The sequence below is a fragment of the Pelophylax lessonae genome, assembly GCF_965119305.1.
Source record: "Pelophylax lessonae genome assembly, chromosome: 1".
In the NCBI taxonomy this organism is placed as follows: domain Eukaryota; kingdom Metazoa; phylum Chordata; class Amphibia; order Anura; family Ranidae; genus Pelophylax; species Pelophylax lessonae.
Window position 1 is genome coordinate 661,314,345 of NC_138768.1, and position 60,948 is coordinate 661,375,292.

The window sequence follows — 60,948 nt, forward strand, 5'->3', positions numbered from 1 at the left end:
TGCAGCAAGAAAAGTCCCGAAGATAATGTAGATTCACCAAGTCTATTGCTGGAGAGGAAAGAGCAAGGAGACTTAACCCAGTGCAGCTGCTTCCACAAGCAACCTGGTGAGGCCAAGTGAGAGATGTCCTTATCCATTGTGATTAGTTACAGTTGGAGTATCCCACTACTCCCTTCACCCATCCAAGTTCCAAGATAAACACTAAAAACCAATACCCCTGGACTGTTTATTGGATGACGAGCCATCGGGAGTAAGGATGAATGTGTGAACTGTACCCTAAGTGACTCTGTGCTGGTAAGCAGAGGTGGCCCAACAAGTATTTATAAAGAAAGCCCTACGGGAACAGTACTATATTTGGGGGCGTCATCCAGGATTTCCTCTGAGTTACAGCAGCGGTTGCTACCGACAACGGCCGAGTATTTGCCCAAGTAACGCTATGTCTTCTCAAGCAAAGTACTGGAGTGTTAGCAGAGAAAGTAATATCTGTTCTACAGTGACCAGTGAAAGTGTGCTGCAAAGTCATGGTCACGGCAATGGTTGCTATTGGCAGCGATTGGACATTTACCTAGAAAACTAGGTCTTCTCAAGTAAAGTGCTGTAGTGTCAGTGGAGAAAGTAATGTCTGCTCTACAGTGATCAGTGAAAGTGTGCTTTTAAGCCATTGTCAACTTTGCTATCGGCAAGGACATTTACCAAAGAAACAATATGTCTTCTCAAGTAAAGTGCTGGAGTGTCAATGGGGAAAAGATGTGCTGTGTTGTGAGAGAAAATCGTGTCCGCTTTACAGTGATCAGTGCAAGTGTGCTTTCAAGTGATGGTCAAGAAAGCAGTGACCCAGGACGCGGGGATCGGCGGGTAAGGGGTTGTGTCTGTACATGTACTGTGAAAGAAAATGTCTGCTATGCAGCTGGTTACAGCGGGACAATTTCTAACAGCAGTAAGGGAGTTTGGTTGACTTGTGAATAAGAAAGTGAAACTGAAGCTCAAGTAGAGACCGAAGAGGCAGATGTATATTTGTGGTAGGGAACACAATCTGCATTGCAATACCATTCGTGCAGGCTGGGCAGAGTTCTGGCAGCAGCAAAGGGGTTACTGCACCGCACAAAAAGGCTTGCACTAAAGAGATCTGCCTTGCAGGAGGAGCCACCGCCAAAGAGTCAGCTAGTCTGGGGCCGTGGGCGGAGTCACCATCCATGGGCTGCCAATCCGAGTGGAGGAAGGGAGCTGAGACGTCCCTTCTGCCATCAGGTGTAACTGGGGAGCAGACACGTGTATGGACGAGCAGGATGCAGGAATGAGCCGGAGCGCAGGGGCTATCCCTCATGCTGGTGGAGTACCTGATAAGCAGACTGAGTTGCTGAACTCGACCCTGTGAGAAACTGGGGCATGCCTAGTGCCCAAAGGAAGCCTGGCCCTGTGTAGCGGAGGGGACACAGAGCTTCTAGGACTGGTATGCAGCAGATGCCTGAATGTGTCCATGCGGCTGCCGGCGTGGGGTCAGTGTTGGCACTGCGGTGACATGTTGTTGTAGACGGAAAGGAGTGATTGCCAGCCCAGAAGACTGTATGTAAGCTGGAAGATAGGAACCACTCAGGAGCTGCTGACACCCAGAGTGGCGACCCCTGTTGGAAGAGGATGAAGGGTGCCGAAAGTACCACTGGGGCAATGACCAGTGATACAAAGCAGCACCACTGTCTATCAGACCAGGGAGACCTATGTTTCAGAGGTGCAGTGCACGCAACTTGTACGGGCCGAGCAGTGGCTGCAAGATGCAACAGTCGCAACAACCCACAGTCCAGCTCTTAAAGAGGCAGAAGGGGATCAATGGGCCCAGAAGTGGAAGGCTTCCAGTTTGTCCAGTGAGGAGGAGGCAGGGCCATTAATGTAGGGTCATCCAGTTTCCAGCATCAGTGTGGGTCCCTGGAAGAGGAAGTTGATGATTTGAAGTCTGAAGAGAAAACTGAGTGGGACTGGGGAAATGAGGAGAGAAGCAGCGCTATGAGTCCCAGTTCACTCAGTGAAGAGACTGAGGCAGCCATCGTCCACATGCAGTGCACAAGGAATTTGGGGTTCTGTGAGGCCTAGGCCAATAGGGTCCCAGATCTGTTCCCACCTCGCAACTACGCCTGGGACCAGGTTTCAAAACGACGCCTATGCCAGTCTAATCAAGAGAGTGGAGACGCTATGCACCCCGCCTGGGAGAGAAGACAGGCAGTAACTTCCCAAGTTCTCTCGCTTTCAGTGCCTTGTTCAGAGGAAGGTGGCCTTGGAATATGGATACGACTATCCATACGCTCCTCAGGAGATAATGGAGGAGACTGAGGAAAAGAGAGAAAGAGAGGGGCTTGGTGTGATGAAGCCGTTTGGGACTTTCTCTATGTCTCTAAACCATAGAGAAACCAGTGCAAGCCTCAACTATGGGACACCTTCAAAAATGTCAAGGCAAATTGGAATCTGGGGTGGTCCATCTACATCGATCGAATGGAAGTCAACCACCCAGATGGAAAAAGCCAAGCCTGAGCCATCAGCATCCAAAATCCTAAGGGAAAGATCATCCGCATACCGCATCCTGATCATTACTACTGAGGTGTGCAGAGTTCTTGTCCCTGTCAAGAAAATTGAGTTACTAAAGGGGCTAGTTAGCCTGAAGAGTGTAAAATGTTGATTGGAGAGAGAAAGTAACAATGGGACCAGTGTGCCTGAAGAGTTCTATTGACATCAAAGTTGCTGTTAGGGCAGCAGCCCTATTCCCGAATCCCCTTCTCTTCTATCCTTGCAAAAGAAGATGGGATTTGCTACAGTTTTTCCACCTCGGAGAAGGACTTCTGCCACAAAGAACTTCTCCTGTTAAAGCCAGGGGCTGCTACCTGTAGGGAGAAAACCCCCTACTTTACAGAGACTTCCTGTTTAAAGGACTTTTGTGAAGATCTTCTTGGTCTTTGGACCACTGTTGTCGCAAGAAGAAGTGTTGAAAGAGGACACTTTGCAAAGACCTTTTGGGCCAATGGGCCAGGATAACTAAGTGTCAAGAAAGAACACTTTGCGAAGATACTTTGTTTAAAGGACACTTTGCGAAGATTCCTTGGGCCAGTGGGCCAGAGAAATGCTGAAGGAAACTTTATGCGAGTTGCCACCTTGTGATAAAAGGGTGGAGGCTCATTGCCTCTTCAGAGAGGGGGGTGCCAGAGTGAAGGATCCTTTGAAGAGTGCTACAGAGACTTACAAGTAAGGCAAGCTTTGCTCAGGCTCCAGCAAGAATAGCTTGTCACCAGAAAAAGATGTTGCCTATGTGTTACAGAAGGAAAGGACACTGTGAACACCAGTCGGGTGGACTCTGCATTTCTTCATCCTAACTTGTGGGTCTGACTGGAATAGGAAAGAGTAAGTGTCCTGGTGTCTGAGAGGTATTGTGCCTATTACTAGTCAGACATGTTTCCCAGATAGAATCGGTGATAATGTGTTAGCTTGGCAGGATTTGTTCCGTTTTGTCTATTGCAAGTGCACAACAGAGCGACGAGTCAAGCGTGCCCTTAGGGGGCCAGCGGTGTCGGAGATCTGTACGAACATGTTAAAGCTAGAGATGATGCTGGTGAGAAGGTCGCCTCCACGGAGAGGGTAGTCTCACCGTGTGTATATAGGATGTACAACTTGCTGTGTACTCCCCTTTTTTCCTTTGCAGGCTTGCAGAGGACCTTCGGGCCTTGGCGAGGCCATTCACTGTCCTCATTGTACATATGTAAAGCTGTCATGTGTAGTTTCGTTTATTGGACAGTGGGAGGAAACCTGGCAAATGAGTGCACAGACTTTTTAAACAGCGCTGGTGATTTGGCAGAGGGAAAGTGCATTGGTGCATACTGTATAAAAGCCAGGGGCACATGTGCTTGGGGTCTTTCAGCTGGATAGCGGAGTCCCGGAGGGAGGAGGTGGCTGCCTCTCCCTCTGTAGAGGGTGTAATGATATCCTGTACTGGACATACGAAAACCTGTATCAAACGGGCCATGTTGTTCAGTCATTATAGGTCAGCCATGACAGAATTGCAGAACAGTTACACATTGCCGCAGTGATTACCCCCTCCCTCCTCCTCTTATTCATGGAATGCATAGGTTTTTCACTTCAAAAGCGGCGTTATCTCAACTTAGAGACATCTGAAACCAGTAAACCGCTAATTTAGTCCTGGCCGGATGATTGTTTCTGCTGTCCAGGCCTATCATAAAATTTTGACCGAATCCATTAAGGATACCCAGAACTAATGGGGATAGTAAAAGGCAATCAGAGAGCTCTGCCCAATTTAAAACTTAACAAATCCACATATGATTCATAAATTCAGACAGGAACATGACACAATAATAAGTATATATTTTAATAAGAAACGTTGTACTGAACGAATTAAGGTCATACATGATCACACTAGCACATATAGAAGGGAAGATAGCTGTCAGATATTCTCTGGGTGACAGGTTTATCCGTGGATGCGAAATTCAATGCTGAACAAAAAACTATCAGTTTCAAGAATGCAACCGGTACATATTAGAAGCTATGAATGGTGATATAAAACTGTCTATAGATTTTGGACCTGATATTGTCATAAACTCAGGACAACCCATGGCCACTCCATTTTATTGGTCAGGGGCATCTGTCAACACCCCTTCTCATGGTACCATTAAAGCAGGAACATCTGTCAACATTTGAGAACCGATAACACTTGGCTCATTGACTGAACTCTGATAACACCCAGTTATTCTTCTTCCACAATTCTACCTTATTTTTCTATTGCTGAATTACCGGTATGTCTCTATTTCTTTGAACACCTTTTTTCTGTAAATATTTTATTTGCATCAACTTCGACATTTTCATCATTAAAACCATATTTTCAAAAGTGTTAACCTTGTCCCTAAGCTCCTAATGCAAGCTGAAAAAGAACCTGTCTCTTGAAAAGTGCTACTATATAGGATAAATCCTATGAACATATCTGTCTGTGGTGACAGTGTGTGTTACAGACGATTATTCTAAAATCATAATTGGTATTGCTAGAATTACAAGCTTCCTCCTACTAGAACCAAACGGAGGTGGTGGCATTTGAAGGGTTAATTGCTTAATTAGTCCAGTGACAATCGCTCTCAGCCTGCTGGCACCTAGATTGTGGTTCCGCAAGCTAAAAAATCATTGTGCAGGGTGCACATGAGAGTGGCATTGTTACATAAGTGACAGCGTGGTGTGAGATTGGCTGGTCCTTTGTCATGAGTTAGTGAGGAGGGCAGGGATCTGATACCCACGTTCTTCACAGAGGGGTCATGTGGCCTTAGGTAGTCGACCTGAGGGTGTGGAGAGTGCTAGTGAGGAACTGAACCCAGAGGTCTGGTGAAGATGACTGAAAGGGGAGACACTGGAGGATCTGTTTCTGCAGTACAATGTATATAGATCTGTGTCAAGGGGCCTGATGTGAGGGGGGCCACCCCTGCAGCAAGAAAAGTCAGTGAACGGGTGTCAGTAAAGGGGAGGCTGGTGAGTGTCCCGAAGATAATGTAGATTCACCAAGTCTATTGCTAGAGACTTAACCCTTTCCGTACATGTGGCAGTATGAATTAAGCAGTGCAGCTGCTTCCACAAGCAACCTGGTGAGGCCAAGTGAGAGTTGTCCTCATCAACTGTAAATAGTTACAGTTGGAATATCCAACTATTCCCTTCTCCCATCCAAGTTCCAAAATAAACACTAAAAACCAATACCCCTGGACTGTTTATTGTGTGACGAGCCATCGGGAGTAAGGACGAATGTATGAACTGTTCCCTAAGTGACTGTGTGCTGGTAATCAGAGGAGGCCCAACAAGTCATCATACAGCAAGCCGTACGGCTAAAGTACTACATATGTTATGGGTTTGGATTTTGAATTGGCCTGAAGTCCTGTCTCTGCTGATCACATATTACCAGCAGTAATCCTTTAGCCTCTTCAGATGACTGGGGTAGTCTCTTCTCCCTATACCTGGAACATTCTTTTCACTGGAACATCTTGATCTCCATCTGATCTCTCTGAAGAAAATGTTTCTATCATGTTAGGGTGTCATGTTGCAGTGCCTTCACCTTAAGAAAACCTCCTTGCGACAGGCAGAGCTGCATGGCCTCTGCTCAGGCCAATGCTGAAAGTTGCAGCATATCCTAGCCATTCTCCTAGACTGCACTCTAGACTAGTTATATTCTACATATTGCAGTTAATGCTTATATGCACTGTTTATTGCTGACTCTTTTCTGATATACAGTAAGTGTTGATTCCAGTCTAGTGGTACAGAACTCTGTTCTAATTTATTTTGGCATAGTGATTATACTGTCTAGCAGACTGTGTCTGAACCTACTTTCTGTGTGTTCACTTATGCTCAAACCGCCTTTTTTCTAGCCAATGCCCAATACATTGAGTTCATTTACCTCTAAACAGTCTTGTGTCTATGTCCTGGTGCTAATTCACAATCAAGTTAAAGGTATCTATAAACGTGTTCTTATAAGCACTTGCAGTAACTTTTATTCAATCGAACATAACAGAGAGCACAGATTAACAAACGGCTTCTTCAAGGGTTGCTACACAAACAATAGGACACTGTACTTCCCACTGACACCAACAATGGGGAACTGTTCCCCCCACTAATACCAATGCTGGGGTACTATTCCTACACCTACTTACCACAGGCGCTATGTAATTTTTTTACTCCCACTAAACACCAAACCTGAGGTACTGTTTACTCCCACTGGCCACAGTCCGGCCCTCCTGAAGTCTGCAGGACAGTAAACTGGCCGTTGTTTAGAAAGTTTGGATACCCCTGTTCTATATAATTTGAACTATCTGTTATAGTACCATATAGCCTGGCATGTCAGTACAACCTTATTGAATTGAATTTGAAGTAGATCTACAGAGGGAAAAATAATTATTTGATCCCCTGCAGATTTTGTAAGTTTGCCCACTTACAAAGAAATGAAGGGTCTATAATTTTTAACATAGTTGTATTGTAAACGATAGAGACAAAATATCAACCAGAAATACAGAATAAAACATGATACAAATGTTATAAATTAAGTTGCAGTAAGTAAAATAAGTATTTGATTCCAAAGCAAAACATGAATAATACTTGGTGGAGAAACCCTTGTTGGCAAGCACAGAGGTAAGACATTTCTTGTAGTTGGTTACCAGGTTTTCACACATCTCAGAAATTAATTTGAACCACTCTTCTTTACAGAACTTCTCTAAATCATTAAGGTTTCTTTGGCTGTCACTTGGCAACTCAAAGTTTCAGCTCCCTCAATAACTTTTCTATAGGATTAAGGTCTAACAACTGGCTAGACCACTCCATGACCTTAATGTGCTTTTTGCAGAACCGCTTCTTTGTTGCCTTGGTGGTATGTTTTGGGTCATTGTCATGCTGGAAGACCCATCCACGACCCATCTTCAGTGTTCTGGCTGAGGGAAGAAGGTTCTCATTCAAGATTTTACAATACATGGCCTCATCCATTGGCCCCTCAATGCAGCAAAGGCTGACGGTACCTTTAGCAGAGAAACAGCCCCAAAGCATAATGTTTCCACACTCTGTGCTTGACCGTAGGGATGGTGTTCTTAGGGTCATAGTCAGCATTTTTCTTCCTCAAAACACAGTGAGTTGAGTTAATGCCAAAGAGCTCAATTTTGGTCTCATTTGACATAGCACTTTCTCTCTGTCCTTCTCTTTTTTTTCATTTAGATGTTCACTAGCAAACTTCAGACAGGCCTGTACATGTGCCTTCTTGCAGGTGCTGCAGTATTTCAATCCATAGTGGCGTATTGTGAAACCAATGGTTTGTTTGCTGACTGTGGTCCCAACTGCCTTAAAAACATTCACAAGTTCCTCCTATGTAGTTCTGTGCTGATCCCTCACTTTCCTCATGACCATCCTTAACCTATGAGGGGAAATCTTGTATGGAGCTCCAGAACCAGGGCGATTGATGGTTATTTTGTATTTCTTTCATTTGCAAATACCGTATATACTCGAGTATAAGCCGACCCGAGTATAAGCCGAGGCCCCTACTTTTAACACAAAAAGATGGGAAAAATGATTGACTCGAGTATAAGCCTAGGGTGAGAATGCAGGGCGGCGGGCATGGTGCAGGAGAATGCAGGGCGGCGGGCATGGTACAGGAGAATGCAGGGTACTGGCATGGTACAGGAGAATGCAGGGTGAATGGCATGGTACAGGAGAATGCAGGGTGAATGGCATGGTACAGGAGAATGCAGGGTGACTGGCATGGTACAGGAGAATGCAGGGTGGCTGGCATGGTGCAGGAGAATGCAGGGTGGCTGGCATGGTACAGGAGAATGCAGGGTGAATGGCATGGTACAGGAGAATGCAGGGTGACTGGCATGGTACAGGAGAATGCAGGGTGGCTGGCATGGTGCAGGAGAATGCAGGGTGGCTGGCATGGTACAGGAGAATGCAGGGTACTGGCATGGTGCAGGAGAATGCAGGGTACTGGCATGGTGCAGGTGAATGCAGGGTACTGGCATGGTACAGGAGAATGCAGGGTACTGGCATGGTACAGTAGAATGCAGGGTACTGGCATGGTGCAGGATAATGCAGGGTGACTGGCATGGTACAAGAGGATCCGGGGTTGTGGGCATACTACAGGAGATGCAGTGCTGTGGGCATGGTACAGGTGGACCATGCCCGCAGCACTGCATCCCTTGTAGTATACCCGCAGCCCTGCAGAATGGCAGGTAGTGCAGTAGTTTCGCTTACCTGTTCCAGAGGCGCCTTCTTTTTAAAAATGGCGCCGCCCGGCCCCGACATGTCATTGCGCACGTGCCGCCGCCGCTCGTATACTTTCGGCTATTCCCGGCCTCTCCCGAGCGGCGCCGGGAATAGCCGAAATTATACGAGCGGCGGCAGCGCGTGCGCAATGACATGTATGCGCCGGGCGGCGCCATTTTTAAAACTCAAGCACGTCGGAGCGGCCGGGAACTTTTTTTTTTTTTTCTTGACTCGAGTATAAGCTGAGGGGGACGTTTTCAGCACAAAAAAATGTGCTGAAAAACTCGGCTTATACTCGAGTATATACGGTAATCGCTAACAGTTATCTCCTTCTCTCCAAGCTTCTTTCTGATGGTCTTGTAGCCCATTCCAGTCTTGTGCAGGTCTATAGTATTGTCCCTGTGGTCCTTTGACAGTTCTTTGGTCTTGCCAATGATGGTAAGGTTTGAATGGAAGAAAGAGATTCTATGGACAGGTGTCTTTTATAAACTGTCCTTAGGAGCACCTTTTTAAATTGGCAGGACTAATCTGTGTACCACATGAGCACATACTGTAGCCAGGATGTGGGAGCCAGAATTGTTGGTTGGTAAAGGATCAAATATTTATTTTACTCACTGAACTTCACCTTAATTTATAACATTTGTATCATGTTTTTTTTGGATTTTTGGTTGATATACTGTCTCTATCATTTAACCACTTGCCGACTGCCCACAGTAATATTACTGCGGCAGTGCGGCTCCCCTGGATCCAGTCACGTAGTACTACGTGACTAGAGGGGAAGGGGTTTCGGCGGCGCGCTCCCGCTGTGTTTAGACACAGCGGGCTGCGGGAGGAGAGGCGGCGATTGCCGCCTTCCTCCCCCGATCATCCGGTAAACGGAGAGAAGACCTGCCTGCTTATGTAAACAAAGCAGGCGGATCTTCTGTGAGACAGTCAGGGACAGATCGGAAGTTTCAGCTAAGCTGAAACTGTGATCTGTCTGTGTCTGTCACAGAACACACACACACACACAGCGTATAGGCATACATTAACCCTTTGATCAACCCCAGGGTTAAACTCCTTCACTGCCAATGGCATTATTACAGTAACAGTGCATATTTTTAGCACTGATTACTGTACTAATGTCACTGGTACCCCCAAAAGTGTCAAAAATGTCAGTCAGGGCACAATGGCGTAAAGCTATGAACTCTGTATACATACAATAAATAGTGTTGCGCAAGAGTAAAAATCTGCCTAGTTGCTATTTCAACGATATTGGTGACCAATCCAGATTGTACTGTGTATGGTGTGCTATCCAAAAATGTAAAATAAAATAAACCTGTGTGATATAAATTGTTTCGTGAAAAAATCAATGTTTTGATGTGATTCCAATGCTGAGTATATAAATTAATGTGTAACCCGCTTCAATAATCATACAGTGTTACCAAATATAAAATGCTGTGTGCTGATACCGTTGTGTTTAAAAAATTCTTGCAATCAATATTTGCTATGTTCTCTCATGCAAACTGAAACCAATATATATAAAAGATTCTAATATATATAAATAGTCCATAAAGTGCTTATAAGTGTTATAATCTGTGAGTCCTTAATATAAAGAAAAACTTGGGAACTTGATAACGCCCAAAGTAGGCGGGCGAAACGCGTCGGCGCACTTCCGGGCAGCGGAGCATCACAACGTAATTTCCTGAAACCACCGTGGAACGCACGCCAGCAGCGTACGCGGAAGTGGAGTGACTCATTGTGTTTTGCCTAACCAACGCTGATTATCTTACTATGTTTGTGAGTACCATTCTTGATATTTGATTTTAATAAATACACCTACGGGCTTCACTATGTCTGGCTTCTTCCCCTTCTTTTGACACACGTTGTTGGTGAGAGAGAGGAGAGGAGAGGAGATATTAAGGGAGCCATTCAAAAGAGGCTGTTCTGGATCCATCTACTTGTCCAGGGGATATTATATCTGCTCAAGGCTTATATATATCCTTAATCTGGTGAGTGCATCCCCATGGGGGGGGTTTCTTCTTGAAGAGCACTTGGGCACCTTATGGACTATTTTTTGAGCACCTTTCCAGCACCTTAGTTCTTTGAAGGAACCTTTTTGGACTGCACTTTTCAATCAATATATTTTGTATTTTTGCACAGTGTATTTCTGCACATGGTTGCACAATAGACATATAATTGTAATATTATTTTGCACTTTAAAATTTATTAATTTTATACCCATTGATCACGATATGCACTTTATTTTATATTTATTTTCATATTTTTGATCACAGTTATACGGATATATTTATTATATTTACCTGTTAGCGCTGCATTTTTGATTGATTTTATTACTACTGGTCTTTTACTTAGTGAGCAGCAGCTCCAGGAAGCACAGTCTTATTCACCTTTTATATTTATACACTTTTTAGCGCGGGTTTTAACCATTTAGTTTTCACAAATTATTTAGGATAGACAGTGCTTTAAAAAGTTAAAAGTCATCCAAGTAGAGTTGATATATTAAGTATACTGTACGTGAACACAATCACTAAAACCTCAATATGTTATATGTTTTAACCAGTTAAAAAAAAAATTTTAAGTAATTTTTATTATTTAAATTCTGCAGCTTTTTATGGTGATCATGCCAGTAATGTCTTTGTTAAGGAACTTTAATTTATAGGGTAACTATAACTAAAGAGTGACAAGAACCTAAAGCTGGCCATACACTGAGCACATTTTGGCCAGTTCCCAATTAACTGTTCGTGTCCCATTGTGAAGATTTACCTTCAGTTCCGACCTCTCAAGATAAAGTGAGTAGAAATCCCTGCAAATTAAGAAAGTTCCTTGGGGGACCCCCAAAAAAGCACATCTCCCACACCAAAAGTCTTCCATGGGGTCACGTGATTAACCTGGTTTCCTCTTTATTCTCTTCAGCCTCACCAGTGGGAGATCTTCTGCTGCACTGATATTTTGATGTGTGATGGTGGGTCTATACTGTGATCCAATGTGAGCCCAGGGGTGCAACCTTAGTAGCCAAGGCTCTTAGGAATTGGACGAGTGACAATAGCTGTCATTCAACCTGGAAGAGGACCAGCAAAGGACAACAGAGGAGGACTCAGAAGGCAGCACTGGGGTGTGGAGAGTATGAGTAGTAATTTGTAAATTTATTTTTCATAGATGAAGGGAGAGGGAAAGGTTTTTAAACATAGAAATGTAAATTAAGTTCTGTTTGAAGTTTACCGTAAATTTTTACTTTGTTTTCATTTCAAATCCTGGTACATTTGGGTTGGTATCATTATACATTTTACCTTAAAGTTTTTTTTTTGTTTTTCAGGAAGGGACATTTATTTTAATGAAAGGAGATCATTAATAATTATCTGTCTGTGCTAAGCCTGCCTACTTAGTTTTCCCTTTGCTCAGTAATTGATATGTAATGTTTGCTCTAGTACTCCTTTTGATTTAGTTGTCACTAAGTAACAAGTGTCAATTACCATGCAGTGGAGTTGCCTGGCAGCAAAAGACAACAGAGCTGATCATTGTAAGGAAGAATAGTGACAGTGGAAACACTTGTTAGACTATCCTCGGTAGACACCACTGGCTCTTTTAGCCTTCTAAGATGGCCAGCTATTCTGTTTACCACAATGCCAACTTTCAGTCATTTGTTCGGCATAACTATCATCAAGGTACTCCTGTGCCTACAGAATATGAAGAGATCAGACACAGAGCTCAGCTACAGCACAGTCATCAGGCAATGAGAAAAGCCAGAAGTGCCACCGTGTATGCTGGTGAATACAGAAGTAAGGACCTGGATGAACACTGTCAGCCAGTAATGAGACCCAGCTCGCCCACAAGGAAGAACAAACCTCACCCGCCTGAGTAAGGGGTACCCTTTACTGCTGCATGTGTGTGACAACTTCTACTGGGGCTTTAGAAAGGCAGAAAAAATATTTGCACACTAGAGGGAAGTGGTCCCGAAGTGCAATGTGCAACAAAATCCACTAGGATTAGGTATAGTCTATCATATTTCTACCTACTATTAGCCTAGCTGGGTGGTACTGTCACCATGCGAGGTAAGCATTGTGAACATTCCATGCAAATTTTGTCAAGGGTGGTTATAGGAGAAACTAATGGCAAAATGTTAAAGAATAACTAAACCCAAGAACAAAATATTGATACATTGCAGATGATTTTATTTATTACAGGTGCTTATACAGCACCGTCAATTTACACAGCACTTTACACATACAGTATATATTGTACATTCACATCAGTCCCTGCCCTTAATGAGCTTACAATCTAAGGCCCCTAAACTAACATCCATACTAGGGCCAATTTGAACAGGAGCCAATTTACCTATCAGCATGTCTTACCCTAGGCAGGTAATGCCATAGCTCCCGATTTTGAGGGACTGTCCCTGATTTGGAACAAAGTCCCTCTGTCCCTCTTTCCTTCTCATTTGTCCCTCATTTTGGTCTGATCTATATAGTTGTATATAAAATGCACATTTTATCTTTCAAAAAGTGTTTCCTAGTGCTAAACCTTTAATTCAATTTCTTAATGTCTGCATTTTAAGTTTTAAAAGTCAATATAAAGGAATAGTAGTGGTAAACACAGCACTTGTGGGTTTAACTAATCATGTTTTTGTATAATTCCTTTTTAAGGGGGTGTGACATGGGGTGTGTCCTATGCCTATATACTTAGGTGTCTCTCATTCCCATTTTAAAAATTTGGAAGGCATGGGTAGTGCCATGGTTGGAAATCCAAACCGATGACCCTAGTGCGGGTAGGCTAAAGTGCTATCCACTTAGCCACTGTGCTACCAATCCTTAGATGTGGCGGCTGCATTCATTTTCATTTTTCAGGCTAAAAACATTTTCAACCAGTACAAAAAATCAGTGTTGATGCAATGATGCAGTGTTCTTGTCCCTTCTTGTGCAGTGCACTGTAATCATTCCTCTAAAAACGACTAATTCCCCATCCCCCATGTAACTGAGGCAGAGGCAAGATATGTTTGAAGGCCAGCAAACTATGGTTCCCCCAGTAGATACAGTGGAGAAAAAAAGCTTAGACATGAGGAGATCGGAAAAAGGTTATTTGGAGAAATAACAGGTGAAAACAAATGTATATGAAGTAATTAGTTAACCACTTTAGCCCTGGAGGATTTTGCTGCTTAACCACTTAAGCCCCGGAAGATTTTACCCCCATTCCGACCAGGGGGTATTTTGCGATTCGGCACTGCGTGACTTTAACGGACAATTGCGCGGTCGTGCGACGCTGTACCTAAACAAATTTGGCATCCTTTTTTTCCCACAAACAGAGCTTTCTTTTGGTGGTATTTGATCACCTGTGCGATTATTGATCACGCGCTTTTAACAAAAAAAGAGCGTCAATTTTGCAAAAATAGCAATATTTTTCACATTTTTTTATATGAAATTCCCCCAAAAAAAATGTAAAAATCAAAATTTTTTAACATTTTAGGCCAATTTGTTTTATGCTACCTATGTTTGGTAAAAAAAAATCGCAAAAAGCGTATTTTGATTGGTTTGCGCAAAAGTTATCGCGTTTACTAACAAAGGGAAAGATTTTTGTCATTTTTGTTGTTTTTTTTTTTACGCGTAATGGCGGCGATCTGCAATTTTTTTTGCAGGACTGCGACATTGTGGCGGACAGATCGGACCCTTGACTGACATTTCTGACACTTTTGGGGGTACCAGTGACATTTCTACAGTAATCAGTGCCAGAGGCGTAACTAGAACCTTCAGGGCCCCGGTGCAAGAAACCATTAAGGGGCCCCCCCCCGGACCCCTGGCTGGGGCCCTTCCCTTCAAGCCTGGGGCTCTTCCCACTGATCCTGGGGCCCTTTACTCTTGTTTTAGGACCCTTTGCACAACTTCCTGCCATCTTGGGGCCTCCCCACGGTAGTGGAATGCCAAAGCCCAGTCGCAACTGTGACCTTTGCGATCCTAGCAGTTCACCCACTGGTGTCAGTAGTTTTCTTTTTGGCATTTTAATTGTACTATTTTTTATAATTTTATTTTGTTTTTACAATGTCACTGGCTATGACTCTGTCCATTCAGAAAAAGAAGGAGCTGGTAAATTACATATTTACCGACCCCTTCCTGGTTCTCTAATTGTGACACATCCCCTGCAGCAGCCGACGGGAGAGGGAAGAGGGGGCAGCACAGTAGGGGGGGGGGCCAGGGGAGCACACAGGGGCCCAGAAACAGCAGAACACAAGTGAAATGGATAGGAGGAGTGGCGGGGGCAGCATAAAGAGGAACCAATCTCCTTCATTTTCCTCCTACAGCTACAGGAGGAAAAAGGAGGGCAGTGATTTCTCTACATGCTGCCCCTGGCCCTCCTCCTATCCAGGTGTACAGGGGAGCTGCACGGGCCCCCTGGAGCATGGGGCCCAGGTGCAATCGCAACCCCTGCAACCCCTGTAGTTACGCCCCTGATCAGTGCTATATATATGTACTGTTACTGTAAAAATACACTGGTAGTGAAGGGTTAACTTTATTTGGGAGGGAGGGGCTGTGTGTGCCCCTAGGGGCGTGCTTTCTACTGTGATTGGCTGTGGCTTGAGCTGTAAGGACACTGATCAACGGATCTACATAGTAGATCCGTGTGATCAGTGTTTTTACAGCAAGGAGAATGACAGGTGGCTTGTTTACACAAGCTGCCTGACATTCTCCCTCTCCCCCGCCGATCGCCGAGTGACCGGCGGACATCGGGTCCGCTGGTCACACGCGCGGGGGGGTCCGTGACCACGTGGGAGAGGGAGCGCGCCTCCGGGGGCGCGCGCTCGCTCCCTAGACCCTCACAAGCTAGTGACGTAGCCCTACGTCACTTTGCCTGTGAGGGGCTGACTGCCGACGTAGATCGGCGTTAGGCAGTCGGCAAGTGGTTAATGACCAGGCCCTATTTTGCGATTCGGCACTGCGTTACTTTAACAGACAATTGCGCGGTCCTGCGACGCTGTACCCAAATAAAATTCACGTCCTTTTTTTACACAACTAGAGATTTCTTTTGGTGGTATTTGATCCTCTGTGCGATTCTTTTTTTTTTGCGCTATAAACAAAAAAAGAGTTACAATTTTGAAAAAAAAAAAACAATATTTTCAACATTCTGCTATATAACATTACCAAAAAAAAATTTAAAAATCAAAATTTTTTAACATTTTAGGTCAATTTGTTTTCTGCTACATATTTTTGGTAAAAAAAAATTGCAATAAGCGTATTTTGATTGGTTTGCGCAAAAGTTATTGCGTTTAGTAACTACGGGAAAGATTTACGTAATTTTTACAGTTTTTTTTTTTTTACTAGTAATGTCAGCAATCTGACCCCTAACTGACATTTTTGACACATTTGGGGATACCAGTGACATTACTACAGTAATCAGTGCTAAAAATATGCACTGTTACTGTAATAATTACACTGGCAGGGAAGGGGTTAACAGTATAGGTGATTAAGGGGTTAAATGTAAGCCTAGGGGAGTGATTCTAACTGTGGAGGGGTTGAGCTTCTGAGATCATGACAGAGACATGTGATCCTATATAGCAGGATCACATAGCCTCTGTGATCACTTCAGGGAGAAGGACGGACGGCTGTGTTTATATCAGCCTACTGTCCTTTTCTGTAAGCGGGGGGGGGGGGGGGGGAGATCGCGAGTGGCCGGCGGCCATCGGAGCCGCCTGTCACACGCACTGGGGGCGGGGGCAGGAGCGCGCCGCCGGCAGCACGTGCTCGCCCCCTAGAGTCTCCTGATCGAGCGACGTACTACTATGCTGGTTTGCCCAGGAACGGCTGCCTGCTGCAGTAAATCTGTGGTGGGCAGTCGTCAAGTGGTTAAGTAAATTAAAGTGAGTAGGTAAAAAAAAAAAGGAAAACAAATGCAGCCACTTCATCTAGGGATTGATAAGCTGAAGTAAATAAAATGTTTGTTCTTGGGTTTATAAACACATTAACCACTTAAGCCCCGGAGGATTTGGCTGCTCAAAGACCAGGGCCTATTTTGCGATTCGGCACTGCGTGATTTTAACGGACAATTGCGCGATCATGCGACGCTGTACCCAAATGAAATTGACATCCTTTTTTCCCCACAAACAGAGCTTTCTTTTGGTGGTATTTGATCACCTGTGTGATTTATACTTTTTGCGCTATAAACAAAATAAGAGCGACAATTTTGAAAAAATAACAATATTTTTCACATTTGAAATTCCCCCAAAAAAATGAAAAATCTAAATTTTTTAACATTTTTGGCCAATTTGTTTTCTGCTACATATTTTTGGTAAAAAAAAAAAAAAACTAAGCGTATTTTGTTTGGTTTGCGGAAAAGTTATTGCGTTTACTAACTACGGGAAAGATTTATGTCATTTTTATTGTTTTTCTTTTAACTAGTAATGGCGGCGATCTGAGGTTTTTTTTGTGGGACTGCGACATTGCGGCGGACAGATCGGACCCTTGACTGACATTTTTGACACTTTTGGGACTACCAGTGACATTACTACAGTAATCAGTGCTATACATATGCACTGTTACTGTAAAAACGACACTGGCAGGGAAAGGGTTAACTTTATTGGTGATCAGCGGGTTAAATGTATCCCTAGGGGCGTGATTCTAACTGTGGGGGGCGTGGCTTGTGATGTAACCACAGAGACATACGATCCTAGATAGCAGGATCGTATAGTCTCTGCAGTTACATCAGGGAGAATGACAGACGGCTGTGTTTACATCAGCCGTCTGCCTTTCTCCCTCTCCAGCGGGAGATTGCGAGTGACCGGAGGACATCGGAGCCGCCGGTCACTCGCGCGGGGATGTCAGGGAACGAGCGGGGGCGCGCCTCCGGCGGCGCGGGCTCGCCCTCTAGAGGCTCATGGGCGAGCGACATACCGGTACGTCACTTTGCCCAGGAGGGGCTGACCACCGCAGTATATAGTCGTGCGGCGGTCCGCGAGTGGTTAAAAATGTCCAGTGATAAAAAAAGCTATCAAATCTCTCTTCAAGATACCCCCACTGCTGAAATAAGTAAAGAAATAATATTGCAATAGATCTCCTCATAGGTGCCAAGAATAGATATCTACTTGAAGTAGCAATATGTGCAGAAAAGTTACACGGATAATTTAAAGTGGAGCTCCACCCAAAAGGGGAAGCTCCGCTAGTTCACCCCCCCCCCCTTCCACTGCCACATTTGGCACTTTTTGGGGGAGGAGAGGGTACCTGAGTTTGACAGGTATCTGTTCCCACTTTCTGGTAAGATCACTGCACGGCGATCTCCGTAATTTCTGGCCCCTTCTCCTTCCCCTTGCTGCCTTATGTGACCTGTGTGTCCCAATAGACGACTGGACCATACTAGCACATTTGCCTTTAATTTGCAGGGAGAGATTTTGAGGTTTTTAAAACAATTTACTACCGCTTAAAGAGTGCTTCCATGCTGGAACTGGATATTTACCCACATTTAATTTTGGTGTATTTTAGGATATTTTTAGTAACCACGCTACTTAACCAGCCTGGATTTTACAACTGTAAGAAAGGAAACCCTTCAACAGAAAAAGGTACGTACACAAGTGTGCATCTACCAATATTCCATTGTACACAATTGCACATTCTTTCCCGGAGAAATTGTGTCTCATTTTTTCTTTTTTTTTTTTTTTAATAAGTGTCAATATCTTCTTGACTGTCTACAGTCATGGCCAAAAGTTTTGAGAATGTAAATATTACATTCTCACAAAGTCTGTTGCTTCAGTGTTTTTAGATCGTTTTGTCAGATGTTACTATGGTATACTGAAGTATAATTACAAGCATTTCATACGTGTCAAAGGCTTTTATCGACAATGACATTAAGTTTATGCAAAAAAATCTATATTTTCAGTGTTGACCCTTCCTTTTCAAGACCTCTGCAATTCGCCCTGGCCTGCTGTCAATCAACTTCTGGGCCACATCTTGACTGATGGCAGGCCCTTCTTGCATAAACTATTCTTGGAATTTGTCAGAATTTGTGGGGGTTTTTTATGTTCACCCGCCTCTTGAGGATTGACCACAATTTCTCAATGGGATTAAGGTCTGGGGAGTTTCCTGCCCATGGACCCAAAATGTTGATGTTTTGTTTATCAAGTCACTTAGTTATCACTTTTGCCTTATTGCAAGGTGCTCCATCATGCTGGAAAGGCATTGTTCGTCACCAAACTTTTCTTGAATTGTTGGGAGAAGTTGCTCTCGGAGGATGTTCTTAGGCAAAATTGTGAGTGAGCCCACTCCCTTGGCTGAGAAGCAACCCCACACATGAAGAGTCTTAGGATACTTTACTGTTGACATGACGCAGGATTAATGGTAGTGCTCACTTTTTCTTCTCCGGACAAGGTTTTTTTCCAGATGTCCCAAAACAATCGGAAAGGGTATTCATCAGAGAAAATGACTTTACCTCAGTCCTCAGCAGTCCAATTCCTGTAGCTTTTTCAGAATATCAGTTTGTCCCTGTTTTTCCTGGAGAGTGGAAAGTGGCTTCTTTCCGGCCCTTCTTGACACCCGGCCATCCTCTAAAAGTCTTCACCTCACTGCACTCACACCTGCCTGCTGCCATTCCTGAGCAAGCTCTGCACTGCTTGTGCCCTGATCCCGCAGCTGAATCAGTTGTAGGAGACGGTCCTGACCATTGCTGGACTTTCTTGGGCGCCCTGAAGCCTTTTTCACAAATGCAATGAACATTTTTTTTTTTTGGGATTAAGTTAATTTTAATGGCAAAGAGGGACTATGCAATTGCAATTCATCTGATCACTCTTCATAACATTCTGGAGTATGTGCAAATTGCCATCATAAAAATTAAGGCAGCAGACTTTGTGAAAATTAATTTTTTTGTCATTCCCAAAACTTTTCCTCCACGACTGTACTTTCTACCAACAGTTACTCTAATCATATTTCAGTAGCTCAATTGCAGGAATACAGAAAGAACTTTGTAAAGGCGCCTAATAGGCGTGCTGTAGGAAGATAATTTAAACTTTTATATGTACCAAGAAATCCAGATTGAGAATTCTGTACCTGTTATTATTTTACAATAATTCATTGATGGATAACTATTTGATGAGTTTTTTTTTTTATCTTACAATTTGCAGGAAATGCCACTGTGAAGAAAGACCTGGGACGGACGCTCTCTGAAGACAACAACCAGGTATAGCACAGAAGAGCTAGTCTTGACAGCAGGCATCATTTCATATCTATGGTAATATGCTAACTATTCAAAGCTACACCTTTTGAAATAATTTACATTCCTAAATATACTATATTGTAAAAAGTATTGGGACACCTGCCTTTACAAGCACATGAACTTTAATGGCATCCCAGTCTTAAAGAGGTTGTAAACCCATACCATTTCTTTTTTTTTTTTTGCTAACCGAAAGAGAAACACATAATGAGCTAGTATGCATCGCATACTAGCTCATTATGAAATACTTACCTTAGAACGAGCCCCTGCCGTGCCGCCCGCTTACTTGTATGACGGGCGACATGTCCAGTCGCCCGTCTTCCGGGATTGCGGCATCCGGCCATCTGATTGGCCGGAGCCGCGGTGACGTCACTCCTGCGCATGCGCGCGGGAGCTGACGGTCACGGCATGGGGCTCTGAAAGATTGGCACCAGCGGCCGTTCCTTCAGAGCGCATGCGCCAGTGACGTCGCTGGCTGCATGTAAGGTAAATATCTCCTAAACGGTACATGTTTAGGAGATATTTACAGTACCTATAGGTAAGCCTTATCATAGGCTTACCTATAGGTAAGGAGAAAACACACATTACCAGTCCCTGCGCAGATCCTGGAGATTGATTCTCAAGCTGGGGAATCTTGTAATATGGCCTGTGGTGAAACACATGAATGAAGCGTGGCAGCTCTCCTAACCCTCCATGGGATATGAGGCAAAGAAGCTGTACAAAAAATAAAGGAACAGAGCGCACACCGCCCTAGTGTAACACCATTTATTTGAAGTTAATAGAAGCCATAAAAATAGGTACTCACAAACAGATAGGAAGTCATGCATGGAAATAAATATCCCCCGATGATGTTTACAGGGCTCTCTCCTCCTAGCCTCGGCGGCTCAGCTGTTCGTCCTGCACTGATCAGTGAGTATCGTACGGCTAAGCCAACCGCATCGGATTACTCAAGGAGACTCGATGTGGTGCGCCTGCGCACGGTCCAGCCGCCGCCGCACACCCTCTAGGAGCCGGATGCTGTAGCCGCTCAGAGAAACTGACAATGTGGTTAAGCAGAGGGAGACTCCCCGATCGGGACCCAGAGCATGACTTGCATGGGGTTGCTAAGGACAACGTTTCGGAGATGTAGCCTCCTTCTTCAGATTCTTCAGATTCAAATAAATGGTGTTACACTAGGGCGGTGTGCGCTCTGTTCCGTTATTTTTTGTTTTCCTATAGGTAAAAGTTCCAGAGGAGGGTTTACTTCCTCTTTAAGCCCCGTACACACGATCAGATTATTGAACGATCTGTCGTCTGTTTTTTGTGTCATGCTAGTCTGATGTGGAAAGTGAAAAGGTTATTTTCATACGAATTTTCCCGTACGACAGATTTCTACTTCAGAAGTGATATAATGTGTTGGATTGCTTTGTATGTGTTCTTTCATCTCTGAGCATGCCTAGTCTTGCTCTTAAGATTTTTTCCGTCGAAATCTGTACTAATGAGATGAAAATCGGACGTTGTATTACGGACGACAAAAATTATATAGCCTGCACATCAGAATTTCTTATCGTGTGTACGGGCCTTTAGACTGGGATGCCATTAAAGTTCATATGTGTGTAAAGGCAGGCGTCACAATACTTTTGACAATATAGTGTGTTATATTGTTCTTTCTAGTTGAATTGAAAGATCTTCCCTGATGTTCAAATCCTTCATTACAAGCAGACTTTTCATTATTACGTTATGGAAACAAAGTACTTTAAACTAGGTGATTCAACCTTGAGCATATGCTTAATTACTAACACATTCTTGTTTGTAAGCTGTAGAACATATTGCTCTAAACACCTTTGTTCTTTACAAATGTGGTCTATTTCTTTTGCCCGAGTCTATTTTGTCTCAACAGTGTTTTTCTCAAATTTTAATTCTTTACTGCAGTAAGCCATAAGGCCCTTTTCTCACGGGGCAGATCTGCTCGGAGGACTCCGCTAGCTCTGCGGGGATCGCTCCGTTGATTCCCGCTGTGCAGATGGATGACAGGTCTGTCTCTGCTCACTGTGCAGAGACAGACCTCTCAGAGTCCCGCTCTCCTCTATGGGGAGATCGGATGAAAATAGACATGCTGATCCGACCCGCTGGACAGATGGCGATACTATTTTCAGTAGATCTTGTCTGATCAGATGCCAGACGGGTGTCAGCGGACCAAAGAGGAGAATGGGTGGCACAATCAGGTCCGCCTGAAAAATGGACAGACAGACCTGATTAGTCCGATTATGTGAAAGGGGCCTTCAAATCAATCAGAATTCACTTTGCTGAATTAAGAAGAGTATAAAAGGACTTTACGGTAGTAACTAGCATTCTACTATCATTTTTTCCATAGGTCCATATTTTCCGTGATATGGATTCCAATGCAGCAGCTCAGGCTTGGCTAAAACTGGCAAGTGATAGAGGTAACAATTATTTGAAAATTTGGAAATTAGGAAAGGCCTCCTTTTTTTAAACTACATACAGTGTAATGGCTATTCTCATGTGAAATCGACATAGTCCAATGACAGGAACATAAGGATAGAGTGGATGATTTGTGGGATTATTTGATCAGTTAAGTTTTATTCACTCAAGCAACTTTTACTGTGTTTCTGTACACCTCACTGACTTTAGGGGTGAATAGGGGGTCTATCCTTCCAGAAGGTGGATCTTTTTCATGTTTTCTGCTGTCTTATTTGTCGGTAAAACCCTGTTTACAGACTACAGTTACTGAAGCTGAAATTTGCATGCATGAGCAAAAGAAACAGAAGTGACTCAAACTTTAGGATGGCTCTGTCTGTTACAGTCTGATAGGGGACAATCAAGGCAGACAATTTCAGCTGCGCTGTTTAATTAGATGACCCACAGTGCTCTGGAATTCTTTTTCCATGTATGAATTGTCTATTGGTAAAATAAAGACTCTGCATATGAAAAAAAATATTATTATATACACTATATTACCAAACGTATCGGGACACCTGCCTTTACACACACATGAAATTTAATGGCATCCCAGTCTTAGTCTGTAGAGTTCAATATTGAGTTGGCCCATCCTTTGCAGCTATAACAGCTTCAACTCTTCTGGGAAGGCTGTCCACAAGGTTTAGGAGTGTGTCAATGGGAATATTTGACCATTCTTCCAGAAGTGCATTTGTGAGGTCAGGCACTGATGTAGGACAAGAAGGCCTGGCTTGCATTTGTGCTCTAAATCATCCCAAAGGTGTTCTTTTGGGTTTAGGTCAGTCACGTTCCTCCACCCCAAACTCGCTCATCCATGTCTTTATGGATCTTGCTTTGTGCACTGGTGTGCAGTCATGTTGGAACAGGAAGGGCCCATCCCCAAACTGTTCCCACAAAGTTGGGAGCATGAATTCATCCAAAAGGTCTTGGTACGCTTACACCTTAAGAGTTCTCTTCACTGGAACTAAAGGGCCAAGCTCAAACCCTGAAAAACAACCCCACACCATAACCCCCCCTCCACCAAATGATTTGGACCAGTATACAATGCAAGGTCCATAAAGACATGAATGAGCGAGCTTGGGATGGAGGAACTTGACTAGCCTGACCTTTAGCTGCAAAGGGTGGGCCAACTCAATATTGAACCCTACAGACTATAAGACTGGGATGCCATTAAAGTTCATATATGTGCAAAGGCAGGAGTCACAATACTTTTGACAATATAGCATATTATTTTGTTCTTTCTAGCTGAATTGAAAGATCTTCCCTGATGTTCAAATCCTTCATTACAAACAGACTTATCATTATTACGTTATGGAAACAAAGTACTTTACTAGGTGATTCAACCTTGAGCATATGCTTAATTACTAACACATTCTTGTTTGTAAGCTGTAGAACATAGTGCTTTAAACACCTTTGTTCTTTACAAATGTGGTCTATTTCTATTGCCCGAGTCTATTTTGTCTCAACAGTGTTTTTCTCAAATTTTAATTCTTTACTGCAGTAACCCATAAGGCCCCTTTCTCAGTGCCATCTTAAGAGCCTTATAGGCCCCTGGGCAATGCAATGCACTGGGGCCCCCTGCCTACACAATCACACACGTGAATAAAAATGCAAGTTATCGATAATATATATAATAAATGTAAACATGACAGGCAGTGATATCCCCCCCCCCCCCCCCCCCCCATGAATGCAATGTCAGGCTGTGTGCCCGGTACTCACCCCATGGTGCTGATGAACCCATTGACGGAGCCCTCCGCATAGAGGGACACGTTGTCCCCGATGTTTAAGAAGCTGTACATTTTGTCAGGCATCCTCACTGTGCCGGCAGTGGCGCCCCCTACAGCCGGGGCATGGTGCAGCAGCCCAGCTTTCCAGGCCCCGACAGCCCCAAGTCAGAGAGGGATCGCTGTGTGTCCCCGACCGGTGTCACCGGAGCTCCTTACATGCCAGGAAGATGCAGCCAAGCGTCCCTGGTATATCAGGGATCTCCAGTAGAAGTAAAGGCGGCTCTCCTAGGGAAAGTCTCCGGAGTCTCTTGTAGTATATAGGATTCCCTGTAATATGTATATAGTAAGGTATATACTCCAGGTAGTTGTCTCTTGTAGTATATATTGGTCCCTGTAATATGTATTTAGTAGGGTATATACTCCAGGTAGTAGTTGTACTCTCTTCTAGTATATAGCGTTCCCTATAATATGTATATAGACTATATACACATTACAGGGAACACTATATACTACAAGAGAGTACAACTACTACCTGGAGTATATACCTTACTATATACATATTACAGGGACCAATATATACTACAAGAGAGTACAACTACCTGGAGTATATACCTTACTATATACATATTACAGGGAACACTATATACTACAAGAGTCTCTTGTAGTATATAGTGTTCCATGTAATATGTATATAGTAAGGTATATACTCCAGTTAGTTGTCTCTTGTAGTATATATTGGTCCCTGTAATATGTATATAGTAGGGTATATACTCCAGGTAGTAGTTGTACTCTCTTGTAGTATATAGTGTTCCCTGTAATATATATATAGACTATATACACATTACAGGGAACACTATACTACAAGAGAGTACAACTACTACCTGGAGGATATACCTTACTATATACATATTACAGGGACCAATATATATAGAAAGGTATATCCTCCAGGACAGAGTTGTCTGACTCTTGTGTCATCGATTCGATCATCATCATTGCCAGCCATGAGAGAGTTAAAAAAATAAGATATCATTTAATCAATCAGATTCAGCCTGGCAGGCTGTGGGCCGTGGCAGCCTTACCTTTACAACGGCTCAGCTGCGCATGGGAGGAGGTGGGTGGAGGTGGAGCCAGTCGGGTCGAGATGGAGGAGAGGAGGATGAGCCGACGAGGAGGAGGATCCTCCTCCGAGTCCTCCGCTGTGGCGCTGTGCATCCTGGGTCTGCTCTGCTAACGTCACTGGTTGCTAGCTGCCAATCGGGCTGGCCTTAGCAACCAGTGTGCACTGCAGTGCAGACTCAAGCCACGGCCGCTAGATACCAACCTGGCTGTTGCGGCTCCACGATTTTAAAGCTTTTTTTGTCTCTCATTAAATGTGAGTACCTTTCTTTTACTTTAATAAATATACAGCTTTACAATACTTCACTATGTGAGACCTATTTTTCCTCCATATGGCCCGGTACTTCGCTCCTTTGCTTGATGCATTACTGATGCCCCTTGGACCCTATTGATTCATACCATTTGTGGAGAGGTGTCCCTGTTTGAGGATATTGGAGGTCCTGACTGCAAGAGGTCCCTAAAAACCCCCTTCCTTCCTAAAAGGATACAACGCTTTGTACCCCTGTAGGGGTGAGGAATTTCCGGTGAGTGCAGGCTGAATTGAGAGGGGAGCACCTTCTTTTTCTCACACGCACCCCCAGAAAAGGACCACCTGAGAAATAATTTAGTTAACAGGAATCACCATCCACTTATTAAATGGACTAATTTGCACCTACATACGGACTATTTACACTTACCACTTGAGATTTGTTCACTGGACTCACCTTTATAATATATTGATTGCATTTATTTATTTATGTTTACATTATTGTTGCACAGAACTTAATCCCTCACTTGGCGATCCTTTTTATCAGTTATCTAACTTTATTTACTGTGCACTTTATTTGCACCTAGTGGTTGGAAATATATATTTTTTCAACAATTGCACCTTAATTTTACTGCTCCATATACCTATTTTCACCTATTTTTAACACCCCTTTTTCAATTTAGTCAGTTATACTTCACTGACTAATATACGCCAATTGTTGCACTTTTCTTTTATAAATATATTCTTCTAATTTGCATTATTTGCACAATCACTTGCACTTTTGCAGGATATTTATATTATTATATTTTATCATAGTGTGTGCACTTGCAATTTCCTACTGCATATTTTGGGTTTTATCCATCTGTGAATATATTTATTTTTTGTTCCTGGTTTTAGATACCATATATTTATTCATTTATTCATTTATTTACCTACCCACAGCAGCGCCATCTACCTCACCTTTGTTTCACCTAATCAGTATTTCATACCTTGAGGTGGGCAGCAGCCTAAACCTCTTATCCTAAGCGCGGATTTTAGTACCATTTACAATGATCAATACAGTGTGTGAGGAGAGAGGGCGGAGCTGCACTCATCCTCTGCCTCCTCCATACCTCATCCGTGCCTCATCCGTTCCACATCCATGCCCCATCCATGCCTCATCTGTGCCACATCAGTGCTCATCCGTGGCTCATCCACGCCACATCCGTGCTCATCCATGCCACGTCAGTGCTCATCTGTGCCACATCCATGCCACATAACTGATCATCTGTGCCTCATCCATGCCATGTCAGTGCTCATCCGTGCCACATCCATGCCACATCAGTGCTCTTCTGTGCCACATCAATGCCACATCCGTGCCATGTCAGTGCTCATCCATGGCACGTCAGTGCTCATCCATGCCACATCCATGCCACGTCAGTGCTCATCCATGCCATGTCAGTGCTTATGCGTGCCACATTCATGCCACGTCAGTGCTCATCCATGCCACGTCCATGCCACATCAGAGCTCATCCGTGCCACATCCATGACACATCATTGCTCATCCGGGCCACATCCATGCCACTACAGTGCTTATCAGTGCCCTACAGTGCCTCACAAAAAAATTTAATGGGAAGTCAGGAAATGATGGTGCTCCCTGCATGTTGGGCCTCTGTATGTGGCCAAGCTGTGTAAAAGTGTCACACATGTGGTATCGCCTTACTCAGGAGGAGTAGCAGAATGTATTTGTGGTGTCATTTTTGCTATGTACATGCTATGTGTTAGAAATATCTTATAAATGAACAACTTTGTGTGTAGAAAATGCGTTTTCTATTTCTTTCCACATTTTCCAAAAACTTGTGGAAAAAAATGACATGTTCAAAAGACGCATTATGGTTCCTAGATTATGTGTCGGGGTGTTTGCTTTCCCAAATGGGGTCATTTTGTGAGCGTTTCCATTGTCCTGGTGCTCCAGGGCCTTCAAAAGTGTTATAGGCTGTCAGGAAATGATAGGTGTAATTTGTGCTCCTAGAACACCTGGAGGTTCTACTTGGATGTTGGACTGACTCTGTATGTAGTCAGGCTGTGGAAAATTCCCACACATGCAAGTATGCCTATACAGTAGTTGCAAGTATGCCTATACAGTGTGTGAGAAATAATTTGGTAATATGACCATTTTGTGAAAAAAAATCTTCATTTTGCAAAGAATTGTGGGAAAAAAATTACAACTTCAAAAAACTCACCGTGCCTCTTACTAAATACTTTGGAATGTCTGCTTTCCAAAAAGGGGTCATTTGGGGGGTATTTGTACTTTAATCGCTTCATAGTGTCTCAAGAACAGGGGCGTACCAAGGGGCTGGCCAGATTGGCGCCCACCAGGGGCGCAGTTTGAGGAGGGGCGCAAAAAATTTGGCAGTGTTAGCAGTGATTTTTGCGCCCTTTGCTCAGCCTGCACCCACGGCGCCCCCAGGCAGCGTGCGACTCCAATCCTGGAGCCCTGTGTCCAATCCAGGCGGCAGTGCGGGCTCTCTGGAGCTCTGTCCGCCCACACATGCGGCCGGTCAGCAGTCACGTGACATCATCAATCGGCTCCAGCTCGGCGGCAGGCTGGGGATGGGGACTGCACTGGGGCTGTCAGAGGAGCCCATACCACCGCTCAGCACGGTGAGACTCCTTCAACCTCCTCTCCACTCCCAGGCAAAGCTCACTGGGGGACCCCCCTCTCTCTGTCACCCCCCTCTCTCTCTCTGTCACCCCCCCTCTCTCTCTGTCACCCCCTCTCTCTCTCTGTCACCCCCCTCTCTCTATTACCCCCCTCTCTCTCTCACCCCCCTCTCTCTCTCTCTCACCCCCCCTCTCTCTCTTCTTTCACCCCCCTCTCTCTCACCCCCTCTGCCTCTCTGTCACCCCCTCTCTCTCTTTCTGTAACCCCCTCTTTCTCTGTCACCCCCCTCTCTCTATGTCACCCCCTCTCTCTCTGTCACCCCCCTCTCTCTATGTCACCCCTCTCTCTCTCTGTCACCCCCCCCTCTCTCTCTGTCACCCCCCCTCTCTCTCTGTCACCCCTCCTCTCTCTCTCTCTCTCACTCCCTCTCTCTCAATCTGTCACCCTCTCTCTCTCTGTCACCCCCCTTTCTCTCTCTGTCACCCCCTCTCTCTTTCTCTCTCTGTCACCCGCCTCTCTCTGTGTCACCCCCTCTCTCTCTCTCTTGGTCACCCCCTCTCTCTCACTGTCACCCTTCTCTCTTGGTCACCCCTCTCTCTCCCTGTTACCCCCTCTCTCTTGGTCACCCCTCTCTCTCTGTCACCCCCCCTCTCTCTCTGTCACCCCCCTCTCTCTCTGTAAGCCCCCCTCTCCCTGTAAAACCCCCCCTCTCTCTGTATCGGCGGGGGACGCCGATACAGTTCCTCGCCAAGGGCGCTGGAGACCCTAGGTACGCCTCTGCTCAAGAAATGAGATAGGCTATCAGTACATCAGGTGTGATCAATTTTTAATGATTGGCACCATAGCTGGAAGACTCTAAGAGTTTGTTCATACTAATCCGACTCGAAGCCACCCCGACTTCAGGCGACTAATGAAGTCGCCCGTGCAGCGCGACTTCAGCGCGGCTTGTAACTACTTTTCATAATAGAAGTCAATGCAAGTCGCTCCGACTTTGCAAAAAAATAGTGCAGGAACCTTTTTCTAAGTCGGAGCGACTTGAGTCGCTCTGATTAGAAAGGTTCCATTGCACAGCATTGGAAGCTACTTGTCAGGCGACCAAGTCACCTGACAAGTCGGATCAGTGTGAACCGGCAGTAAAACCTTCACAAAGACCAAATAAATCATACTTATTTGGGTTATTTTTACCAAAGATATGTACCAGTATAAATTTTGGCCAAAATTTATGAAGAAAAATTACAAAATTTGCAAAATTTTAAAACCGAAAAGAAGATAAATGCATTTTTTTTACAAAATTTTCAGTCTTTTTTAATTGATAGCGCAAAAAATTAAAAAAACTCAATGATGATTAAATACCACCAGAAGAATGATGTTTGTGTGAAAAAAAGGATGAAAATTTCATAATTCAAAATGTGAGAGCACTGAAAGCTGAAATATGGTCTGGTTAGAAAGAGGATTTAAGTGCCCAGTGCGTAGTGGTTAATGTCTAAACAGCTGGCAACAAAAGTGAGTAATCCCCTAAGTGAAAATGTCCAAATTGGGCCAAAGTGTCACTATTTTGTGTGGCCACCATTATTTTCCAGTACTACCTTAACCCTCTTGGGCATGGAGCTCACCAGAGCTTCACAGGTTGCTACTGGAGTCCTCTTCCACTCCTCCATGACTCCATGATGACATCATGCAGCTGGTGGATTTTAGGAACCTTTCACTCCTCCACCTTCCGTTTGAGGATACCCCACAGATGCTCAATAGGGTTTAGGTCTGGAGACATGCTTGGCCAGTCCATCAACTTTACCCTCAGCTTCTTTAGCAAAGCAGTAGTCATCTTGGGGGTGTAGGTGTGTGAGGTAGTGCTTGTCTCCGGACCTAAACCCTGTTGAGCATCTGTGGGGCATCCTCAAATGGGGCATCCCCCACACCCCTATTTCTCTGTAGTTTAAGGATTAACTACCAGTGCTACCTGCAGCCTCCCTCCCTCTAAACACGTCATATGTTGACATTTCTCCCCATAACAGCGTGAGAGTCCTCCTTTTCTAGTTCCTCTTGGGGGTGTGTTTGGGGTCGTTATGTTGGAAAACAGCCCTGTGGCCAAGTCTTCGAAAGGGAGGGGATCATGCTCTGCTTCATTATGCCACAGTACATGTTGGCATTCATGGTTCCCTCAATGAACTGTAGCTCCCAAGTGCCGGCAGGACTCATACAGCCCCAGACCATGACATTCCCACCACCATGCTTGACTGTAGGCAAGACATACTTGTCTTTGTACTCCTCACCTGGTTTCTGCCACACACACTTGACATCATCTGAACCAAAACAGTTTATCTTGGTCTCATTAGACCACAGAACATGGTTCCAGTAATCCATGTCCTTAGTCTGCTTGTCTTCAGCAAAATGTTTGCAGGCTTTCTTGTGCATCATCTTTAGAAGAGGCTTCCTTCTGGGATGACGGCCATAAAGACCAATTTGATGCAGTGTGCGGCGTATGGTCTGAGCACTGACAGGCTTACCCCCCACCCCTTCAACCTCTGCAGCAATGCTGGCAGCACTCAAATGTCTATTTCCCAAAGACAACCTCTGGATATGACGCTGAGCAGGTGCACTCAACCTCATTGGTCGACCATGGTGAGGCCTGTTCTGAGTGGAACCTGTCCTGTTAAATCGCTGTATGGTCTTGGCCAACGTGCTGCAGCTCAGTTTCAGGGTCTTGGCAATCTTCTTATAGCCTAGGCCATCTTTATGTAAATCAACTCAGAGAGTTCTTTGCCATGAGGTGTCATGTTAAACTTCCAGTGACCAGTATGAGAGAGTGAGAGAGATAACACCAAATTTAACACACCTGCTCCCCATTCACACCTGAGACCTTGTAACACTAACGAGTTACATGACACCGGGGAGGGAAAATGGCTAATTGGGCCCAATTCAGACATTCTCACTTAGGGGTGTACTCACATTTGTTGCCAGAGTTTTAGACATTAATGGCTGTGTGTTGAGTTATTTTGAGGGGCTAGCACGTTTACACTGTTATACAAGCTGTACACTCACTAATTTACATTGCAGCAAAGTGTAATTTCTTCAGTGTTGTCACATGAAAAGATAGAATAAAAGATTTACATAAATGTGAGGGATGTACTCACTTTTGTGAGATACTGTGCACATATATATATATATATATATTCTGTATATATTACAATATATACAAAAAAACAAATGTAAAATATGATTGTTCAAGAAAAACCATTAAGGATTTCCATAAAAGGTATGCCCCAGTCAAACTTGAAAATGAAACAGATAGGGGAGACAAACTATCTGCTTAGTGTTTCACCTTTCCATCCAAGCAGAGATGTAGAATACCTGTCCGCTCAACTTTTCACTAATCCTGGAATGCATGCTTGTGTGCAAGTAAACTTTTCTCAAGTACAAAAATGAAAGTTTCTTCCAGAAATTTATATCTGTCTTGGATGTTTGAATGTGCTTGGCTACATAGAAAGCAGAGGAAGAAAGAGGGGATGTCACAGCACAGGAAGCACACTCCCAGTGACCCTGTGAGGATTCTGACTGTGGTGGATTACAGAGAACTTTAACACAGATGCAGTATATGCTGAATACCAAATTTGTCTTATTATTGCTGCTCAAATCTACTTATTTATTCTGATCAACAATGCAGATTGTGATGCTATCAAGAAAATGATAACATTTGTAAGCTCAAAACAGGAAGAGAGCATAAACACAGAGAAAAGAAGGAACACCCTATATCAGGTAAAAGTTTATTTTTATATTTTATTTTTATGTTTATTTTAATATTCTTACAAATCATTTGCTTGGTACTAGGGATGCATCGATACTAGTTTTTTAGGACCGAGTACGAGTACTTTTTTCAAGTACTCGCAAACACCAATTACCGATACCCATTTTTAGTGTCACATGACAGATTTTTTAGGATTCATTCACACCATACATGCCTGAATACTGATGGGAAAACCGCACAGATTTCACTTGCAGAATCATCAGTTCACATCAGTTTTTACGTGTGGTACAGTGGGTTTTAATAGCCTGTTCACATGTGTGTGGGCCGGCCGCAGTGCAATTTGAAAAAAGAGTCCTGTGTGATTTCAGTCCAGTTCAGGTGCGATTTCCTACACTACAATTCACATTGGAACCGCACCTGAACCGCTGAACAAAATCACACCTGACAGGCTTTGTAATTGCACTGCAAACCGGCCTGCACATATGTGAACCAAATCTGAAGGTATCGGTTTTAGTATCAGAGCATTAGCATGTGAAAATGCTCAGTATCGGCACCAATACTGGTATTGGTGCAACGTTACTTGGTACTTGAAATTGGCAAACCTGTTATACTGACCAGGCTGGCCACTGTCATTTTTGGAATTTTAAAAATATGATAAATGTCACAGACCTTGATTTACCATAGAACAGTGAGCAATACAGATATGTAGTTAACACTAGCAAAGCAGGCTCAATCAATCATTTGGTTGAATCCAGACAGAAAAAGCAGAACATTGCATCAAATACCATAACTTTCCTGGCAAAAACTGAAATTTGTATAAAATATTTACTGTAATTTTCCTTTCCTGGCGCCAATCCATGACAGCATACATTCACATGTATGCTGCCATGTTGACACCAGGAAAGTGTTTTATAACTACGGCAAAATAATTGACAGATCATTCGCTATGTATATATAAATAGTTTATGTAATTATTTTGAATCCATGGAGAAGACCTCCTAACAATCTTTATTAGCACAGAACTGTCCTTGTTTTCTCCTGGCATATGGAGTGGGATTTAATAGCCATAGTATCCTAACATATTGCATACTGTTTACTTTTTTCTCAAAACTTTATTGAAATGCCACAAGTGATATTTCAATTCAGTCTATTTACCACAGCAGCACTGCAACGTGGTTATTTGCTGTGGTGTGATTGACAGCCTAGGAAACAAGATATTTTGCATTGTCTATGATTTAGAACGGTGTTGGAAGTAGCTGCCAGTTTAGCCCTAACACATCTATTGTGAATTTGTCCTAAAGCGGAACCCTAGGCAGATAAAAAAAACAACACACACATTATAGCGGTCATGTAATCATTAAGATTTCATTAAAGGTTTTTCAAGCATTGTGTCTGTATCCGACCTGTAGCTGAATCAGTCCATGTGCTAACAAGAAGCATGCTGATAGGAAGAGAAACCAATGTGAAATAGAGAGAATCTCGTTATTGTGCTGCTTCTCTTTTCACTGTCCAGTCACAGGCTGGGGGACAGGTCCAGGAAAACCTGGGCTCAGAAGAAGTGGGTTGAATGGGTGTTAGTCATCAGAGGGGTTAGTCATGCAGGGGAAATCTCTGGATTGAGGGCAAATATGACAGCAAAAGTTGCTTTTATTATTTCATTTTATTAGGCTATTTATTTTTTTCCATAGTTAAGTTTTACTGAAGATTTCTCAAAGACAAAACAAGCATATCAAGTGCAAATACCATCTTCCGTACAAAAGATGGACTCAAATTCCGTACTCAAACCTAAACAGTTGAATCATAATCACAGGTTGTCCAACAAAGCTAAACCTTTAAGGCCCCTTTCAGATGGAACAGAATCTGTCCAAGTGGATCTGCCTGCTCAGTGGAAAAAATGGCGGAGTGATAGTGGAATAGTAAAAGGAGGAGGATACTCTAGAGAAAGAAAGGGGGAAAGAGACAGTAGTCCCAAAGTAAGGGCGAGTAACGACCCAGAGTGGGAGAACCAGGCAACATGATCTGCTCTCCCAAGCCCTTAACCTCTATGCCCAGAGGATGAACTGGTTGGAACAAACATGGCTGAACATAGCTGAGACTGCAAGGGATGGCAACTACCAGCTCAGACCCAGCCACGGGACTAGCCATTATAGAGCGGTCACCCTCAAAGACGTCTAATGGACCTCCAATTGTAAGCTCTGGTCTAAAAGGCTTTTGCATTCCTCTGTGGTCTTTAAGTGTAACCAACACGCCCATGTGTTATTAAATGCAGAAATTCTATCCTGGTCCACATAGACCAGCTCCTCCATTTTCACCAATCTGTTCAGATGGGCAAGCCACTACCATAAGGTGGGTGGGGTGGCATCTCTCCAATAGGCAGGAATGCACAGCTTCACAGTATTGATCGTATGTATTAAGAAGGATCTACTGTATTGTCTCACAGGGAGTTTTGTATGATGGAGCAAGTATTCATTTTTACCTTGTTGCTTTTGGCTGGAGTTATGCTTTACAGAAAGTCTTTTTGCTGAACTTTTTACCTGTCGTTTGAAAAAAAAAAAAAACAAGATCCACAGTGCTTCAATTTAAAGTTATGTGACCAGAATTAGAAATGTTAGGCCACAATCTTCACCCAGTGGATGATGAATGCTGCCAATATTCTTTCACTAAAGAGACCTTCAGGAAAAGAATACTTCCGGTCCCTCCCACCCTTCTCAAATTTCCCAACCTCTTGGTATTTTCTAGAAGTAGGAAATCCCGATAGATTACTTAAGGCTTGCACCTTTTGCAGATATAGCTATGTAAAACTATAAAAAAAAAGGTGCCTATACTATTTGAAATCCAGTAAAACATGGTCTTACCTTGCTCTGCACATGCCTATTTGCTCTCCATTTTTAGCATTGTGCCGAAAATCAGAGGCCGATCTGCTGACAGCCCAAAGATTTACTGCTGCTTAGGTGCTCTGTGCTTTAGAAAAATGGCAGCCTCCAGCAAGAAGAAACAGGAGCAATGCTGGAGGCAATTTACAATACACACTAATTTTGGTAGCATAATTTTTAATGAGGAATGTTCCTTGCTAAAGAACATTATTCTTTATTAGGTTGTTATGGGTAAAGTTCCACTTTAAAGTATACCTAGCTTTACAAATTTTGTTTTTCAATTTCTTTCCAGAAAACAAATGATATTGTTGTCCATCTTCCATGTTGAGCATCTACTGAGCTTCCTTGACGACAATGCAAGCCCATAGATAATGCGATCTTGTAAATCCTGTTGCCCTCACAGTAGCATTCAATTTATTAACTGTACAAACATGTTATCTCATGCAGCTTTGTCTCCTGTTATTGCTTGCCTTTTGAGGAAAGTTACGCTCTGTATAACAGGAATATGCTTGTGTCAGAACCACTTTTCTCCCAATCAATTTAAGAAAAAAATAAATACAAAAGTAGCCGAGAAGGTCAGAAGCACTCTAAGAACACCAGAAAGCTTGCTGCAGATGCTTATCTTCACAATGTCTTACAGTTACAGAGTGATCACTTGCTGAGAAAATACTGCAGAAATGCTTCCTCCAGCCTGCTGTGTACCAATGACATCATTCTCCATGATGCGCCTTCTGAAGCCAATGCACTGCCGCCACCTGGCTGGAACTCAATGACTGCTTTTTAAATGGTAGAATGTACAGCTTTTCTGAAAGATATAGATATATACTGTATACATGTTATCAGGATTTTATTTATGGAGACTTGAGTTAAGATATTTATGATGGAGGTGGTTTATTGTACTAGATGACTAGCTAGAGTCTAGAACCAAAAGAAGCTAGTGTAGAAATAACAATCCAAAAACAAAGAAAACGGTTAGCAAAATAGGTTTTCACTTCAAATACCCATTACTATTTTTTTTTGTCTGAATTTTTGGTTGAAAATGTATTATAAAATGTGCTCCACCTATCCACAGTCACAATTTCTTCTTTTTCCAACAACAGAGGTTATCAGAGAAAGTGAAACCTGAATTTAAATCCTCAGCACAACAGTGGTTACTGAAGGCTGGACCACAAGGTAAATAATATTGCAATAACTACAATTCTATGGGAATCACATTAAAGGCCTGTACTATTTAAGTAAGCTCTATGATTTTATGAACAGAAATACACTCTAGTGATAATTCCAACACATACAGTGCATTGCGAAAGTATTCGGCCCGCTGAACTTTTCAACCTTTTGCCACATTTCAGGCTTCAAACATAAAGATAAAAAACTGTAATTTTTTTTGAAGAATCAACAACAAGTGGGACACAATCATGAATTGGAACAAAATTTATTGGATATTTCAAACTTTTTTAACAAATAAAAAACTGAAAAATTGGGCGTGCAAAATTATTCAGCCCCCTTAAGTTAATACTTTGTAGCGCCACCGATTACAGCTGTAAGTCGCTTGGGGTATGTCTCTATCAGTTTTGCACATCGAGAGACTGAAGCCTGAAATGTGGCAAAAGGTCGAAAAGTTCAAGGGGGCTGAATACTTTTGCAATGCACTGTATGTTTGCTGCTAACATGTACTGTATATCAGTTTATGTTGTGGCTTACCTTGGTATTGCATCAAAAACAAACCCATTAACCCATACATGTAATGTTCCACTAATAAAATTCTTTATTGCAGAAACTGCAGCAGTGGAAAAGTTGATGAGCACATTGTCTATGGTTCACCAATCCCAAACATCAGAAGACAAGACTACATCCCTTTCTGTCCGCAGGCCATACAGAGCAGAGTATCTCATACACCCTGAATGGAGATCAGAACTTTAAGTCACTTCTGCTGCATACTCATAGGTCCACCTGAGACCATGTACTCCACAAGGGGTTATCTTTAAGTAAACCTGTACTTGCCTCTAAAAATACTTATTACTGGGTCAGTGGGTCAGACGGTATTAGGCCCCTTTCACACTTGTGTGACTTGTCATGTGACTTGGGACTGCAAAGTCACATGACAAGTTGTACCCCATGATTTCCAATGAGTACCATTCATATCTTTGCGACTCTAAAAGTAGTCCCTGCACTACTTTGGTGTGACTTTGATGCGACTTGAGGTTCCTCAAAATTACACAGGCATTACTTCAACTCGTGACAAAGGGGCCTTTAAGAGGTCATATGTTACTTTTAATATGCTTCTCCTCAATTTTTCTGCCAGCCAGCCGGCAGACAAATCCACCCCCCCCCTCCCGCGGAACGGCCGGACAGCCAGCATTCTTACCTCCTCCTTCCCGGATCGCTGAGTGGCTTGTGACTCTCCTCCGGCCATGCGTCTCCTCCCTCTTCCTGGCCAATGGCCAGTAAAATTGCTTCTCTTTTCAGCCAATCGGAAAAGGGGTCTCAGGATTCGCTTCCTGATTGGCTGGGAGGAGAATCAGTGTGATAATAGCAAATATTCATTCGCTTTTGTCATACAACTGGGTGGGCTCAGAGCGCAGTGCTCTGCGCCCCAAGCCCACCCTTTTTTTGAAGCCTATTAGAGCCTCTGGCTCTGATCACGTGCTTAAAAAAAAAAAAAAAAAAAAAACCCTATTGGAATCCATGCATCCGGCGCCCTGCATGTAGATTAGGGGGCCAGATGCATGGATGGGCGGGCAGTGCCCCTGCACCCCCAATGGGGGGCCCGCTACTGCTTAAAGTGAAGGTTTGAAGGCTGAAGATTTTGTGAAGGTAAAAAACCTTCAGTGTGCAGCTCCACCCACTGCCCTCCCTAATACTTACCTAAGCCCAATCTAGATTTAGCAATGTGCTCGAGAACAGCGGTTTACTTGGGTCTCTCCCTACTCTCATTGGCTGAGATGCAGCAGCAGGAGCCATTGGCTCCAGCTGCTGTTAATCACAGCCACTGAGGACTGAGCCCGGGCGGGGCTGATCAGCACTCTCTGTGTCTTATCGACACAGAGAACCAGCTCTAGAGTGAGCACACACATGTTTGCTATGGGGGCATGTGGCAAAGGGGAGGGGCCCAGAGCGCCAGTGGGGAACCCGAGAAGAGTAGGACCGGGATTGCTCTGTGGAAAACCATTGCACAGAGCAGGTAAGTATTACATGGTTATTTTTTTTTCTTCCTTTACAAAGTATCTATTAAAGGTTACCTGTACAAAGAGAAATGTGTAGCTGACCATCTGTGTCATCCTTCTGAAAGCCTAGCTGTTTCTAACATCATAACTTTCTAAATCATTGACCCAAAATGAGCATAAATTGAGTGGAACAGTACAGTCGTACATATGCCTGATCTGCATACCTGTTCTGGGTCAGGTCAGTGGATTAAAAATAACTGAAGCCAGAGGAAAAAAAAAATGACAGACCACATAAAGACAGAAAGAAAAGTTAGCAGTAGCAATGAATATACCCTTAGTTAGTAATTACTTCCTTTGAAAGACATAAATACATTACACTAGATCTGAACAACAAGCAGATTGCTCATTCTTGTTAAGAATTATCTCAAATTTGAAAATAAACCACACAAAACACAACCTCAGAAAGGGATATACAGTTGGATTTATAAGTTTCCATACCCCTGGGAAAATGTATAAGATGTGGAATATGAATGATCAGACCAAACACATTTATTATACATTATATCATTTTAATGTGATTCCATGTAAACTATTAGGCGTTATAGAATAGGACAATCATTTAGCTAACTATTTCAATAAAGCAAAATAATAAAATTTCTCTGTTCAAAATTTTGCTTAATCTTTAGTATTGAGTATAGCCTCCTTTAGCATCAATGATGGCTAACAGTATTTGGTGATACTTGTGAATGGAGCTCTTTATTTTATTACATAGAAAAGTTGCCCATTCTTCTGGGCGAAAAACTTCCGGGTCCTGTAAAGTTTTGGTTTGTCTAATATGAACTGTACTGTATGTTTGAGAACTCCCCAAAGTGGCTCAGTAATGTTGTAGTCAGGAGATTGTGATGGCCACTCCAGAACAATCACTTTTTTTATGCTGCAGTCACTGCACTTTAGGGTTAACTTGGCTTTGTGTTTCAGAACATTGTCATATTGGAAAGTCCAATTGCTTCCCATACAAAGCTTGATGATTGCAAATTTTTCCCTAATATTTTCCAATAATATTCTACATGCATCTTGGCTTCAATGTTAACTAAATTCCCTGTACCACTGTAGCTTACACGCCTCCATAAGAGCAGAGATCCAACTCTATGCTTTACAGTAGGGTGTTCGGTCAGTGTAAATGGGTAACATTTTACAAATTCAGCTATGGGTATAAACATTTATGAGCACAACTGTATTATATAGGTGTTGGTAAAGCTGGATTAAACTGAACTGACTTGGATAGGGATAGGTCTAACTAACTGGTGTTGCTAAGGCTGTTAGGGATTTTCACCAGAGCTCAGCTGACATCCTGGACACAAAGGTTTAACCGTTGCTAAAAAAAAAAAAAGTGGGGTTCAAAGAGCATCGCCTTGAACTGAGATATTCTTAAATGTTGGAATTGTTTTATGTACGCTAATAAACCCTTCCATGGTCTAATCCTCTTTCAAGTGTTTCTAGCTATACCTAAATCTAGTGCATTACTTGCAGCTATTCAGCTATGTATAACCACCAGAGAACCAGTATGTAAGCTACACTATAAAACCAAAACTAAATTGGAGCCCTGCCATGTGCTCAGCACTGTGCACTCCACATTGTAAACCAGCAGAGGGTCTTGCATCACAAGAGTTGTATGCCTTGGCTCTGACTTTGGAGCTTATTATTGACATTTGCTTATAGAATCCCTTTATATGGAAACTCCCAAAGCACCTTAGCAAATGAATAAAGAGGCTTGAACTGGGGCTTGGTTTTAGCTTTCCTAGACCAGATACCCCTTACTGATCAGCTTTTTAGGAATTTGTGATCAGGACGGCATCAGGGATACCTGGCTAATCCCTCATCTACCTCCATAGAAATAACCTAGAGTGTATACCTTCCAAATTTACACAGTTCATTACAAGCTCTCTGCTCATGATGATTTGCTCTTTGTATTTCTGATTACAACCTCCTCCACCTAATCAACAAACTTAAGGCCACATTCACACCTGTGTGATGCAAAGTGTCGCATATGTTTAGCATGTTTTTTTAGCACATATGTCGCACAACAGCAAAGAGCCGCTCATTAACTTGAGTTGGCTGCTCTACATGCGACAAACGTACCAAAGTAGATCATGTAACTTTTTTTTGGCACTAAGCCAAGCACATTTTGCTGCGTTTTGTCATGTGTTAACCACATGCCTACCTGCTTTTGGGGTTACATTAAGAAATAATGGCACCGCAAGCGTGATGTACATTTTCAGAGTGTTCCCAGAAATGCATTGTTTCTGCCTGCATACCAGGAATGCTTGAGTGTGAATGCAGCTTAAATGTTTACTTAAAGTATTACTAAACAACAGCAAAACCAGTCTGTATATGCAGTAAAGCATGCTTGCTATACTCATTGTGGAACCTAAGGGGTTAATCCCGTGCATTGTGTAAAAACGCTGTTTGATCCGGTCTTCTCTGATCCTCCCCTTCTTTTACTGTCCTAAATCCATCTGCTGATGGTGCAGAGCCTTGGGGTCACTCTGCTCATGCTCAGTTTGATGTGTATTGCTTCAGGATATATATTTTTTTTTTTGGGAGAGTGCATGTGATCAGCACTATCCAGACAGAGGGTCAAGAATCATGCATTCTCATAGGACAGTCAGAGGAGAATGAAACCTCTTCCTACAAGTTTTAACTAGTGCTCGGCTGGACACTGATAGAAGTCACAAGGCTGCTAAATAATGCTAATGAAAAAAGGTATTTAGTAGTTTTTTTTACTAAAATAATTGCATGTCCATGTTCTGTGTACTGTGGGAGTCCAAATTTAGTGAAGGCAGGTTCCTGGGTTTAGTAACACTTTAAATGTCAGGACACTGTAATAATAAAAGATAGAGATTTTGTACTTAATGGAAGCGAGTCACATTGGTGGGTTTGTAACTAAATGGAGTGATCATTTACATCATTCAAATGTCTATAGCTAGTGTAGCGTTACACCAGCTGAAAACAACTTTTTTGATTGGGTTCTCTGTTCTTCTGCCTCGACTGAGAACAACCATAGCCCCACTGACATGCCACATTAAGCAAATGGATACTGCACTGCCACTGGGAGCACAAATGTAGATACTCTGAAGACAACTAAGGTTCAGTATCAAAAAGCATCAGACTGGTTAGTGGTAAATTAATCCATTATATTGTCATGGGTTGCAGTAAATAGCTGTATACACATACATTATTAGGTAAAAGATTTGGTCAATCACAGTTCACAAGACAATCTGTTCTTTAGGCTATAACAATAAAGTAATTCTGGTAATCCACAAAATCAGCAAAAAGTAATAACATTAGAAAACAGTAACAGCAATGTTAATCAATACCATGAAAACTCCTCTGTAAACGGTTGGCTATATCCACTTTGGGGTGGACTCTATATGAATGGCAGCAATGAAATTTAGAACTCCCTAAAGGAGGTACCTTTTACAATGCACAATATGAAAAGTTCCTGTGAAGCAGCTGAGTGATCTAGTTCTTCGGGCCGGCTAGTGTTGGGACCCAGTCTTTACAGTAGCGCACATGAGTACAGTCCCAGGAAAGTTTGCATGCGGTAAAGAATGCTGCTAGTTCGATGGCCAGTCTGTATGTGCTCAGTCTCGGCTAGCAACAACTGGTTAATTGCAACAGTGTTCTCTCACCAGTCCCAACGATAAAATGACAGGGGTCCCACTGTTCAGATGTCAGTTCACTTGTGGATCAGCCTGGAGTGACTCGGGTCCTACAAACACAGCCACAAGCTTGTGGCTGGTTGATGTGCACACAGGTGCAGCACACTTCAGTCTCCACGTAGCAAAAAGAGAGCCCCTCAGTATTAAGCCTTTGAAAATTCATCTCTCTCTCTCTCTTTATATCTGACTTGCTTTGGAAATAGTAGTCCAATTGTCCATTAACTGCCATAGTAAAGTTTCTTTCCTGAATTCCCATGATTCAATCCTGCCAACCATTAACCATCAAGCTCCTTATGCTTGTCAGCTCCCTCTCATGAATGGAGGGGAGGTAGTGTTATCCCATTCAGCTGAAGTCCATTGGGAGCACAGAGAGCACTTCAGCACAGGGTCCTAAATCACTGCCTGTCTCTAGTCAAGCACCTGGCTACTCAAATGTCTTACAGAAAATTGTCTTATATGTTCTTCTGATGAGCAGATTAAACTACTCCATTCTGTTCATGCCATCAATTAAATTTGAAATAAAAATATGCAAATTAGAAAAGTAAATCTTTCCAGCTCTTTCCATTACAGTATGTCCAGGAACTCCAACTTTACATCTGCTTCACTTTCAAGAAGATCTCTGTCAAGAATTTTAGGTAATAAAAATATTATTGCTTTGGGACTTTCTAAAACACGTGCCAGATACATCACCTTCCATCCATATATATATGTAATTTTGTCACATCTTCAAAGCACGGTGTTCCTGGAAATTATGAGTGCTAATTATGTTTTCATAATAAACAAGCAAAAAATTGGGGGAGCACACCCTGAACATGTATATCTAAAGCCGGTGCAGCTATGAACCGAACGACATGTATATTAAAAAAGAATAGCGCACACATGCAAAAGAAATGACTATCAAATATGAAGACAATCCATAAATAAAAATGGGGATTTGGTCCCACCATATGGCCATATACATGTCGCTTGGTTCATAGCTGCATCGGCTTTAGATATACATGTTCAGGGTGTGCTCCCCCAATTTTTTGCTTGTTTATTATGTATTCGGTCTGACCAGACTTCTGAGGCTGAGCACCCCACCCCCCACACACACCTGTACTCTGTCAGTGTCCACTATCAAGTAGATATAGGAGGAGTCCCTTGTAGTGCAGTTGCACATCTCTCCCAGCAAGGAGTGTTATCTCCAAGGGTTAGAGAGGCTGGATTCATCCTTTTTTATGGATAGTGTAGGACCCACTGACAATGGGGTACTTTGACGTAGTGGCGGGCTTGAGCACGATATGGCCATATGGTGGGACCAAATCCCCATTTTTATTTATTGATTGTCTCCATATTTGATAGTCATTTCTTTTGCATGTGTGCGCTATTCTTTTTTAATATAAATTATGTTTTCATAGGAAGCATAGAACTGTCTAGAATACAAAGAAATTAAAATATGTAACCGTATTATGAGTAGAAATCAGTGGACTACACTTCTGTTTCTGGCCAATCATTTAGCAGTATTATCTTTTTACTGTTTCTCTACATACAAGCAACAATATTGGCACCAAATACATAGGGGTCGATTTAAAAAGCCGTAGAATGACCATGCTACAGACATACTGTTGCTAAAAAAAAAAAAAAAAATGCACATATACGGTATAAAGTACATCAATGTGTTTTACAAACGTACATTGTGCTGGCTTAAGGACCCCAGCTGAATATAAAAAAAATTAATGGGAGAAAGAAACTGGGGTAAAGCCCCATCACAAGTTCCCATCAAAATGTACTGCCTCTCCCATTAACTTCAGAGCAATTTGCATTTGAAATTCAAGACTAGTGAACTTATTGATGGCCTTGACAAAAATCGGAGTAAGGCAAATTTTAACCAATTGGCTTACCACTAGCCACTATGTTAAAGCAGAGCTCCCCCTAAGAGGGGAAGTTCTGCTTTAGGTACTCTTCCCCCCTCCCCTGCCACTTTTGGCATGTCATTTTTTTGGAGGGGAGCAGGTACCTAGTTTTCCTATCCCCCCTCTCCCTGCAGTCATACATTGCCACATTTGTACCATGTGAAAAAATCTTTGGACCCTTTTGAGGAATCCTTGGTGTGCTGATGACATTTCTATATTTTGATTGTCTACTGTTTCCAGCCGGAGGTCATTACAACACCTAGCATTACTGCAGCCATTTACTGGAACGCGTTCCTGGGGAATATTACGTTTTGGACCTGCAGTCATCTGGGACACGTCAAATGTCCCAGATGACCTCCAGATTATTCAGGACACGCAGCGCGGCTTGCGCATGCACAGTGCACACCCAGCTGTGAAGCTGAAAGCTGTCACAGCTGGATGCCAACAGTTGAAATGCTAGCTCCGGGGGGAGAAGAGGAAGAGAAGAGATTGCTCAGGTGAGCACATGGCTGGACCGTGGGACAGGTGAGTATGTGTCTATTAAAAGTCTACACTTTTTGTACTGTAGCTGCTGACTTTCAATAAACATAGTATTGCAGTCCAAATGTCAGTACATGCCTTCCTTTACAATGCAGCATTTGACTGCAGAGATCTAGTTCCCTGAAAATGACATTGTAGGTCACAAGATTCAGCTTGTGAACCTCTGCAGGTTAGAGAGCCCACTTTCCCAAATAATATACTATTGTGAATTACACATGTGCATTTGAATTGCTGCACACAGTATCCTATAGCAGGACACTCCATGTTCACTTGTGCATATAATCAAATTACTGCATGGCTTATGCCATATTTTCCAATGCCTTATTACAAATAACAGTAAAATGTAAAAGGTTGGTACCTCTCACTGATGTGTAATGTTTAGCATATTACAAAAAGTGACTAAATCAGGTGTTCCATATATCTTTAGTGCAGGGATCTTCAAATTCCTCAGCATGAGGGCAACAATTATTTATTACAGGTACTTATGTAGCGCCGTCACACATATATTGCACATTCACATCAATCCCTGCCCTCAAGGAGCTTAATACCTAAGGTCCCTAATACACATTCATACATAGAGATACTAGGGCCAATTGAGATAGGACTCAATTAACCTACCAGCATGTCTTTGGCGTGTGGGAGGAAAAAGTACCCGGAGGAAACCCACGCAGGCACAGGGCATCTTATATTTTAGAAGTATTTGGAGGCTGGATGAATAAAATATAAATGAATAACATGCTCCAAGAAATAACTTCATATCAGAAACCCCCCTGCAAAACAAATCACTGACTAAAAAGTAAGTGAGTCAGCGCTCACTGGCATCAGATGGTGCATGTGTATGATAAAACAAGACATAACAGACTAAAAAAAATAGAAATTAATTTTTGTAAATTAAAGTCCATTATGTCTATAATCAGCTGGGAGATAGATGAGAACCACAAGATTGCAAGGGTCAATGGAGAAAAATGGCAGGTGGTGACAGGGCAAGATATGCACAAAACTGGCAGCTCCTAATGGAGGTATGGGATCCCTCAGAACTAGAAGAGAAAAGAAAGAAAGGGCTCCAGGTCAGTGTAGATAAAAAACAACAACACTTTAATCAATGTTCACTTACATCAGGATACCTTGCAATCAGTATGCAGAGGTGCTGTGGTATAATGCGCTGTTCCCCCAAACAGTGGTTAGCAGGAATAGACTGGAGGATGGCTGTGTATAGTCCGGACCCACTGGAGATAAATAATGGGAACCGATGGCGTCAGCAGACTCCACTGTTCTCCTTTAAGGGGGGCCATGGCAGGAGGTGTGTCCTATGCCTAATGAAGTGCCCCTCATTCCCATCTCAGAAAGTTGGGAGGCAGAGGCGGCTCTCTAATTAGGCAGTTTAGGCGGCCGCCGAAGGCCTCGCGCTAAGAGGGGCCTCGCAGCCGCATAATCCATGTAGTCAGGGCCGGTGCGGCGCTGTCTCTGTTTGTTCCCGCTAAGATGGAGCCTGCCTGCGTCCTGCCCATCCGTTCCGCCGCATGGAGGGGGCACAAAATTACTGTCCGTGTGATGGAGGGGCAGAGACGCTGTTGTCCGCTCGTTGCAGAGGGGAGGCTAAGCAGAGTGTCACTGCGAAGTGCGGACCGCCCCGCCTATCCTCAGCCCATAGATTCAGAGAAAATCTGGAGGCGGAAACGAAAGGAGAAAGTCAGCTGATGGCCAATAGAGTGAGGCGGGAGGAGCTCTGGCTGGCTCTGCAAGGAGACCCCATGAAGAAAAGGCATCCAGGAAGTCTGAAGAGGCAGAAGCGCTGAGGCTGAACTGTCTGAAGCTGAGGGGGAAATCGACTGACAAAGTAAGTAATTAGTAAAGATTATGGGCTAGCGCTGAGGATTACGATAGCTCTGATATCACAGTATGGTAAGCTGCTGCTGGTATGAAAGGTGACGTGCCTTTAAAAGTGTATAGTGAAAAAATACCTGCGCTGCTTCACAGAGCACACTAATAAATAAATCTCAATAAATATTGTGTATAAATTATATGTGTAAGGTGCTAGTGCTTCACTAAAACCACATAATTCCTATACCATAAATATCAATTAATATACATTAATACATATGACATAAACTTGAAAGTGATAAATGTGAAATAAAATCCTTCAATCAATCACGCGTTTAAATTGTGACAGTCTTTGTGCAAAACATAAGTCCAAAGTGCTGCGTGCTCATATAATAAGTGCCGGAGCTCTCTGTACACGGATAGGTGCTCCCCTCTCGGTCCCCTACTCACCAGAAGCCAAATAATACACCGCTTTCAGAGTTTTCTTTAGTTGAGAAGAGCCTTATTGGACCAACAACTGAGCAGCTTTACTGTAGATCACAACATCCAGGTATTGCTCAAAAATGAAAGAGATGCTGGCATCGTGAAGTATGTAACAACTTTATTCGATGCACACAATACAAGATACACTTACAGTGTAGCAGAGGTTCAAACGCCTATACACTCATCCCACGGGTTGCCATACAATGGGCTGTGTTCTTTCCCCGTGTCCCCGTATACCAGAAGATGGATGTGGTCGGGCGTAGTACGTACTCGGTCCCACCCCCCCATGACCACCGCTGCCACTCATCCCACCCCCACATCACCACCGCTGCCACTCATCCCACCCCCCATCAGCACCGCTGCCACACATCCCACCCCCCATCTCCACCGCTGCCAAACATCCCACCCCCCATTACCACCGCTGCCACTCATCCCACCCCCACATTACCACCGCTGCCACTCATCCCACCCCCCATGACCACCGCTGCCACTCATCCCACCCCCCATCACCACCGCTGCCACACTGCTGCCACTCATTCCACCCCCACATCACCACCGCTGCCACTCATCCCACCCCCCATCACCACCGCTGCCACTCATCCCACCCCCCATCACCACCGCTGCCACTCATCCCACCCCCCATCACCACCACTGCCACTTATTCCACCCCCACATCACCACCGCTGCCACTCATTCCACCCCCACATCACCACCGCTGCCACTCATCCCACCCCCACATCACCACCGCTGCCACTCATCCCACCCCCACATCACCACCGCTGCCACTCATCCCACCCCCACATCACCACCGCTGCCACTCATTCCACCCCCACATCACCACCACTGCCACTCATTCCACCCCCACATCACCACCACTGCCACTCATTCCACCCCCACATCACCACCACTGCCACTCATCCCACCCCCACATCACCACCACTGCCACTTATTCCACCCCCACAGCTGCCACTCATCCCACCCCCAAATCACCACCGCTGCCATTAATTCCACCCCCACATCACCACCGCTGCCACTCATCCCACCCCCCATCACCACCACTGCCACTTATTCCACCCCCACATCACCACTGCTGCCACTCATTCCACCCCCACATCACCACCGCTGACACTCATCCCACCCCCCATCACCACCGCTGCCACTCATCCCACCCCCCATCACCACTGCTGCCACTCATCCCACGCACCATCACCACCGCTGCCACTCATCCCACCCCCACATCACCACCTCTGCCACTCATCCCATCCCCCATCACCACGGCTGCCACTCATCCCACCCCCCATCACCACGGCTGCCACAATATGCAGTTCATTTTAATATCGCCTGCTTATTTATTTCTTTTATCGTGCATGGGGGGCCTCCTACATGATTTTTGCCTAAGGCCTCAAAAAGTCTAGAGCCGCCTCTGTTGGGAGGTATATCTTCATCTAAATACTAGAGGCCTGTAGTTCAATTTTCTTTAATAAAACCTTCCTCCAGTCTGCATGCAGTCTTGCTGGCCCCTTCTTGCAAACATGCCTCTCTAAGGGGCAACAAAAAAAGTTTTCTTTCTGACATTAAAAAAAAAGTTTTCTTTCTGACATTAAAAAAAAAAAGTTTTCTTTCTGACATTAAAGCAAAAGTATTTGCAGGCTTCTACTTATGCTGTTTAGAACTGTAGGATATTTATCAAATAATGATAGATTGGAATTCTGCCGATGTCGGTAAGCAAAACATATTGTTAAAGAAAAAAATATCAGTTCTACAGGCAAATATGTGCTGCCAAAGTATGCGGTCATTAAGGCTGCCTCTAAACACCATGATGGTTTTGTAACACTAAATACGGTTTTAAAGAATTTGTGCACTTTCCATGTTACCCTCTAACCCATATGAAAATGCCCCCTTTACATTGGCAAAGCTACCTACAATGCTAATAGGGTGACAGTAGCTTGCCTAGCAGCCATCAAAATACCCCTACCCTACCCCATCAACTTCAACATAAATGGCATTCAAAGTTTATTACAGACCATGCTTCTATAAACTTCCTGAATTCAGGACAAATCCAGTGTGTCCTGAATTCCATCATACAGCTCCCCGATCAATCAATAGCACCCCAAGGTTGCATACAGAATATTATATCTGTAGGGTGTCCTTGCTAACACTCAGGAGGAATATTGCAGTTTTTTGTTAAAGGCGGGCACTTACTTAATTTTTATAGGTTAAGCTGGATACACACTATCCAACTTTTGTGGTTAGATTTCCTTCAGATTTACCTTTTCTATGTAGTGCAAGGGCCTGCCAGATTGCATACAAATTGAAAGTGTTTAGGTTTGACCTCATATTATATGGTTTTGGTAAGTCTAAAGGAAAAAGTCTTCAGAAAATCTTATAGTGTGTATGGCCCATTAGTGGTTTAGAAGGTAGTGAAGCCAGATAGAGTCAGGCAATGGCAACCCTCTAATTTCTCTTGTCACAGGTGTACCTAATTATACCAGTACCACAGTATATTGCTGTTGATTTATTATTTTTGTGCCAATAATTAAGCACCTAATGGGCAAAACGTGAAAGTTTCCAAAGCCTTATCTGGCCAAAAATGTGATTTTAAAAAAACAGTTCAGTGTGCAATTCACAGATTAATAAAGCACAGATATATAGTTTAAAGGAATTTAATAAGTTATGTTAAAAAAGTGCTTTTCCACAATATTATTATTAGGAGAAGGCAACATCTACAATACTATTTTTTCATATTTTATATTATTCTATCATTTAAATATACTCCAATCAATTATATCTTTATGATCATTGACAGGTTAACTGAAGAGCATTTCTGATTGTGATTATCTAATTACAATGGCATCTGAAAGTTGGTGGGATATATTATGCAGCAAGTAAACATGTTGTCCATGGGCAATGCAGTGTATGGGGCTGAAGAAAGCTATGGTGTAAAGTGAGATCATATCAGTGCCCATCCCAAGTGTATGGGCTGATGTTCGCAGACCAGTCAGGCAGCCCATGCTGACCTTTGTCCATAGCCAAAAGCACCTACAATGGGCATCAGAACTTCACCATGGAGCAATGGAAGAAGGTGGCCGGTCTGATGAATCACGTTTTCTTTTACATCATGTTGGTGGTTTTTGTTCCTTGCTTACCTGGAAAAGAGATGGCACCAGGATGCAGTGCAAGAAGAAGGCAATCCAGCAAAGGCGAGTACCAAGTACACCCCTTCATGAAAATGGTATTCCTTGAAGGCAGTGGCCTCTTTCAGCAGGATAATGCACCCTGCCACACTGCAGAAATGGTCTGAGTAACACAACAACGAGGTAAAATTTTTGGCTCGGCCTCTAAATTCTCCAGATCTCAATCCAATCAAGCATTCCTGGAACATGGTGGAAAAATAAGTCCTATGCATGGAGGCCCCACCTTGCAATTTACAGAAATTAAAGAATCTGCTACACATGGCTTGGTTCCAGATACCACTGCATACCTTCAGAGGTCTAGTGGCATCAATGCCTCAACAGGTCAGGGCTTATTTGGCAGCAAAAGGGGGACCTCCTCAGTAGTAGGTAGGTGGTAATAAGGTTATGGTCGATTAGTGTAACACTTTATTAGTGTAGTTTTGGCACCATACACCACATTGAATTAGTGACTCCAGCTAGTAAAGGGTTTTAAGCTGCTGTATCAGTGGAGTTGTATGCCATATATGACTAAATACATAGTGTATGTTAGCACTACTAAGTATCAGGAAGACACAGGTTAAATAAATTAAAAAAAAAAGGTACAGTGCATATAAAAAATATTCACCCCATTGGACATTTTCATGTTTTAATGTAGTTGAACACTAAACCACAGAAGATATCATTTAGTTTACATTTACTTTACTAAAGAACAACATATCACAAAGAACGGTCTTGTTTTTTCCTTAGTAGAATACTAGTTTCACCTTTTTTTTCTTTAAATCCTTTTTACATCTCTGTGCTGCTGATCTGAAGGAGCTGAAAGTACTGTAGATCAGGGGTAGTGAATTAAAATTCAAGGAGGTCTGGTCACTAAAGCATTTTCTGGCCGAAGTCTGAATCACAAGTCTGTGCAATGAAAGATTGTATGCGTCTTCTTTCCTTTTTTTTTTTTTTTTTTTTTTTTTTGGCACAAGCTGCGTTTTTTTATACTGTTTCCTCCACACGCTCTGGTAATACTCTGTCAGAGTGCCCCTTTACATCAGGTGTCCTCAACAGAGTGCCCCTTTAACATAATATGTGCCCATCCACATGCCCCTTATTTTATGTTAGGGGCACTCTGATGGGCAGATTTTGTTGTGCCCATCAGAGAGAACCTTACATTAAATGTACCCATCAGAGTGCCCCTTAACATAAATGTGGCCATCAGTATGCCTCTTAACATAAATGTATCCATCAGTTTGAGCTTAACATTAAATGCGCCCATCAGAGTGAACCTTACATTAAATGTACCCATCAGTGTGCCCCTTAACATAAATGTGCCCATCAGAGTAAAAAATTAACACAAAATAAGGGGTACTCAGATGGGCACATTTAATGTAAGGTTCACACTGATGGGCACATTGTGTTGTGGCCATCAGAGTGAACCTTACATTAAATGTGCCTATCAGAGTGCCCCTTGAGAGAAAATGTGCCCATCAGAGTGCCCCTTATTTTATGTTATTGTTCACTCTGATGGGCACATTTATGTTAAGAGAGACACTGATGGGTGCCCCCCTAAACACCCCACATACCCTGAGATAGGCAGGGAGCGGAAGCCAGCAGAGGTAACAAGCTACATGGTTCGAGAGCTGCGCCAGGAGTCTGCTGAAGGGGACGGGGGAAGGAATATCACGTCATATCTGGCACCCGGCCAGTGAGAGCCACGAGATGACGAGCAGTAGGGGGCGGGGACGTGCACTTGACGTTGCGTCTCACCTCTGGGCCCAGCCAGGAGCCACGAAAGAGTAAACAGCAGGGGGGGAGGGGTGCACATGCAACATCATTGGTTGCAGGGACGTTCGCTGTCCCAGCAGCCAATAACTGCAAAGTGGGGATGTGTTATTGTACACTGGCGGCCTGATGGTCCAGTCAGGAGCATTTCTGGGTCTGTGTTCGGACCACGAGCCACCATTTAACTAGTTCTGGACCAATAGGATTTGCCCCCTTAATGACCAGGCCATTTTTTGCGATTCGGCACTGCGTTATTTTAACGGAAAATTGTGCGGTCGTGCGACACTGTACCAAAATAAAATTAATGTCCTTTTTTTTCCATAAATAGAGCTTTCCTTTGGTGGTATTTGATCACCTGTGCGATTTTTATTTTTTGCGCTATAAAAAAAAAAAAAATAGCAACAATATTGAAAAAAAAAAAAAAAAACATTTTTCACATTCCCCCCAAAAAATTTAAAAATCAAAAATTTTCATCCTTTTAGGCCAATTTTCATTCATATGCTACATATTTTTGGTTAAAAAAAATTGCAATAAGCGTATTTTGGTTGGTTTGCGCAAAAGCTATCGTGTCTACAAACTAGGTGAAATATTTTTGTCATATTTATTTATTTTTTTACTAGTAATGGCGGCGATCTGCGTTTTTTAGCGAGACTGCGATATTTGCGTCGGACAGATCGGACCCCAAACTGACATTTTTGGGGGGACCAGTGACATTACTACAGTAATCAGTGCTAAAAATATGCACTGTTACTGCAATAATGACACTGGCAGGGAAGGGGTTAACCTAGGGGTGATCAAAGGGTTAATTGTGAGTCTAGGGGAGTTTTTTCTAACTGTATGTGGGAGTGACTTGTGAAATGACCACAGAGACCTGTGATCCTATATAGAAGGATCACAGGCGCTCTGTGATCATTTTAAAGAGAACAATGGTCAGCTGTGTTTACAACTCTTCTCTCTCAGCGGTAACCGATCGTGGGTCCTCAGCAGAAATCGCGGCCACAGATCCCATGGATCAGCATCCTGCTGCCTAGTGGGGGTGGGAGCGTGCCAGCGGTGGCGCATGCTCACCCCCCCAGCACCACTCCCATGAACTGACATACCCCTACGTCGATTTGCGCAGCCAAGCCAGCCTGCTGCAGTAAAACTGCGGCGGGTGGTCGGCAAGTAGTTAACGACAGCTGCTGTAGATGCTCAGGGCCCACTTCCTGATCATGACAATGGTGGCCCATACCTACACAATGTGGTTGATTTACTGAAACTACTAAATCTGGTTCAGCTCTGCCTAGATCCCAATCAGCTTCCAGGTTTTTTTTTTAAAGGGTAAAAAAAATAGCAAAAAAAAATTATATAGCGTATAAAGTTGCGACACAAATTGTAATTGAACGTCATTAAAAATTACCTTTCCTTTTCAATCTGCAGTTCTGTAATTTTCTGACATTGCAATGCATTATGGCTACCTGGATATGTTCTGTACACAGAATGTGTACAGAATGCCTCCTAGAAACATAATTTCCTGCTTGTGCTATTGGCTCATCAATTTTCCCAAAAGTCTGCACTAAGTCCCGGTTCACACTACCGCGACTTGTCAGGCGACTTGGTTGCCTGACAAGTCGCGGTCCATTCTGTGCTACGGGAACCGTTCTAATAGGAGCGACTCAAGTCGCTCCGACTTAGAAAAAGGTTCCTGTACTACTTTTGACACAAGTCGGAGCGACTTGCATTGACTTCCATTTTGTGAAGTCCGTGCAAGTCGCGCCGAAGTCGCGGTGCACGGCGACTTCACAGGTCGCCCCCGAAGTCGGATCGCCATAGTGTGAACCGACACTAAGGCTGGCCATACACTATACAATTTTCTTATTCAATTTCCTTTAGATTTACCTTAAACTATGTACTGCAAGGGCCTGCCTGACTGCATACAAATTGAAAGTGTTTAGGTTTGACCCTATATTACATGGTTTTGGTAAATCTAAAGGAAAGTTGAACAAGAAAATTGTATAGTGTATGGCCAGCCTTAGACTAAGATAGGAAATCACATGTAAAAGGGATGCTCATCCAGCAGCTTTCCTCATTAGTGCCCGCAGGTGCACAGCTGATTGATTATTATGAAACCCCTCCCATTAGACTCGCTTTCCCTCATGGATACAGAGAAACATACAGGGATTTCTTCAGAATAACAAAAGGTAGGAATCTGCAACAGAATTTGTTGAAATCCTTGTAATTTACTGTACATAGATCCCCCAAAGGGCAATCATCAGACACCTCTCCATTTAGAAAACGGAACCCTAGTTTGTAGACTCCCTCTTTTTCTCTCTCCCCTCTTCCTTGCCCCCCCCCCACTTCTCTCCCACCTTCTTGAGTTCTATGTCCTCCCTTCTCTTCCATCCCTCTAAAATATTAACACTCCTCAGCCCCACGACATCTTTATGTTACTTCAGTATGCCCTGACACTTCTTAGAAGCTAAACATAACTTTTCATCCTTTATCTTCTCTAGACATTAACTATATCAGATAAAGATGGCTGTGTTATCTTTGAATGTTTAAATACATGTGTATTTGAACTTTCCAACTTCTGGTAGGTCAGAAGCATTACATACAAATTAACACTCCAAGTGAAATTTTCAAGTCACTGAATATATTAATATATTTATTACCAATTGAATATATCTACATGGACTGCGCTACACTTTTTTCTACTATATTACTGTGAAGGTGTTGGATTACCCTTTTTAGTGCTAGCTGCTGGTCCTTGATTATTTATTCAGCGCTGAATCTTTTTTAACATAATTTCACTGAATATCCCTTACTGTACAGTAAATTTTCAAGTCACTGAATATCCCTTAGTTTACCCTAAAGGGGAAGTTCCACTTAATGTCCCCTTAACTTTTGGGCATTTTTTATTTTGGAGGGGGGTCTAGTTGGTACCCAGTTTTGGTTGGTACTCGCTCCCACTTCCGGTCGGATTGCCTAGGCGATTCCATCAGAAGTTCACCTGTCAGCTTCCGAAGATGTCACGCACTGATGACGAAACGCGTCAAGCTAGGACGCACGTAGCCTCATTCTCAAGTGGTATTTGGAACACAAGCCAGATCACAGCCAAGAATCTCTGCGCAGCGGCGAGCAGGCTGTAGAGTTCTGGCCGGCTTCCTCTGTAGTGCATTGAGTGGCTCCAAATTGCATATTGCATTGCTGTACCACCAACGTTTTTTACTTTGTTTCTTGCTAATTTTAAATAAACCACATTATTTTAACTACTACGAGTGCAATCTTTTTGCCCCATCACACTTGAACATCCAGGACCACCTGGGCGTGGATGGATGGGACCCCTGCTGGATACCTACATTTAAGCCTAATTGACCCACTTACCGCACGGTATTGGGGCCAACATGTTCCGGTGAGTTTGAATTCTTACACCATACCCCACGAGCACGGAGGGTGACACCACCATTGCATATATCTGAGGATTTTCTTCACGCGGCCTTTTTTATCAGACACAATCACAGCACATTTTGGTTGGACTTATTTGGATTAATTTGCATGATGGACATGCAGCACTAGTAATTGCACAATTTTAGGAAAAGTTTTTTTTATACGCACGTCCAGTCTAACAGTCTTATATTATATACCTGTTTTTTTTTCTTTTTGGCATAGGACACTGGGCAGGGTCTTATGAGCATTGCATGTAGAACCTTTAATGTATTGCACAGATACGCACTAATTGTATGCACTGTTTAAATGCGCTTTTCTTTTTTATATTTTTATATTGCATTTAATTTATTTTGAGGATGTATTTACATGATGCACTTTATGTGTTAGTAATTGAAATTTGACAGTTGATAGAGCACCTTCACAAATGCACTGATATATTATATGTGCAATAACCACACATTCCCTAGTATTGGTCTGGTCAACAGGCCTACTACTATATAAAATATCACTACCATCATCATTTTCTCACCCCCTTTATCCCTGAGACATGCGCTGTTGGTAATATTTATATTCCATTTCCATTCTTTACCATTATGGGTTGTCTACAGCAGCAGTCTTGTTTTCATATAAAAATATATTTTGCCTTTTTTGGTGCGAGTGTTTCAACACATCACTTTCTCTTTTATGCATGGTATGAATGATTGAGCTTTGCGGAAAGGAAAGGAATATTGGAACTTTAGGCTATCCAGAGGAACCACAGAATACTTTCCTGGTTTTCAGTGCTATTAGCCTGTCCTGTTTTCAAAAAGGCATGGTACAGTGGTGAGTGTCTGTCATTTGGGAAGTGGTGGAGAATGACACACTTCAGGGTGAGATAGAGGATATTTTTGGCTTGGGACACCGGAATCACAAAGTGCAATGTTTGAATATATGTCAAGAGTTTTCATGACTCTTCATGGACTTAAAGCGGAGTTCCGGGCACAAAATCAATATTTTTTTTGTGCCCCTCCGCTAGTTAGACATCACCTGAAAAGGAATTGGATAGTTAGGTTTTCTTTTTTGTTTACTCACCTTGTAATTGAAGATCGTAAATACTCACCTCAGAGTACTTCCTCCCTCAGCGCCGCGGCTCATCCGTCACTTGCTGTCTCGCGATGATTCCTGGGAGCTGAACGTCATCGCTCCCAGGAATCAATGCGACGGCACCGGCCCCGCTCGTCACTTCCGGGCGACGCCGCATTCCCCTGCTAAACAGCTTCTGGGCATGCCCAGAAGCTGTGGAGGAATGCGGCGCCGCACCGGAAGTGACGAGAGGGGCCGGTGCAGGCGCATTCTGGGACAAGAAGACGCGGAAGAAGACACAGAAGAGGACCGCGCCGGCTTCAGCTGCCCACAAGAGAGATGGAAACGCTGTGGAAGAAATTATATAAATAAGTATTTCTTCTAAAAGGTAAGTGCGAACCGGGACAGATCAGAGGCTAGCCATTGTGGAATGTGCTAGCCCTGACTGTCCCGGGGGTATGTTTATTGAAAAATGACTTCTGTGCCCGGAACTCCGCTTTAACACTGGTGTTTGTTGTGACATATTATTTTGGTTGAATATTATATGTGATAATCCCAGTGTTATATATGAGTATATGGTTCTATTTACTTAAATAACATTTTTGAAGGGGATTCATGTAGCAGCAGTGTAATTTGTTATTACTAAGTAGGAGTAATTTTACATATATGGTATTCTTTTACGCATACATTAAGTCACTCATTTACCTTTAAAAGCAAAAGAAAAAAGAAAAAGTCTTCCTGCCCAGCAAATGGCTTCACCGGATCGCGCCCTGGCATCACCAATGGGTCAGGGAAGCCTGGAAATGACTAGGAAGCAGTGGCATCCTTCCCACCGCTTCTAAAAGTGATCCCGTAGAGAATCCGCCTGTGGGACCACTTTTATCTTACACAGAACCAGCCATAGTAAAAAAAAGAAAAAAAAAATACTGGGGTTATGGCAGCTAGCTGCTGCAATAACATGGGTATTAAATGTCAAAGTAATGACGTATTTTTACTATGGGCCGGACGGCAAGTGCGTCAGTTTAGCACTTATTTAATAAAGTGTTTACATTCTTCCTGTAACCTCTTTAAAGTATATGTAAACTCTAACAATGAACTACTCTTCAGGGGCGTACACACAAGCTGAATATTGGGCGGCATTGGCCAGGTCAATAGAAACCGGCTGACATTCGGCCTGTGTGTACTGCAGATGGCTCGGCAGAAGCTAGCCATTTGGCCAGCTTCTCTCGAAAGGGCCAAAGAGGTCTGCCGAACGGTACGCGATCAGCGCTCTCAGCCAATGGCTGTGTTCGTGCAGGGGGGCCGCCCCCCTGTCAGAACACAATAGCTCAGCAGGGAGATCGCTGTACTGACATTGCATAGTTAGTACAGCAGCTCCTCCCAAAAAAAAAAACTAGTAGTGTGTACTTGGCTTTATTTGAACCCTTTTGATGTTAAATATCCAAAGAAAATGTTTTATGTCTGTTTGAAAAGTGCCTGTTGATCAGGTTGGATAATCAGAGCTGTGTCTTGTGCACACATTCTGTCTATCTCAATAGGTTTAAACAGCCCTCTATATTCTTTTCTTGGATTACAAAACAATTAGTCCCTTGTGCTTTGGAGATGAGGACAGTGGGAGGCATTCAGCAGTTTAACATAAGACAACAGGGCAAGCCTGACATCATTAAGTCCACAAAATTCTGTGTGTTGTCAGCCAATAGAAAATCAGGCTGTGTACAGCTGAGTACATATCTTTCATATTACTAGGCATTTTTCTGTAGTTGGGGGAAATGTGCATATATTGCACAAATGTACTGCATGTTTTTTTAATCTTTTGTGGTGGCACACACTTTAAAAGCAGTTACCCATTGCAAAAAATCAAAACCTACCTGCAAACCAGTAGGGCAAATTGGTTGGTTGCTAAAGATTTCTGTACTTACATAAGAATAAGAACTACTGTATTTGTGGAATAAAGCTGGTTATAGATGGATTGCGATTCAGCCAGCTCAGCATAGACTGGCTGCATTTTAATCCATGCGTGGCCGTTAAAAAATGGGGAATTAAAAAACATTGGAAGACTTTTGTTGATCACTGCCTGCAGCCAATCAAGTGCAGCCAATAAGCAGTGTGTTCTGACAGCGGAGAGAATACTATGTCCCAGCAGGGAAAAGGGGCAGGAGGAGGAGTCCTCTTTCCACCTTGTTTATGCGGATGTTTATGTGGATGTAGGAATAGGTTCATTCCTACAGCACACCGGTTGAAACAGGAAAAAAAATCATCTATTTCCAGCTTAAAGTGGTTGTAAAGTCTTGTTTTTTTTTCCTATAAAAATAACAAAGCATGTTATACTTACCTGCTCTCTGCAGTGGTTTTGCACAGAGCAGCCTGGATTCTCCCCCCCCTCTCCTGACTCCATAGCTTGCTATGGGGGCACCCGAGCTGAGCCGCTGTTCCGTGTACCTATGGCCAATGGTGCCTCTGCTGTGTCTCAGCCAGAGTCCCAGATGACTGAGGCATTCGTGGACATCGCTGGATTGAGAGGGGGCTCAGGTAAGTATTAGGAGGCTGCTGCACACAGAAGGCTGTTTATCTAAATGCATAGAATGCATTAAGATAAAAAAACTTCTGACTATACAACCACTTTAAAGCTGTTTAACCACCTGATCTCCAGAAGGTTTTACCCCCTTCATGACCAGAGAATTTTTTGCTATTCAGCACATTGCTACTTTAACTGGCAATTGTGTGGTCATGCAACAATTTACGCAAATGAAATTTATATCTTTTCATACAAATAAAGCTTTCTTTTGGTGGTATTGATCCCCACTGGGTTTACCATAAATGTTGAACAAAAAAAACCCCAATATTTTCTACTCTTATAAAACATATCCAATGAAATCGAATTTCTTCAAAAATTTAGGCCAAAATGTATTCTACTACATGTGTTTTGTAAGAAAAATCTGAATAAGTGTAAATTAATTGGTGTGCATTAAAGTTATAGCGTCTACAAGCTATGGTGTATACTGTATATTTGAAAATTGATCAGTACTGATATACCTATGTCATTTCATGAGGCCCTTAAAATTCCAGGACAGTATAAATACCCCTTTTTTGTGGAAAGTAGACAGTCTAAGGTATTTAAAAAGAGAAATGGCAAGTTTTTTGAAGTTGTAATTTTTTGTCACAATTGTTTGGAAAATCAAGAAATGTAATTATTTTTTCCCACAATTTTCATTTATTTTACATACTTCCACTAGTGCAGTATAAGATCATCACATGACTGGTGTATCAGTGATCAGGGATACTTATTAGTGACAGTAGGAAAAAAAATGTAATAATTTTTTATTCCATTTTTTTTTTAATTTTTCCTTTTATATCATTTTTTTTTGGTTCAGCATAGGGATTTTTTGTTTTACAAACATCAAGCTCTTGAACTTTCATGAATGGGTTTCCATTCATGACAGCTTGCTTTCTGTTTACATACTGTGATTGGCAACAGGAAATCAGATGGTACAAGGTGCTGTGATTGGCCCAGGTACCATGTTTCATAGTAGGTAAGGTTGAAAAAAAAAACAATAGTACATCCAGTACAACCTGTGTAGATGTATCTGTGTCAATGTCGATAATCATTTCCCATATCCCTCTATGTTATGTTCACTGAGATGCATGTCCAAAAGTCTTTTAAAAATATCAATACTCCCCGCTGAGATCACCAATTGTGGAAGAAAGGTCCACATCCTTATCGCCCTGACCGTAAAACAAACCCTATCATATCTCCTCTTAAGCGTCTCCTCTCCAGGGAGAATAGATTTAGTGCTAATAGTCATTCCTTGTAATTGAGGTCCTCCAGTCTGCTTAATAATTTAGTTGCCCTTCTCTGAACTCTTTCCAGCTCCAGCACATCATTCCTGAGGACTGGTGATCAGAACTGGAGGAAATACTCTAGATGAGTTTTAAAAAGTGGCAGGATTATAGTTTTATCTCTGGAGTATATTCCTTTTTAGGCAAGCTAATAGTCTGCTGGTTTTGCTAGCTGCAGATTGACATTGCATGCTATTGCTCAGTCTTTTTTCTACCGGGAACCACAGATCTTTCTCCATCCTTGATTCCCCCAGAGGTTTTCCCCCTAGTGAGCAGTTTGCATTTACATTTTAAGCCCCCCAAGTACATTTTTCAATAAACCTTATTTGTCATGTAGCTGCCCACGTCATTATTTTAATCAGTTCTTCCTGGAAATTTCTATATCCTGATGTGAAGTTATTGCCCTGCTTGTTTTTGTGTCATCCACAAAAATTGAGATTGAGCTATTTATACCGAAATCTATATCATTTATGAATAAATTAAACAGAATTGGTCCCAAGACAGACCTTATGATACTGTGTTGCGTTTGATAAACAATATGATTTTTTATATTATTCAGACATAATATTACATCATGTTCACAGACACACAAAATCAGGTTGTCTTTGCATACAATGGGAACTTAGATACCATTGTTGTATTCAGTTGACAGTTTAAACAGTCCATTGTCTCAAAAAGACCAGAGTGCCACCTTGAGGTAGAATTTGAGAACACCTCTCTAATAGGAAATAGCTTGTCGTTAAGGTACGCTGTTTTTTTCTGTTGTTCGGTAGTTAAGGTAAACAAACCTTATATATAAAAGGTTGTCAGGCAAATGAGACAGGAGGACTCCATGATGCATTGAACACCAGAGACCCCTGCAACCAAGATGCTTTCACCTGATTCTCCAGCAACTGCTTAAGAACCTGAGTCCTCGTTGTCATCGGAGATCACAAACTCACTGTTCCTAATAAGTTAAGTAACTTTAAGCGTATTTCTGCTGTTTACAGACCATAATATTCCTAAAATTGTAATAGTTTTGTATGTACAGTATGTTTTGTATAGTAAAAGCACATTTATACACTGCAGAGGTCTGAGCTTCCTTGATTATACCGCAAAGTAACCCTGCTAGATAGACGTAAGCAAAACAATTGGGGGCTCGCCCGGGATTGCGCTATAAATTTAACTGAAGCAGACCTGTTTTTCTGTTGTGTATTGTGTAGTTTGTGCTAAGCAACAATGCTGCGTAAGCGGTTTAAGAAAAGCAAGGCTGCAGAGGTTTCTGGTGTCCAGAAGGGAGTGTGCAGCTTACCTATCTGGGCCAGAGAAAATGAG

The 60,948-nt window shown here is 43.0% G+C and overlaps 1 protein-coding gene across 1 annotated transcript; it reads left to right on the forward strand.

Annotated features, from left to right (window-relative positions):
• Nucleotides 1–12,312: 12,312 nt before the first annotated feature.
• On the forward strand, nucleotides 12,313–36,723 carry LOC309544468 (uncharacterized protein). Its single transcript, XM_082243379.1, has 7 exons — nucleotides 12,313–12,618; nucleotides 18,219–18,295; nucleotides 19,850–19,905; nucleotides 22,292–22,361; nucleotides 31,791–31,882; nucleotides 35,845–35,917; nucleotides 36,519–36,723. Exons 1-7 carry the CDS (start codon nucleotides 12,359–12,361, stop codon nucleotides 36,662–36,664), a joined length of 774 nt encoding a protein of 257 aa, XP_082099505.1. The 5' UTR covers nucleotides 12,313–12,358; the 3' UTR covers nucleotides 36,665–36,723.
• Nucleotides 36,724–60,948: the final 24,225 nt, after the last annotated feature.

Coding starts and splice junctions, on each gene's coding strand:
- LOC309544468 (XM_082243379.1), top strand. CDS start 12,359: ATGGCCAGCTATTCTGTTTACCACAATGCCAACTTTCAGTCATTTGTT. Junction 12,619..18,218: donor AACAAACCTCACCCGCCTGA/GTAAGGGGTACC, acceptor GGTGTATTTTAG/GATATTTTTAGTAACCACGC. Junction 19,906..22,291: donor TCTCTGAAGACAACAACCAG/GTATAGCACAGA, acceptor TTTTTTCCATAG/GTCCATATTTTCCGTGATAT.